This window comes from Camellia sinensis, chromosome 7 (genome assembly GCF_055761805.1).
Source record: "Camellia sinensis isolate YWXY chromosome 7, ASM5576180v1, whole genome shotgun sequence".
In the NCBI taxonomy this organism is placed as follows: domain Eukaryota; kingdom Viridiplantae; phylum Streptophyta; class Magnoliopsida; order Ericales; family Theaceae; genus Camellia; species Camellia sinensis.
This window is the reverse complement of record NC_138967.1, coordinates 94320964-94393052: the sequence shown is the minus strand read 5'-3', so window position 1 is coordinate 94393052 and position 72089 is coordinate 94320964. Positions and strand designations below refer to the sequence as shown.

Sequence of the window (72089 nt, the reverse complement as noted above, 5' to 3'; positions counted from 1 at the left end):
ATATCATAGGATTCATCATTTTCTGTTGCCTTGTACTATGAAAAATATATTTATTAAACAATCTATAATGTCTGTTTTTTTAAATATTCCATTAAAGAAATTGTGAAAAATAATACCCTAAAAAATTCATTTTTTTTTATTAAACTGCGGGACAACAAAAAATAATGATTCTTACATTTATGCTTTTGTTCAATTAAAAGCAAACCAGTCCCAAAATGTTTTATTACTTGCTTTATAAATAGTCAAGGCATTACCAAGTTTTAATTGATTAAAGGAAAACTATATTAGTAGTCTTTATATTTTTACTCGTGTTATTTTTGTTTTTATAATTTCAATTGACTCAATTTTAACTTTAATTTATGATTTTATCTTAATTTGATCTAATTGATTACAACTTTTAGTATTTTCTTTTTATAAAAAATGTGCCCATGAGTTGCATGTTTCATATTTTTATAGCTAAAAAATTGTAAACTTATTCAATTCAATTCTTAATTAACTCAGTAGCATTTTTTCTTTCAACAACCATAATTAATGTTATCAATTAAATCAAATTAATACAAAATTAAAAGTTAAGAATTCGAAATAAAATTAATTAAAATTACTCAAACTAGAATGACACAATAGACAAAATGTAAAGAATATCAACATAATTTCCCATTGGAATTAAAGACAAAGAATCACTGTTGCGAATTTGGAAGTCATGTGGCTGGTGGACAAAATTACACAGTTGCCGTGCTTGACGGGCTGGGCTGGGTTGCTCCACCACCACTACCAGAGAAGGACTTAGCAGTGTGTATAAGAATGAGTAATACATTTATTCCTTCTCCATCATCAAACTACTATCCTTCCTATACTCTCCTTTTCATATCTCTCCGAATCCTTCTACCTGTAAGAAAACAAAATGAGTTGGGTTATGTTTGTTCTTCATCAATTTCTTCTGTTATTTCTCTTGTCTTCTTCTTCTTTTTCTACTTCTGCACGCCATACCTGCCTTGAGGACCAGAGATTTTCACTTCTCCAATTTAAAACAACATTTACCATAACTGCTAATGCCTCTTCTCCACGTTGTGAATCTGATTCTCATCCTAAAATGGTGTTCTGGAATGAGAGTAGTGATTGCTGCTCGTGGGAGGGGGTCACGTGCGACTGGTCCAATGGTCATGTGATTGGACTTGACCTCAGTTGCAGCCACCTTCAAGGCACCATCCAACCCAACACCACCCTCTTCCACCTTCGTCACCTCCAAACCCTCAATCTTGCCTTCAATGACTTCAATTTCTCTACAATTTCACCTGATTTTGGCTCCTTTCCAAGTTTGACCCATCTCAACCTCTCTTTCTCTAATTTTACTGGCCGAATTCCTTCAAAAATCTGCCATCTGTCCAAATTGATTTCCTTAGACCTCTCTTATTTGGGTTATTATTATTATCCTCCTAAGGGGAGACTTGAACAACACACTTTCAATATGCTCCTTCGAAACCTAACCCAATTAAGAGAGCTATACCTTGATTCGTTGAATATCTCTTCACCTTTACCTCATGCTTTGCTAAATCTATCTTCTTTGACATCTCTCAGTCTTGGTTATTGTCAACTGCGTGGGAAATTCTCAGAAAACATTTTTCACTTTCCAAACCTACGAGAGCTCCATGTACGGGGAAATCGGGACCTCACAGGTAAACTTCCATACTTCAATGCAACTAGTTCCCTTCAGTTTCTTGATCTTGGCGACATAAGTTTTTCTGGCCAATTGCCTGAATCAATCAGCAATCTTAAAGCCTTGAATATTTTGTACCTCTTCAACTGCAACCTTTCGGGGTCCATTCCAGCTTCTGTTTGGAACCTTACAAAAATCACTGATTTAGCCTTCGGGTATGATAGTTTCAGCGGTCAAATCCCCTCATCAATTTCAAACCTTGCAAAGCTTAGAGGCTTGTATCTTTACGGAAACAATTTGAACGGACAAATACCGGATTCCCTTGGCAACATGAGCCAACTTACTATCTTGTATCTTTCCGGAAACAATTTGAACGGTCAAATACCGGATTCCCTTGGCAACATGAGCCAACTAACTTCTCTCGTTTTGAATTTAAACTCACTCAATGGGACAATACCATCTTCGTTGTTTGCTCTGCCTTCACTGGTTGACATAAGATTGAGAAACAATAAGCTACAGGGACCAATTCCAGGATTAGTTTATGAACTCCAGAACCTAACATGCTTGTGGGTTTCATCAAATAACTTAAGTGGTGTAGTGGATCTAGATAAGCTTCTAAAGCTTAAAAATCTGATCTCTCTTGATCTCTCATATAGTGGTCTCTCATTGAGCATCAACAACAGTGTCAACTCTACCTTGACCAACTTTGAAACTATAAGATTAGCTTCTTGCAACTTGAGCGAATTCCCAAACTTCTTGAGAGAACAAGCCAGATTGCGTTCTCTAGACCTTTCAAACAACAAAATTCACGGTGAAGTTCCAAAATGGTTATTCAATGTGGGGAAAGATTCATTGCAAAATTTAAATCTTTCTCATAATTTCATTACAAGTTTAGAGCGTCTTCCATGGAAGAATCTACAGTTTATTGACCTGCACTCCAACTCACTCCGAGAACCACTCCCTGTTCCACCTAACACCACATATGTTTTCTCTATCTCAAACAATAAATTGACCGGAGAAATCCCTACATTGATTTGCAATCTGAGTTCACTTGGAGTTCTTGATCTGTCTAATAACAGTTTGAGTGGGTTGATTCCACAATGTTTGGGAAACTTGAGCAACAGTCTCTCAGTGCTGAATTTAGGGACTAATAGCTTTTCTGGCACCTTTACTGCAACATTTACCAAAGGCAATTTCCTAAGGAATCTTAACCTGAATGGCAACCAAATTGAAGGACAAGTTCCACGATCTTTGCCCAATTGTGAATACTTGGAAGTTCTAGATCTTGGAAAAAACAAGATAAATGATACATTCCCCCACTGGTTGGGAACTCTTCGAAACTTGCAGGTTCTTGTCTTAAGATTTAATAGGTTTCATGGTCACATAGGTACCTTCAAGACCAAGGGCAAACATCCTTTCCCTAAGTTGAGAATTATCGACGTATCTTACAATGAGTTCACTGGCCTTTTGCCAACAAATTATATCAAACAATTTCGAGCTATGATCAATGTTGATGAACATGAAATGAAATTGAAATACATGGGTGACAGCTATTATCAAGATTCTGTGGTGGTGATGATTAAAGGATATGAGATTGAATTATCAAGAATCTTAACAATCTTATCAATCATTGATTTTTCAAGAAATAAATTCCAAGGAGAGATTCCGAAATCCATTAGGAGGCTTAATTCACTTCGGGGTCTTAACATATCTCATAACAATCTTACAGGCCATATCCCAACTTCACTTGGAAATTTGAAAAACCTTGAATCGTTGGACCTTTCCTCAAACAAGCTTGTTGGGGAGATTCCTCAGCAATTGACAAATTTGATGTTTCTTGAGGTACTAAACCTTTCGGATAACCAACTAGCAGGACCAATTCCTCAAGGGAGGCAGTTTTATACATTTGAAAATGATTCATATAGTGGGAACTTGGCTTTATGTGGATTGCCTTTATCAAAGAAATGTAAGGAACTACTGCCACTGCCACCTCCACCAACACTCCAACAAGATGAGAATTCAGACAAGTCAAGCGGATTTAACTGGCAAGTTGTAGTGTTGGGGTATGGATGCGGATTTTTATTTGGAATGATTATGGGATATCTTATGTTTGTAACTCGAAGACCAAAATGGCTTATGACAATTGTTGAAGGAAAACATCATAAGAAGGTGAAAAGGTCTAAGAAGGGTGCCCACTGAAGCAGTGAAAGAAAAAATTAATAAAGACAAATGGCATTATTCGGTAATTGGAATTTATCTTTGCAGCATTACTTTGTTGAATTATCTTTTATGGTTTCTACTTATATGCTATATTTGAGTTATTGATGTTCTTATTTCAAAACTAGGTTTGTTCCGTTAAGTAGCACAATAAAGCAATGGTATCCACTTGAAGGGGTGTTTCACCTAGCTACTGCATTTGAGTGGGTGAGCATCTAGATAACAGCCATACAGGACCACTTCAAAAGCTTTACCCTTGTTGCGGTATTGAATTCTAAAGCTTTGTTAAGTCGTTTAGTTTTTTTGAAGCACTGAGTTAAATAAGAGTTTCATGTCATGGTTTTTTGTTGTTTTCTATCTCACATCATGTAGCAACCTTTAGAGATTTGTATTTTTGTATGTAATTTTTTTTTTAAATTGGATTTCTGTCACAGAAGACTAGGCCATGCCGAGGTTTTAACTTTGAAATGCAATCTTACAATGATAGAATTGTTGTCTACTAGATTGAGAATTCATATTGAAAATAATATTTTATGTTACTCTTTGAGCAGTTTTTTACCCGTTGCTATTGTAGTCCAGGTGAGCTTCCAACATCATCTCTTCCACATCTTTTTATCAATAAACAAAATTGTTGATAATTTGATTTTGTTTTTCTTCTTCAATGGCGATGGGGGAATAAATTGGAGATATTGACTAGCACTTGTTTCCATATCGATGTGGGATTTTTGTGATTAATTATGGTAAGAAAATGCTGATTTGAAGAGCACTGATTGAAAAGGTCACAGGCAAGAAAACTATTGGGGTTGTGAACCTTGATTAGTACTGTACATTTCTGTTTGCACTCATTTTTGTAAAATTTCCTACCAACAGGTGAATCAATTGAATGATGACACATGGCAATAAAGTCAAAGTAAAAGTCTTTCATTTGATCAAATGAAAGAATTGTTTAAGTCCATGAATTGTTGAAAATAGTCATAAAGTAGTTATCAAACAATTGTTGGCTTAGTGGGCTGATTTGTGTGAAGTCAAGATTGTGAATTGGAGCTCTATTTTATGTCGATATAGTGCTCTGAATTTTGGGGGATATGCGAGTGATTTGAAGAATTGATAAAGTTTGATGGCTTGGAAATGAGATAACAGTTACAACAGTAGTTGGGGGGGATAAAATGAATTTCAGAATTTTAAGTTGTTCAGTTTTCTTAAAGCACTGAGTTAAATAAGAGTTTCATGTCATGACTCTTGTTTTTTTCTTGCATCGTTTAGCAACCTTTTAGAGGTTTGCACTTTTGTATGTAGTTGCTTTTAAATTGGATTTCAGTCATAGAAGACTGGGCGTTGCCAAGTTTTTAACTTTGAAATGCAATCTTACAAGTTACAACTCAAACCATTCCCCATGTTACATTCTTAATCATTTTGAGTAATAGAAATGCTTGCTACTAGATAGAGAATTCACATTGAAAATAATGTTATATGTTAATCTTTGAGCATTGCTTTTACTCGTTGCTATTGTAGTCTATTTTATTTTTTTTGCATCTTAAATGGCGATTGGGGGATCAAACTAGAGATATTTACTAGCACTTGTTCTATAGACTTGGGAATTTTGTGATTAATTGTAGTATGAAAATGGTGATATGGAGAGTATTGATTGAAAAGGTCGCTCATATTTATTTTTTTGTGAAATTTTACTGGTGCAAGTGTTGCCATGAATAGGAACATATTAGATATTTTAAAAATTCAAGTTGTTGAGTTGATGCCAGGTTGTTTGATAAGTAAAATATTGGCTTAGCAAATTCATGTTTGAGTTTGGTATGTGTATCATTAAAAATATTAGCTACTCCATGAAGGAGATAAAAGGATTTGTGTAGTTTTATTGGCTGGCCACAAGCTCACACATCCAATGAAGATATTAATCTCCACATTTAAGAGTATTTTTGGTATCCTGCAACCCAAAACCCTGGTGGCAGTAATTTGGGAGCTTGGGTAGCAGGTCGTGTGGTTTAGGGACCAGTGAAGAAGTAAATGTCACACATGAGACCATAGGATTTACATGCCTAAGGTTTTATAGTTACCTTTTATGATTTGGCTTTGAAAAGGTGAAAGAAAGGTTCTAGACTTTGAAGCGTTTGAAAGAGCTAGAACAGACTTGGATTTAAAGGGATGATAGGCTGTTAAAATTTTATAACTGTGGCAAGAATTTTTTAAACAAAATTTTGAGATCCCAGTTTGTGTTCTGGTGGATGATGACTGGAATGACACAAGTTAATGCCTTCTGTCACTTGTGGGGGTCCGATTATGGTTAGCATTTGGATTTTGTCACATTTTTCATGTGGCTTTGTTCTAGGAATCTTTATTAAATACTTTATGACAAAAAATAATTTTTTGAAGTTGAAGTGGTGGAAATGAGCATAGGTTTGGTTGTCTCCACTATGTTTTTTAAATACTAAATAATTACTTGGTGTTACTTTAATGCTATCAATATTTAAATGTTGGTCTAGCTTGTTTGAAAGGTGGTTGATAAAATAATTGTCATCCTTGAAGGGTGGATGATAACAAAAAAATTCAGCTCAAATTTGTTGCTAATTGGAGCATAGCTCAAGTTCAATTTATTGAGCTCAAGGCTGCCTTGGACACACAAAATTAGGTTAGAGGTCGGGCTTGGGGGCCTCAGGCAACTCTCAAAACAACTTGGATAACTCTTTAACCTTACTGCACCCGCTCACGTTGCAGCTCTAGTTACAAATTACAAGCTACCTTAATTTAAACCAAATCCTAACTGAATTGCTAAAAGTTCATTCGAAAAAATTGGCCATACAAATCAATCAATTTTCATTGCAAACGTAACAAGATTTTATTTCCCAGTGTTGAATTTTTTTGTTTCCTAAATCTGTGTTTGGATCATGGATTTGGGTCACGATTTGAAAATGAAAAAGAGAAAAGCGCGTGAAATGCAAATAAAATATAAGTTACATTTTTTTCTTCATTTCTTTTTCCAAGACTGCAAATGTGCTATGACTATGTAATAACATGTTAATGCCTTGTCACATGACTGCCTTTTGTCTTTGTGGTTTTAGTAAATATATGCTTTGACACTCATGAAGTCTCTGTTAGAGTAGTAAATTACAAGCTTTTGAATGGAAATTGTCATCTAATGTAAATGGAAATGAGTTGTCAATTGAAGATAGTTTCAAGCTTCACTAATCTATTAGTGTTCTGAAGAAACATCAGTTGTGTTATAGAAAAAAAGAGGATTCTTGACATTTTTTTCTCTCCAGCTGAGAAACCATTCCATCTTTAGTTCCTTTCTCAAAAAAGGATTCAATTTGTACACGCAAGAAATAGGCTGATTCAGCCCATTTTGTTCAATTTCTCATGGAGTAAAATTCTTGTTAGTAGGAATCAAGGGAATGGCCGCTTGCCCTCAAATTTCCATTTAAAGGTGGATGTCGATGTCAATCCTCGAGTGCAAGTAACTTGGCGTTTCCTTGGAAATGTCATTGAGAGTTAAAAAAAATTATAAATGAATGGTGATACCACGTGTTGATGATAACGTGGTATAATTGTTACATTGATTTTTTCCCCCTCTTGTTTGTGATTGTCATAATTGGAAAATGTGTGACAAGAAAGAAGATATAGCACATTAACAGACTTCATCCAACATGTAGAGATAAGGTTGTTTTATGATTGTTCACTCAAAATTAAGATTGTGGAGGAATTCTTTGATTGTTCAGCTTGCAAACTAGCTTTTCTCTGAATGGGAAGACATGGTTGATAATAGGAGGAGAAAGTATGCTGAATAATTTAATTTTCTGATATGCTAAAGTTCTTGCAATTGAGTTTGCTCACTGGCTGCATTCCAAGCTGTGTTTTTTTTTCTTTCTCTGCTCTGTTCTGTTTCCTTCTTTCTGTGTTTGGATGACCAGAAAAGAAAATTTGGTACGACATTGTGTCGATGTACATGCCTCAAGGTAAAATTTGATCCTATAATTACTGAAATGACAAAGAAAATAGGCCAGAAATGCAGGAGAAACAAAGCAAACCGTAACTTTTGGATGATGGAAGTGGCCAGTTCTTCACAATTTCAGTATCTTTGCTTCTAGTATCTTTCCTGATACAACACAAACCTATCTTATTTCACATTTCGAGTCCATTTTCTTTTTCCTTCACAAATCATTCTCCAAATCCATGACCCAAACACAAACACAGTTTACGAACTTCAATTATAAACCTACTAGAGTCAAATGACTCAGCTAAGGAAATATTTTATGAGCATTATAAAATATAGTTACTAGTTGATTGTAAACAAAATATAGTAGAAATTGAATTATTGTGAGAATCTAGTGGCAAGTGTTTGTTTTCCCTACACAACAGGTTGTGTGTTTCAAGTCTTGAACATAAGATTTTTTCTTTTATTTTATTTTTGTAATCACTTTCACACTCTGCACAGTTTTCACATGGCCACTCAAATTTGGCAAAGTAGTAAAAGCAGTGTCAAGTGTGTTGACTGCGTTTCTTATAGTAATTTACATGGGATAAATTGTGGGCAATCTTTCTTGGTGTACACTCGGACTTAATGGTTGGTGGGTGATTGCTTTTGAATTTACTTTGTAGAAATGGATTCAATGTATTCTTCTCTAGTTGAGCAGAAAACATATTTTGTAAAATAATTTTCATATATTTTTGAAACAAAAATCAACGAAAAACAAATTTATTGAAAATATAAAAAAAACCTTTTTTTATTAAAAATATTTTTTGTCATATCATACATAGGGTTACTTGTGAAATATTTGTTGGCTAACAATTATGTGGGTTTATGATAATACACCGTTTTCTTATGTCATATGTGTCTGACTTCGATTTTTCAGTCGGCATAGGCAAAAATCATCAACCTAAGGTTGTCATGGTGTTCTAAAATATGGCCCCTGCTACATAGAAAATTTTCCTTTGGAAATTCAAAGTTTAGCCCCCAAGCAGAGATGAAAAAAAGCAAAGAAATTTGGGGGTCCCTATTACAACTTTTTGAGTCAATCATACAAGTCATAAATGGCAACTACAATGACTTCGTGAAAAACAAAAACTACACTATAAAGGACATGTCTTCTAACAAGCTCATAACACCCTCTTCAACCTCAGTTTCCTTCAATATGAAGCTTCAATTCCCACCCATTCCTCTCCTCTTAGCCCCCTCCTATTCATCTTCGTTCTAGTCATGCACATGAAGAGATTCAAACCCAAAAACTCTATTCCAAAACTACCCCAGGTCCAAGAAAACTACCTCTCATAGGAAACATTCACCAACTTCTTGGCTCATCACTAGCCCATCACACATTGAAAAAATTGGCCACAAAATTTGAACCCTTGATGCACCTCCAACTTGGCGAAATGTCCACCATCGTCATCTCCTCGCCAGAAATCGTCAGAGCGGTCATGAAAACAAAGGTGGGAACAGATAAATCCTTTAACAATTGTTGCAACCAGCATAACTCTGCTGCAGTGTGAGCTAAGGACAGATATTCGGCCTCAGTTGAAGATTTGGACATAGTGCTTTGTTTCTTAGCAGACCATGAAACCAAATTCGAGCCAAGAAAAACATAAAACCCAGAAGTGGACCTCCTATCAGAAGTGTCCCCAGCCCAGTTGGAATCAGAAAATGCTTGCAGTTGAAGGGGACCAGCTGTAAAACTAACACCATGGGAGATGGTCCCTTTTACATAACGAAGTAGGCGTTTAACACTTGAAAATGACCATTGGTAGGAGAACTCATTAACTAATAAGCTTGATTTACTGCGAGAGCCAAGTCAGGCCTATTAATTGTAAGATATTGCAAGCCACCAACTATGCTGCGATAAAGAGAAGGATGGGCAAAGGGCAAGGAGTCAATGGCAGATAAAGAGGGCTTGACAACCAATGGAGTAGGGCATGGTTTACAGTCAAGCATGCCAGCTTTGGAGAGTAAGTCAGTGGCATACTTTTGCTGAGATAAAAAGTAACCATGAGCCTAAGCTTGAACTGAGATACCAAGGAAGCATGAAATTTCGCCAAGTTCTTTCATAGAGAAAACCTTGTGCATTTGAAGAAGAAGCTGATCAATAAGACTTGAATTACTACCAGCCAAAAGGATATCACCCACATAAATGAGGATGATAGTAATATAGGAGGTAGTCTTCTGAACAAAAAGAGAGGAGTCTGAATGACTATTAATGAATCCTTGAGATAGAAGAAAAGCTGAAAAAGTGGAATACCAGGCCCTTAGGGCCTGTTTAAGACCATACAAGGCCTTCTTCAATTTACAAACATGAGTAGGATGGGTGGAATGAACAAACCCAGGTGGTTGTAACATAAACACTTCCTCCTCAAACTTACCACGAAGAAAAGCATTGGAAATGTCCACTTGCTTCAAAGTCCACTGAAAATGAAGAAACATGGAGAGTAAAATTCTGGTGGTTGGTTGCTTAGCCACAGGGCTAAAAGTTTCTTGAAAATCAATACCCTCTTGTTGTCAATAATCCTTGGCCACTAACCGAGCCTTGTACCTAGCAAAACTTCCATCGGAATTCTTTGTGATGCGATATACCCATTTACAACCTATAGCAACTTTTTGAGAAGGAAGAGGAACCAGATCGCAGGTACACTGTTGTTGAAGGGAATTATATTCTTCTTGCATAGCTTGAACGCAGACAGGAGAAGACACAGCTTGTTTGACAGTAGAAGGCTCAGTAGTAAGGAATAGAGAAGGCTCAAAAACAGAAGCAGCAAGACACAAAGATGTTTGAGTCTTGGACCTAGTAAGCATAGGATGACAATTGAAAACTAGAGAAGGGACAGAAGGAGGAGGAGTCAAATGAAGATTTATATAGAGAGAATCAATAGGAATGAGAGAAGGGAATAGGGATGGAGAAGATACTGAATGAGGAAAAGCAGGAACTAAAGAAGCAGAATGTGGAGAAACAGAAGGAATTGAATGTGAAGAAATTGAAGGAACTGAATGTGGAGAAACAGGTCCTAAAGGAGGAGAAGGTTGAGAAACAAGATGAGAAACAGGAGTAGGGCCCCAGAAAAAACCAGATAAAGAAAAATGAGAAAGAGGAGTATGAGGAAGAGAAGAGAAGGGGAAGCAAGATTCATTAAAAAGAACATGTCTGCAGATATGAATTTTACCTGTGAAGGGATCTAAACACCGATACCCTTTCATGAAAGGGTGATACCCCAAGAACATACAAGAGGTAGACTTGGGGTTGAAGTTTATGAGAAGTGTAAGGCTTGAGCCAAGGAAAACATTAGCAGCCAAAACCCTTTAAAAGAAGAATAATCAAGAGGATGATGGAAAAGAGTCTCATAGGGCGAGACATTATGCAAAGTAGAGCTAGGCAATCGATTAATGAGAAAAACTAAAGCAGTGATAGCATCAAACCAAAAAGAAAGAGGCAAATTTGACTGATGAATAAGAACAATAGTTTTTTCAGAAATGTGTCAGTGCTTCCTCTCAGCCACACCATTTTGAGACCGAGTATAGAGGCAACTCTGCTGATGAATGATTCCATTAGGTGCAATAAATGAATCAAGCTTCTTATTAACAAACTCAGAACCACCATCAGTGCATAAAATTTTAAGAGAGGTGTGAAACTGATTTTCAGCATAAGATTTGAAGTCTAAAAACTTAGCAAAAACTTCATTCTTGTAATGTAAGGGGTAAACCCAAAAAAAACTATTAAAGTCATCCACAAACAAAACACAGTATTTAAAGCTATTCGCAAAAGAGTTAAAGGGTCCCTAAATATCACTATGAACCAAAGAAAAGAGAGCATTCACAGAAGTATTAGAGAGCTTGAATGGCAGTCTATGAATTTTAGCAACAACACAATTTGTACAAGAAGCAATCTTATTACAAGTAGTAGAACAATCAATATGATCAGAAGAAAAATAAGGCAAATGCACTAATCGTTGATGCCAAGTGAGTGCACTAACAGAAGCAGGTGAGTGAGCATGATAGGCCTGTGGTAAAGCAACATGAGAAGGAGAGAACTGATATAAGCCATCCACATTAGATCCACTATGAAGAATTTTGTTTGTAAGCTTGTCCGGGATTTCAAAAGAGTTAGCATAAAAAATAATAACACAATTATGATCACGAGTGAGCTATTGAACAGACAAAAGATTGGACGCAATAGCAGATACATGTAACAAATTGTTCAAAGTAAAAGAACAGGTAGGAGCAGGCAAAAGACCTGTGCCAATATGATGAATGGGCAAAAAGGAACCATTACCAACAGTCACTTGATCCTGTCCTTCATAAGGCTGTGAGAGATGGAAATTTGCGAGATCATTCGTGTGATGATTTGTAGCAGCAGAGTCAATGTACCGGGGCACAGAGGAAGAATGAGGTGGTGAAGAATTGTAAGAAGATGAGGGAATTGTTGCTGCATAGGCTCTTGAGTTTGAGGGATTAGCTGGAACTGGAGATGAGGAAGACAGTGGTTGGAAAGATGGATCCATTCGATGCCATCAATCAATAGCAGTGTGGCTTGGTTTGCCATAAATCTAACAACCAGTGGAATTGAACTGTGATCTGTTTCTGTTGTTATTTGATTAAAGAATATGGTTGTGCACATCAACACGCTAGATCGGTTTGGGTTTTTTTTTTTTTCTAATTTTTATAAATTTATTTATTTGTTTATTTTTGTTTCTTCCTTTAATAATCACCAGGTATAAGAAATGAGAGAGGGAACTTGTCCATGCATATTCTTCTGAGGGTCTTGGAGGAATACTTGTGAGTTACTAACCTTAGTAACTTAGGTCCCCAAGTTTTTTCGTATAGAGTTGATTGAAATAGGTGTTGTGAGGTAGTTATTTTGTGGCGCCTCAATTTTAAGTGAAGAATTTATTATTTGGGTCACTATGTTGTCTGAAGGTGCCAAATTATTTTTAAAAAGTGGAGTTCTAAGATTTTTGAGTTCTTCCATCTGCCTTTATTTTCTTAATATGTTAATTGTACGGTTTTCAGAGGTTGCCTCTGTTTTCTTGTTTTCGCTGTAATTTTTAATAGATTGCTATAATTCTATGTAGAAAATCATAGCTAAATTGATTGTTTGGGAACAACGCTTTAAAATTTTCCTAATTTATTCAATTTTCACAAGAGTTGGATTCAGATTGGTTGATCGAATTAGAATTGATAAAGTTTCAAATAGCAAAAAATCGGCTATAAATTCTGAATATTTGATGAAATTGGCATTCTGGGAAAGAATGGCTTTCTTATATTGTGTATTAGTTTGGTTTGAATTTCGGCTAAATTTTAAAAAATCGGTTAATAATCGAAAGAATTTAAAGATTGTATAGTAGTTAATGGAAATCTATTTTTGTAGTGAGGTTTCAATAAGGTGTTGGGATTAGGAAGCTGGACTTATTTAGTAAGGCGATATTAGAAAAATGGCTATTGAGATTCACACTAAAGAGGCATAGTCTTTGGAGAAGATTGATTGAGGGGAGATATGGCAGCTTGCTTGGTGGGTAGAGGATTTATACTAGTAGAGGTCCATATGGGGGTGGGCCTTTGGAAGAGTATTCTCTCAATTTTTAATTTCTTTACGTTAATTATTGGCATTTGGATTGATAACCAGAGCTTCTTGTGGAAATTATTTAGTTTTTCATTCCTTTACTCATCAATATTTAGACCCTTTACCAACCCAAAAAATATTTAGACCCTTTTTGTTTTTTGTCTCAATTTTGTTCGTTCGTTGGTAGGCTTATCTAGATCGCGATCTTAATAATTGGATTGTTCAGTATATGAATTTTAGTATTGTTTCGATTGGTGGGTATGATTTAGATTTTGATAAATTTGTTTGAATTTTGCAAAATTTATATGTTTATTGACCTATTCTTTGGCAATTTTGTTGTGTTCAATTCGTTAAATTGCCAGAAAAATGAAATTTTTGGGAATTCTTCTGAATTATTGTTCATTTGGTCAATTGGGTCAGTGTTGTTTTGGTGAATTTGTGATTTGGTTTTTCAGGGGAGGGGTTTGAAGTCAATTCCTTGGAAAATGGGGGTTATGTTGAGGCGGGTTTTGCCCATTTGTGGTATAGTCTGTTTCTTCTATCCTTCCCTCCGGGCAAGGTCAAGACAGTCTGTGAAGCAGTGCAAAAATCTTCTCGCTGATATCTTCCCTGGGTCTCAGGTGAGTATTTGGCTTCCCTTGTATCAGTTTTACTCGATTGTTATGTCTCTTTGAAGTAATCTCAATAATTTTTGTTGCTTCAGAGGTCAGTTGGCGTGACTTTTTGCAATTCTTTTGCTTCTGTATGTTGAGGATGACTACTTCAAAGTATTTTATCAAGTACATTGTTATTGAGTACTCAACAAAAAGAGAAAAAAAGAGAAAAAGTACTTAGTGTTTGACATTGATCTGGTTGATTTATATGCTCCGGGGATTCAAATGTGTTCTGAAAATGGTGGGAAAATTTAGAGAGATGTTGATTGGGATAATCTGCTTTTGAGGGTAAAAAATGAAAAGGGCAACATATCATTACACGAGGCCTTGATGAACGGCCACCAAGTTGTAGCTTATTATTTGATCACGGTAGATCCAGAAGTGTTATATTATCTGAACAATGAAGTGAAATCAGCTCTGTTTCTAGCTGCTGAAGTAGGGTTTTAGGAACTTGTCACGCATATTCTATGTGACACAGTTGGGATTGAAAATACAAATGAAAGACTTAAAGGGTAATCACCTATTCATGCTGCCATTTTAAAAAGAAACCCGAGGTAATTCTGACATTTATTCTTGATTTCTCTTTGGTTTTTGCATTTTTGTTTCTCAATTTATTTAAAATCCCAGGTGTTTTTGATGCCTTATTGAAATCAGAACCAAGGCTCATTCGATTAAGAGATGAAGAAGGAAGGACTCCACTTCACTTGATTGCATGATTGGGCTATCTTGAAGAGGTTCAGTACTTGTTAGGAAGGCAGAGTTCAGGTGCTATTGCAAGGGACAACAATGGCTTACTTCCTATTCATTTAGCATCAATTAAAGGCCATGTTGATGTTGTCCGGGGGTTGCTTCAGTATTGGCCTGATTCGAGGGAACTGCTCAACTGTCATGGTCAAAATATTCTTCATGTTGAGCAGAGGACATAACATGGTTAGTTACATTCTCCAAACTCCTGAGGTCGACAAGTTTTATAAACATGAGGGATAAGCATGGAAACACAACCTTGCATTTGGCCACCTTGGATTGGCATCCAAAGATTGTTAGTACCCTAACATGGGATGAAAGAGTGGACTTATAGTGAATAATGAGGGTATGTCTGCTCTTGATTCTGCTGAATACTACATGGAAAGAATGTCCTCATTTCGAAAGGTATGCACTCAGCTAATTAAATAACCCTACACTTCAGATACCTAATCAAACATAACAAAATGAGGGTATGTCTGCTCTTGATTCTTCATGTTATTTATCTATTTTTATTTGCATCAATTCCACTTACATTAATATGTCAAAAATAGGGTCCAAGCAAAGCTATATCTATTGTTTGGGTAAACTACTAATAGGTCCTAATAGTTGGATTTAATTCTTATCAAGTCCTATTAAAAATAAGTCTTGGTAAAATTGTCATTAAAAATAATTTTTTTGTAATAATTTTTTATATACGTCACTAAAAATTGACAATTAGTGATTTTTTTTTGTCGTGATTTTTATAAATTGTCGCTAAAACTTACAATTGGTGATTTTTTTTATAACAAATTTTTCCCATAGGACCTATTAGACAATAAGTTCACTTATTAAGACCTACACGTAAGTTTCCCTTGTTATTATTCATGATTAATGTTTTGTAATGGTAACTATTGTGAATCTTGTGCTAGTCCATATATACAATCTCGAAATGCTTCTTCACTTAGTGTGCTAAAGCTAAAGTTCTCCAAAGGTTGTCTGTGTGTGAACATTCCTTTTCATAGTACTACGAATTATTATTTAGCATTGACTGGAAGGAATTTTAATGGCCTGCTATTTCAATAGCCATCAGGTGGTCATAGTTTAAATTTGTGGGACATTTTTATCTTGCGACGGTTAACATGGACTGCATTGAAGGCCGCTGGTGCACCACTAGCTTACTGTAGAAAAGCCATCAATGCTGAAAAGAAACAAGCATCTATGCAACTGGAGCAAGTGAACATAGACAGCTATAAGGACCGATTCAACACTCTTCTATTGGTGTCCACCCTCATTGCCACTGTAACTTTTGCAGCTGGTTGCACAATACACGGTGGTTATAACAACATTGAACCTGACCAAGGCATGCCAACTATGCTAAAACACAAGTGGTTTCACGTATTCATTTTCTGTGACACCATAGCTCCATTATTACTGCTGTTACCCTCTTATGGGCACAATTAGGGGACCTCAATTTGGTGCTTACTGCCTACAGATTGGCGGCACTGCCACTACTGGGGATCACTCTCACCAAAGCAAGGAGGAAATGATATCAACAGAGATATTTCCACGTTTAACTTATTTGATTTGTTGGTTAATTGAGTTCCTTTTGTTTGCTTTTGGTCTTATATGTTGGTATCTAAGTAGCTTGTCAGCAAGCATGTAATTGTACGTAATGTTTTGATATTTTAGTGTTTTACAGTTAATGTGGCTGTTATATGTTGGAGATGAGTGGTTTTGTTCTTGTTTCTCTCCAATGTATACTCATTTTATTAATAAATTTTTTGTTGGTAAAATAAAAAAAATTAAAAATAAAGAAAAAAAACTCATCTTGTATATATAGAAATTTTCTAAATATGCATTGGGTCTAACTAGTAGAAAGAAATACGTAGAGAAAAAATCAATGCACGTAGAGAGAATTAAATTCAAAATAAAATGAGATACATATTAAATTTTTATTTTTTTGGGATAAAATTCATTTTATCCTTTGTGGTTTAATAAGATACCCTCATTTGGTTTTAGACTAAATTGTAACACCTAACTCTACTAACAAAATTAAAAATTTACTATTTTACCCTCAAGAAACTTGTTAGGATGTTTTTATAAAAATTCAGCTTAAATTTGTGGGTAATTTGGGCCTATCCCAAGTTTAATTTATTGAGCTCGAACTAGACTTGGGCAGGGCTAGACAACACTCAACACTACTTGGGTAACCCTCAACTTATTGAATTTGTTTGAGGTGCACCCCAAGTTAAAAATTATGAGCTACCTTAATTTATACTAAAATCCTAATGTAATACAAATCAATCAGTTTTCATTCCAAATGTACCAAGATGTCATTTCCCAGTGCAAATTTTTTTTTGCCTATTTTGTGTTTGGATCATAAATTTAGATAGAGATTTGAAAAGGAAAACAAAAAAAAGAAATAGGAAAAAAGAAATAAAATGTGAATAAAATATAAGTTAAATTTTTTCTTTATTTTCCTTTCCCTTTTTATTTTTAAATCTTTATCTAAATTCATAATGTAAACAACTATTTTATAAGTAGACTCTTCACATTTATAATCTCATATGAAACTCTAATGAAATGAAAATTTTGATCATAAAATGAGTACACAAGATCAATATTTAACTAAAATAAAAATGGAAAAAATTATAACATAATGATGGAAAAAGTTTGATTAAAGTTGACTTATTTAACATAAAGAGCCAGAGACTAGACCTTGTATTGGTTGGATGACTTTGAAATATTTCTCTCTCTTTATCCCACCAACCCAACGTTTGTTTGTCTTCTATTTCTTTAACAATTTCAGTCTCAAAATGTTCCATTCACTCTTGCTTTCTAATTTCAACTACAACTTTTTCTTCACTTACTTCCAAACTTGTTGACTTGCCCTGGGACCACTACTAGAATCAACGCTTAAAATATATTTGGGCAAAGTACCTGGACCACTAGTCTTTGTATTTTGAGTACTATATTATTTTGGGCTATGTAAATTTCTAGAATGTGATTATCGATTTTTCAATAAAATGAATCGTCACTTTTAATTAATACCCTGCCAAATTTATTTTTCAAAATTTTGGGACAATAAAAAAATAATGAATCTTAAACTTATGCTATAAAAAAGCAAAACAATTTCAAAATTGTCAACTTTTAATTTATTCAGACAAATTATATTAGTAATTCTTACTTTTATATTATTTTTGATTTTATAATTTCAATGGATTTGATTTTGATATGAATTTATAATTGTCTCAATTTAGTCCAATTAATTATAACTTTTAGTTTTGTTGGATAAAAAAATGGACACATAAATGGCACGTGTGATGCATTTATAGATAAAAAATTATAAACTTGTTCAATTCAATGAGTCAATCTCAACCAATTCAGTAATATTTTCTTTCAAGAACCCTAATCAGTATTATTATTTGAACTAAATTAACACAAAATTTAAAATTAAAATTCAAAATTGAACTTATCAAAATTATTCAAACTAAAAATGGCATAAAGAACAAAATGTAAAGATTACCGATATAATTTCTCATGTGGTTTATGGAAAGCTGTTACTAATAGTTTTGGGACCATTGAAATTAAAGACAAAGACTAGCTGTTGAGAACTTAAAGTGGCTTTTCCCAAACATATTAGCAACTTATTTCCCAAACTAGGCCTAGTTTGGACGGAATTCTCAAACTAGGCTAAAACGTAGTTGTGAACCACGCTTTCACTGTTTTTGTAGATGTCGCACGGAAATTTTGTGAAATCGTAAAAGCGTGGTTACAAACCACGCTTTTAATTAAGAAGACGTGGTTACAAACCACGTTTTTAAGTTAATCATAAAATTTGATTTCAAACCACGCTTTTTGCTGAAAACGTGGTTGTGAACCACACTTTAATTGTGCTTTTAAATAAATTTTTGTTTTTTCATAGAAGCGTGGTTCGTAACCACGCTTTTACTGTTCGCGTGGTTATCATCAACGTTTTTATTTGAGAGTAATAGTGCTATTTCTAACCACGCTTTTAAAATTTATCAAAATGTGATCAAAACATGACTTGAGTTCTCTGTAGCTCAAATGGTAGTACATTTGTTTTGCCTGGCAGAGGCACGGGTTCAATCCACGGCATCTCCAAACGGTTGCTATTTTTCAAATTAAATTCAACTCTTTTTTTTTTTTTTTTCCTTCCACTCACTCTATACTTTATATATTTATTATGTAATTTTTTTATCAAAAAAAAGTAAAACATTTGTTTGGATAACTAAAAAAATTCTCTATAAAATACAATTTTTTTCAAAATGTCAACATAATTGTTTAAAAAGTATTCAGTGTGTTTGGTTTGAGTTTTTTTGGATTTAATTATTTGAAAACTGAATTTTTTTATTTTCGTATTTTTTTGTTTTTAGTGAATATTTTTAAAATTTTAAACATTTTTTTTTACTTTTTTAGATGCACCTTAATTAGATATATCTAAAAAGTAAAATTTTGTGAAAAAATATTTTAAAAAATTAATAAATACATAAAAATACAAAAAATGTACTGAAAAAATGTGTTTTGAAAAAAATACATTTTAAAAATATTCACTAAAAATATTTTTTCAATACATTTTTTATATTTTTATGTATTTATTAATTTTTTAAAATATTCACCAATACAAAAAATGTACTGAAAAAATAGAGAGGGCATTTTCTACCCCAAATATTGTAAAGAACAGGCTTCGCAATGAAAATGGTGATCAGTCGATGAATGATTGCCTGGTTATGTATATTGAGGGAGAGATATATAGCAGCATTCCAAATGAGGCTATCATGCATCATTTCCAAAATATGGAACGTCTTTGAGGTTATTTGTCAGTAAACCCATATCTTATCAATGAATATCTAAGTTTTTGCTTTGTTCTTAGTTCAAAATTTTTGCTTCTTTCAATTGTCAAATAGGAAAATTTTCATGAATGATTCTAGGTAAGTTCTTAGCCCCCCTTGACAAAAATCATAGTTTTGCCCTTGAGGATGGCTTGTTCCAGGAGACAGAGAGCATATAGAGTAAAAATGCATTTGAGTGTTCAGTCAAAATGGATTAGTTCACTCTACTTTAGGGGAAAAAAATTAACATGCATATGAATTAGAAGAAGAAAAAAGAAACATAAAAATGAGCAGAAGCTACTAAGCATTTATTCTTTCTTGTATCCAACTTTGTTTGCATTTTCTTTTATCATTATTATTATTATGTTCATTCTAATTTGTGGATGATGCTAGTGTGAATTAAATTTCTTCTTGCCCATTTATAAATGCTACTCATTTATAATCCGTTTATGAAATTAAAACAAATAAGTTTCAAACAAATAAAATTGGGTGTGGTTGACGGTTTTGAGTTGAACTTGTCAATACCAATTTGAGTATAAAATCCGTCATTCTGAAAATTAAGCAAATATCAACTTCAAAGTACTCCCTTATTTCCAAGAAGTTATCTCGTGGCTGTATTTCTATCTTAAAACAATGAAATACATAATTAGTTTGTCTAAAATATATATAAAAAAAAAGAAAAAAGAAAAAGAAAAACTAATTGCATATCTAATACACTTGAATATAGGGCAACTTATAAGACAATTATGACTTATATTTTCAGTCACATTCCTTAGAAATCTCCCACCACCCACCCACCCAAGTTGGTTGCCCTATTCTATCTCTAACAATTATTAAGAGGAAGTAGAGCGATACTGTCCATTTAAAAATAAATTAATAAGTCTTATTTTTAAGTGTCAAATCATAAATTGAATCATCAATTGATTTTTTAATAAAATAAATGATGAATTTTAAGATTCACTTCATTTTATATTTTAAATAAAATATATTCATAAAAAATCACAGATATAGTTCTTAAAATTAAAAAAAAAAATCTATACATATAATATGAATTTGTGGATGATGCTAGTGTGAATTAAATTTCTTGTTGCCCATTTATAAATGCTACTCATTTATAATCCGTTTATGAAATTAAAACAAATAAGTTTCAAACAAATAAAATTGGGCGTGGTTGACGGTTTCGAGTTGAGCTTGTCAATACCAAATTGAGTATGAATTCCGTCATTTTGAAAGTTCAGCAAATGTAAACTTCAAAGTATTCCCTTATTTCCAAGAAGTTATCTCGTGGCTATATTTCTATCTTAAAACAATGAAACACAAAAAAAAAGAAAAAAGAAAAAAGAAAAAGAAAAACTAATTGCATATCTAATACTATCTTTTATTCCAATTATACCATAAACAACAATTACATAAACAATTTTAATTTACTTAAAAAAATATATTTTTTATTTGCAAAAATTGAATAAACTACATCAAACAAAATCATACTCAACAATTTGATGAAAATAACTATATCATAGGATTCATCATTTTCTATTGCCTTGTATTGTGAAAAATATATTTATTAAACAATCTAGAATGTCTATTTTTTTAAATATTCCATTAAAGAAATTGTGAAAAATAATACCCTAAAAAATTCATTTTTTTTTTTAAACTGCTGGACAACAAAAAATAATGAATCTTACATTTTTGCTTTTGCTCAATTAAAAGCAAACCAGTCCCAAAATGTTTTATTACTTGCTTTATAAATAGTCAAGGCATTACCAAGTTTTAATTGATTAAAGGAAAACTATATTAGTAGTCTTTATATTTTTACTCGTGTTATTTTTGTTTTTATAATTTCAATTGACTCAATTTCAACATTAATTTGTGATTTTATCTCAATTTGATCCAATTGATTACAACTTTTAGTATTTTCTTTTTATAAAAAATGTGCCCATGAGTTGCGCGTTTCATATTCTTATAGCTAAAAAATTATAAACTTATTCAATTCAATTCAATTCTCAACTAACTCAGTAACATTTTTTCTTTCAACAACCATAATTAATGTTATCAATTAAATCAAATTAACACAAAATTAAAAGTTAAGAATTCGAAATAAAATTAATTAAAATTACTTAAACTAAAATGACACAATAGACAAAATGTAAAGAATATCAACATAATTTTCCCTTGGAATTAAAGACAAAGAATCACTGTTGCGAATTTGGAAGTCATGTGGCTGGTGGACAAAATTACACAGTTGCCGTGCTTGACGGGCTGGGCTGGGTTGCTCCACCACCACTACCATAGAAAGACTTAGCAGTGTGTATAAGAATGAGTAATACATTTATTCCTTCTCCATCATCAAACTACTATCCTTCCTATACTCTCCTTTTCATATCTCTCCGAATCCTTCTACCTGTAAGAAAACAAAATGAGTTGGGTTATGTTTGTTCTTCATCAATTTCTTCTGTTATTTCTCTTGTCTTCTTCTTCTTTTTCTACTTCTGCACGCCATACCTGCCTTGAGGACCAGAGATTTTCACTTCTCCAATTTAAAACAACATTTACCATAATTGCTAATGCCTCTTTAGGTTGTGAATCTGATTCTCATCCTAAAATGGTGTTCTGGAATGAGAGTAGTGATTGCTACTCGTGGGAGGGGGTCACCTGCAACTGGTCGAATGGTCATGTGATTGGACTTGACCTCAGTTGCAGCCACCTTCAGGGCACCATCCAACCCAACACCACCCTCTTCCACCTTCGTCATCTCCAAACCCTCAATCTTGCCTTCAATGACTTCAATTTCTCTACAATTTCACCTGATTTTGGCTCCTTTCCAAGCTTGACCCATCTTAACCTCTCTTTCTCTAATTTTACTGGCCGAATTCCTTCAACAATCTCCTATCTGTCCAAATTGGTTTCCCTTGACCTCTCTGACTTTGATTATTATAATCCTTATTCTTTTTCTCCGGTGAGACTTGAACAACACACTTTCAATATGCTCCTTCGAAACCTAACCCAATTAAGAGAACTACACCTTGATTGGTTGAATATCTCTTCACCTTTACCTCATGCTTTGCTAAATCTATCTTCTTTGACATCTCTCAGTCTTTCTGATTGTCAACTGCGTGGGAAATTCTTAGAAAACATTTTTCACTTTCCAAACCTACAAGAGCTCTATGTAGGGGGAAATTGGGAACTCACAGGTAAACTCCCATACTTCAATGCAACTAGTTCCCTTCAGTTTCTTGATCTTGGTGACATAAGTTTTTCTGGCCAATTGCCTGAATCAATCAGCAATCTTAAAGCCTTGAATATTTTGTCCCTCTCCTATTGCAACCTTTCGGGGTCTATTCCAGCTTCTGTTTGGAACCTTACAAAAATCACCGATTTAGACTTCTCGTCTAATAGTTTCAGCGGTCAAATCCCCTCATCAATTTCAAACCTTGCAAAGCTTAGAGGCTTGAATCTTTTTGTAAACAATTTGAACGGTCAAATACCGGATTCCCTTGGCAACATGAGCCAACTTACTCTCTTGGCTCTTTCCGGAAACAATTTGAACGGTCAAATACCGGATTCCCTTGGCAACATGAGCCAACTTACTAGTTTGTATCTTTCCGGAAACAATTTGAACGGTCAAATACCGGATTCCCTTGGCAACATGAGCCAACTTACTAATTTGTATCTTTTCGTAAACAATTTGAGCGGTCAAATACCGGATTCCCTTGGCAACATGAGCCAACTTACTAACTTGGCTCTTTTCGAAAACAATTTGAACGGTCAAATACCGGATTCCCTTGGCAACATGAGCCAACTAACTTCTCTCGATTTGAGTTATAACTCACTCAATGGGACAATACCATCTTCGTTGTTTGCTCTGCCTTCACTGGTTAAGATAGGATTGAGTAACAATAAGCTACAGGGACCAATTCCAGGATTAGTTTATGAACTCCAGAACCTAACATACCTATTAGTTTCATCAAATAACTTAAGTGGTGTAGTGGATCTGGATAAGCTTCTAAAGCTTAAAAATCTGATCTATCTTGATCTCTCATATAATGGTCTCTCATTGAGCATCAACAACAGTGTCAACTCTACCTTGACCAATTTTGAAACTATAAGATTAGCTTCTTGCAACTTGAGCGAATTCCCAAACTTCTTGAGAGAACAAGCCATATTGCATTATCTAGACCTTTCAAACAACCAAATTCATGGTGAAGTTCCAAAATGGTTATTCAATATAGGGAAAGATTCATTGCAAAATTTAGATCTTTCACATAATTTCCTTACAAGTTTAGAGCATCTTCCATGGAAGAATCTACAATATATTGACCTGCACTCCAACTTACTTCAAGGACCACTCCCTATTCCACCTAACACCACAATTTTTTTCTCTATCTCAAACAATAAATTAAGCGGGGAAATCCCTTCATTGATTTGCGGTCTGAGTTCACTTCAAGTTCTTAGTCTGTCTAATAACAGTTTGAGTGGCTTGATTCTACAATGTTTGGGAAACTTGAGCAACAGTCTCTCGGTGCTGAATTTAGGGATCAATAGCTTTTCTGGCACCTTTATTGCAACATTTACCAAAGGCAATTCGCTAAGGAATCTTAATTTGAATGGCAACCAAATTGAAGGACAAGTTCCACGATCTTTGCTCAATTGTGAATACTTGGAAGTTCTAGATCTTGGAAAAAACAAGATAAACGATACATTCCCTTATTGGTTGGAAACTCTTACAGAATTGCAAGTTCTTGTCTTGAGATTTAATAGGTTTCATGGTCACATAGGCACCTCCAAGACCAAAGGCAAACATCCTTTTCCTAAGTTGAGAATTATTGACATATCTTGCAATGAGTTCATTGGTCTTTTGCCAACAAATTATATCAAACAATTTGGAGCTATGATGAATGTTGATGAACATGAAATGAAATTGAAATACATGGGTGACAGCTATTATCAAGATTCTGTGGTGGTGATGATTAAAGGATATGAGATTGAATTATCAAGAATCTTAATAGTCTTATCAATCATTGATTTTTCAAGAAATAAATTCCAAGGAGAGATTCCGAAATCCATTGGGAGGCTTAAGTCACTTCGGGGTCTTAACTTATCCCATAACAACCTTGAAGGCCGCATTCCAACTTCACTTGGAAATTTGAAAAACCTTGAATCATTGGATCTTTCCTCAAACAAGTTTGTTGGGGAGATTCCTCAGCAATTGAAAAGTTTGACGTTTCTTGAGGTACTAAACCTTTCGGACAACCAACTAGCAGGACCAATTCCTCAAGGGAGCCAGTTTAATACATTTGGAAGTGATTCATATGGTGGGAACTTGGCCTTATGTGGATTGCCTTTATCAAAGAAATGTAAGGAACTACTGCCACTGCCACCTCCACCAACACTCCAACAAGATGAGAATTCAGAGAAGTCAAGCGAATTTAACTGGCAAGTTGTAGTGCTGGGGTATGGATGCGGATTTTTATTTGGAATGATTATGGGATATCTTATGTTTGTAACTCGAAGACCCGAATGGCTTATGAAAATTGTTGAAGGAAAACATCATAAGAAGGTGAAAAGGTCTAAGAAGGGTGCCCGCTGATGCAGTGAAAGAAGAAATCAATAATGGCAAATGGCATTATTCGGTAATTGGAATTTATCTTTGCAGCATTACTTTGTTGAATTATCTTTTATGGTTTCTACTTATATGCTATATTTGAGTTATTGATGTTCTTATTTCAAAACTAGGTTTGTTCCATTAAGTAGCACAATAAAGCAATGGTATCCACTTGAAGGGGTGTTTCACCTAGCTACTGCATTTGAGTGGGTGAGCATCCGGATAACAGCCATACAGGACCACTTCAAAAGCTTTACCCTTTTTTCGGTATTGAATTCTAAAGCTTTGTTAAGTCGTTTAGTTTTCTTGAAGTACTGAGTTAAATAAGAGTTTCATGTCATGGTTTTTTGTTGTTTTCTATCTCACATCATGTAGCAACCTTTAGAGATTTGTATTTTTGTATGTAATTTTTTTTTAAATTGGATTTCTGTCACAGAAGACTAGGCCATGCCTAGGTTTTAACTTTGAAATGCAATCTTACAATGATAGAATTGTTGTCTACTAGATAGAGAATTCATATTGAAAATAATATTTTTTGTTACTCTTTGAGCAGTTTTTTACCCGTTGCTATTGTAGTCCAGGTGAGCTTCCAACATCATCTCTTCCACACCTTTTTATCAATAAACAAAATTGTTGATAATTTGATTTTGTTTTTCTTCTTCAATGGCGATTGGGGAATAAATTGGAGGTATTAACTAGCACTTGTTTCCATATCAATGTGGGAATTTTGTGATTAATTATGGTAAGAAAATGCTGATTTGAAGAGCACTGATTGAAAAGGTCACAGGCAAGAAACTATTGGGGTTGTGAACCTTGATTAGTATTGTACATTTCTGTTTGCACTCATTTTTGTAAAATTTCCTACCAACAGGTGAATCAATTAAATGATGACACATGGCAATAAAGTCAAAGTAAAAGTCTTTCATTTGATCAAATGAAAGAATTGTTTAAGTCCATGAATTGTTGAAAATAGTCATAAAGTAGTTATCAAACAAATGTTGGCTTAGTGGGCTGATTTGTGTGAAGTCAAGATTGTGAATTGGAGCTCTATTTTATGTCGATATAGTGCCCTGAATTTTGGGGGATATGCGAGAGATTTGAAGAATTGATAAAGTTTGAAGGCTTGGAAATGAGATAACAGTTATAGCAGTAGTTGGGGGGGATAAAATGAATTTCAGAATTTTAAGTTGTTTAGTTTTCTTAAAGCACTGAGTTAAATAAGAGTTTCATGTCATGACTCTTGTTTTTTTTCTCGCATCGTTTAGCAACCTTTTAGAGGTTTTCACTTTTGTATGTAGTTGCTTTTAAATTGGATTTCAGTCATAGAAGACTGGGCGTTGCCAAGTTTTTAACTTTGAAATGCAATCTTACACGTTACAACTCAAACCATTCCCCTTGTTACATTCTTAATCATTTTGTTGAGTAATAGAAATGCCGACTACTAGATAGAGAATTCACATTGAAAATAATGTTATATGTTAATCTTTGAGCATTGCTTTTACTCGTTGCTATTGTAGTCTATTCTATTTTTTTTTGCATCTTCATTGGCGATTGGGGGATCAAACTAGAGATATTTACTAGCACTTGTTCTATAGACTTGGGAATTTTGTGATTAATTGTAGTCTGAAAATGGTGATATGGAGAGTATTGATTGAAAAGGTCGCTCATATTTATTTTTTTGTGAAATTTTACTGGTGCAAGTGTTGCCATGAATAGGAACATATTAGATATTTTAAAAATTCAAGTTGTTGAGTTGATGCCAGGTTGTTTGATAAGTAAAAATATTGGCTTAGCAAATTCATGTTTGAGTTTGGTATGTGTATCATTAAAAATATTAGTTACTCCATGAAGGAGATAAAAGGATTTGTGTGGTTTTATTGGCTGGCCACAAGCTCACACATCCAATGAAGATATCAATCTCCACATTTAAGAGTATTTTTGGTATCCTGGTGGCAATAATTAGGGAGCTTGGGTAGCAGGTCGTGTGGTTTAGGGACCAGTGAAGAAGTAAATGTCACACATGAGACCATAGGATTTACATGCCTAAGGTTATATAGTTATCTTTTATGATTTGGCTTTGAAAAGGTGAAAGAAAGGTTCTAGACTTTGAAGCGTTTGAAAGAGCTAGAACAGACTTGGATTTAAAGGGGTGATAGGCTGTTAAAATTTTATAACCATGGCAAGAATTTTTTAAACAAAATTTTGGGATCCCAGTTTGTGTTCTAGTGGATGATGACTGGAATGACACGAGTTAATGCCTTCTGTTGCTTGTGGGGGTCCGATTTTTGGTTAGCATTTGGATTTTGTCACGTTTTTCATGTGGCTTTGTTCTAGGAATCTTCATTAAATACTTTATGACAAAAAATAATTTTTTGAAGTTGAAGTGGTGGAAATGAGCATAGGTTTGGTTGTCTCCACTATGTTTTTTAAATACTAAATAATTACTTGGTGTTACTTTAATGTTGTGTTTGGTTGGGGGATTTGAGGAGGGATTTGGAAAGGGAAATGGAAAAGGTAGGTGAAATGAGAATAAAATATGCCTAAATTTCTCATAGTTTCACACACCTTTTCCCTTTCCCTTTCCAAATCCCTCCCTAAACCTCTAATCAAACACAACATAATGCTATCAATATTTAAATGTTGGTTTAGCTTGTTTGAAAGGTGGTTGATAAAATAATTGTCATCCTTGAAGGGTGGACGATAAAAAAAAAATTCAGCTAAAATTTGTTGTTAATTGGAGCATAGCCCAAGTTCAATTTATTGAGCTCAAGGCTGCCTTGGACGCACAAAATTAGGTTAGAGGTCGGGCTTGGGGGCCTCAGGCAACTCTCAAAACAACTTGGATAACTCTGCAATCTTACTGCACCCGCTCACGTTGCACCTCTAGTTACAAATTACAAGCTACCTTAATTTAAACCAAATCCTAACCGAATTGCTAAAAGTTCATTCGAAAAAATTGGCCATACAAATCAATCAATTTTCATTGCAAACGTAACAAGATGTTATTTCCCAGTGTTGAATTTTCTTGTTTCCTAAATCTGTGTTTGGATCATGGATTTGGGTCAGGATTTGAAAACAAAAAAGAGAAAAGCAAGTGAAACGCAAATAAAATGTAAGTGACATTTTTTTTCTTCATTTCTTTTTCCAAGACTGCAAATGTGCTATGACTATGTAATAACATGTTAATGCCTTGTCACATGACTGCCTTTTGTCTTTGTTGTTTCAGTAAATATATGCTTTGACAGTCATGAAGTCTCTGTTAGAGTAGTAAATTACAAGCTTTTGAATGGAAATTGTCATCTAATGTAAATGGAAATGAGTTGTCAATTGAAGATAGTTTCAAGCTTCACTAATCTATTAGTGTTCTGAAGAAACATCAGTTGTGTTATAGAAAAAAAGAGGATTCTTGACATTTTTTTCTCTCCAGCTGAGAAACCATTCCATCTTTAGTTCCTTTCTCAAAAAAGGATTCAATTTGTACACGTAAGAAATAGGCTGATTCAGCCCATTTTGTTCAATTTCTCGTGGAGTAAAATTCTTATTAGTAGGAATCAAGGGAATGGCCGCTTGCTCTCAAATTTCCATTTAAAGGTGGAAGTCGATGTCAATCCTCAAGTGCAAGTAACTTGGCGTTTCCTTGGAAATGTCATTGAGAGTTAAAAAAATTATAAATGAATGGTGATACCACATGTTGATGATAACGTGGTATAATTGTTACATTGATTTTTTCCCCCTCTTGTTTGTGATTGTCATAATTGGAAAATGTGTGACAAGAAAGAAGATATAGCACATTAACAAACTTCATCCAATATGTAGAGATAAGGTTGTTTTATGATTGTTCACTCAAAATTAAGATTGTGGAGGAATTATTTGATTGTTCAGCTTGCAAATTAGCTTTTCTCTGAATGGGAGGACATGGTTGATAATAGGAGGAGAAAGTATGCTGAATAATTTAATTTTCTGAATTGCTAAAGTTCTTGCAATTGAGTTTGCTCACTGGGCTGCATTCCAAGCTGTGTTGTTTTTTCTTTCTCTGCTCTGTTCTGTTTCCTTCTTTCTGTGTTTGGATGACCAGAAAAGAAAATTTGGTACGACATTGTGTCGATGTACATGCCTCAAGCTAAAATTTGATCCTATAATTACTGAAATGATAAAGAAAATAGGCCAGAAATGCATTATAAAATATAGTTACTAGTTGATTGTAAACAAAATATAGTAGAAATTGAATTATTGTGAGAATCTAGTGGCAAGTGTTTGTTTTCCCTACACAACAGGTTGTGTGTTTTAAGTCTTGAACATAAGATTTTTCCTTTTTTATTTTATTTTTGTAATCACTTTCACACTCTGCACAGTTTTCACATGGCCACTCAAATTTGACCTGAATTTATTTAATAATGTGATTCTATGAATGTATGACTCAATGGGACAAATTAGTGACTATGGCCCATACCATTTACAACTTTTCATATTTGGCAAAGTAGTAAAAGCCACGTCAAGTGCGTTGACTGTGTTTCTTATAGTAATTTACATGGGATAAATTGTGGGCAATCTTTCTTGGTGTACACTCGGACTTAATGGTTGGTGGGTGATTGCTTTTGAATTTACTTTGTAGAAATGGATTCAATGTATTCTTCTCTAGTTGAGCAGAAAATATATTTTGTAAAATAATTTTAATATATTTTTGAAACAAAAATCAACGAAAAACAAATTTATTGAAAATATAAAAAAACCTTTTTTTATTAAAAATATTTTTTGTCAAATCAAACATAGGGTTACTTGTGAAATATTCGTTGGCTAACAATTATGTGGGTTTATGATAATACACCATTTTCTTATGTCATATGTGTCTGACTTCGATTTTTCAGTCGGCATAGGCAAAAATCATCAACCTAAGGTTGTCATGGTGTTCTAAAATATGGCCCCTGCTACATAGAAAATTTTCCTTTGTAAATTCAAAGTTCAGCCCCCAAGCAGAGATTAAAAAAAGCAAAGAAATTTGAGTTAATCATGCAAGTCATAAATGGCAACTACAATGACTTCGTGAAAAACAAAAACTATTCTATAAAGGACATGTCTTCTAACAAGCTCATAACACCCTCTTCAACCTCAGTTTCTTTCAATATGAAGCTTCAATTCCCACCCATTCCTCTCCTCTTAGCCCCCTCCTATTCATCTTTGTTCTAGTCATGAACATGAAGAGATTCAAACCCAAAAACTCTATTCCAAAACTACCCCAGGTCCAAGAAAACTACCTCTCATAGGAAACATTCACCAACTTCTTGGCTCATCACTAACCCATCACACATTGAAAAAATTGGCCACAAAATTTGGACCCTTGATGCACCTCCAACTTGGCGAAATGTCCACCATCGTCATCTCCTCGCCAGAAATCGTCAGAGAGGTCATGAAAACAAAGGTGGGAACAGACAAATCCTTTAACAATTGTTGCAACCAGCATAACTCTGCTGCAGTGTGAGCTAAGGACAGATATTCGGCCTCAGTTGAAGATTTGGACATAGTGCTTTGTTTCTTAGCAGACCATGAGACCAAATTCGAGCCAAGAAAAACATAAAACCCAAAAGTGGACCTCCTATCAGAAGTGTCGCCAGCCCAGTTGGAATCAGAAAATGCTTGCAGTTGAAGGGGACCAGCTGTAAAACTAAGACCATGGGAGATGGTCCCTTTTACATAACGAAGTAGGCGTTTAACACTTGAAAATGACCATTGGTAGGAGAACTCATTAACTAACAAGCTTGATTTACTGCGAGAGCCAAGTCAGGCCTATTAATTGTAAGATATTGCAAGCCACAAACTATGCTGCGATAAAGAGAAGGATTGGCAAAGGGCAAGGAGTCAATGGCAGATAAAGACGGCTTGACAACCAATGGAGTAGAGCATGGTTTACAGTCAAGCATGCCAGCTTTGGAGAGTAAGTCAGTGGCATACTTTTGCTGAGATAAAAAGTAACCATGAGCCTAAGCTTGAACTGAGATACCAAGGAAATATGAAATTTCGCCAAGTTCTTTCATAGAGAAAACCTTGTGCATTTGAAGAAGAAGCTGATCAATAAGACTTGAATTACTACCAGCCAAAAGGATATCACCCACATAAATGAGGATGATAGTAATATAGGAGGTAGTCTTCTGAACAAAAAGAGAGGAGTCTGAATGACTATTAATGAATCCTTGAGATAGAAGAAAAGCTGAAAAAGTGGAATACCAGGCCCTTGGGGCCTGTTTAAGACCATACAAGGCCTTCTTCAATTTACAAACATGAGTGGGATGGAAGGAATGAACAAACCCAGGTGGTTGTAACATAAACACTTCCTCCTCAAGCTTACCATGAAGAAAAACATTGGAAATGTCCAATTGCTTCAAAATCCACTGAAAATGAAGGACCACGAAGAGTAAAATTCTGATGGTTGGTTGCTTAGCCAAAGGGATAAAAGTTTCTTGAAAATCAATACCCTCTTATTGTAAATAATCCTTGGCCACTAACCGAGCCTTGTATCTAGCAAAACTTCCATCGAAATTCTTTGTGATGCGATATACCCATTTACAACCTATAGCAACTTTGTGAGAAGGAAGAGGAACCAGATCCCAGGTACACTGTTGTTGAAGGGCATTATATTCTTCTTGCATAGCTTGAACGCAGACAGGAGAAGACACAGCTTGTTTGACAGTAGAAGGCTCAGTAGTAAGGAATAGAGAAGGCTCAAAAACAGAAGCAGCAAGACACAAAGATGTTTGAGTCTTGGACCTAGTAAGCATAGGATGACAATTGAAAACTAGAGAAGGGACAGAAGGAGGAGGAGTCAAATGAAGATTTATATAGAGAGAATCAATAGGAATGGGAGAAGGGAATAGGGATGGAGAAGATACTGAATGAGGAAAAGCAGGAACTAAAGAAGCAGAATGTGGAGAAATTGAAGGAACTGAATGTGGAGAAACAGGTCCTGAATGAGGAGAAGGTTGAGAAACAAGATGAGAAACAGGAGTAGGGCCCCAGAAAAAACCAGATAAAGAAGAAGGAGAAAGAGGAGTATGAGGAAGAGAAGAGAAGGGGAAGCAAGATTCATTAAAAAGAACATGTCTGCAGATATGAATTTTACCTGTGAAGGGATCTAAACACCAATACCCTTTCATGAAAAGGTGATACCCCAAGAACATACAAGAGGTAGACTTGGGGTTGAAGTTTATGAGAAGTGTAAGGCTTGAGCCATGGAAAACATTAGCAGCCAAAACCCTTTAAAAGAAGAATAATCAAGAGGATGATGGAAAAGAGTCTCATAGGGCGAGACATTATGCAAAGTAGAGCTAGGCAATCGATTAATGAGAAAAACTAAAGCAGTGATAGAATCAAACCAAAAAGAAAGAGGCAAATTTGACTGATGAATAAGAACAATAGTTTTTTCAGAAATGTGTCAGTGCTTCCTCTCAGCCACACCATTTTGAGACCGAGTATAGAGGCAACTCTGCTGATGAATGACTCCATTAGATGCAATAAATGAATCAAGCTTGTTATTAACAAACTCAGAACCACCATCAGTGTGTAAAATTTTAAGAGAGGTGTGAAACTGATTTTCAGCATAAGATTTGAAGTCTAAAAACTTAGCAAAAACTTCATTCTTGTAATGTAAGGGGTAAACCCAAAAAAAACTATTAAAGCCATCCACAAACAAAACACAGTATTTAAAGCTATTCGCAGAAGAGTTGAAGGGTCCCTAAATATCACTATGAACCAAAGAAAAGAGAGCATTCACAGAAGTATTAGAGAGCTTGAATGGCAGTCTATGAATTTTAGCAACAACACAATTTGTACAAGAAGCAATCTTATTACAAGTAGTAGAACAATCAATATGATCAGAAGAAAAATAAGGCAAATGCTTGATAATGTGTTGAAACTTTAAAGGGGAAGGATGCCCCAATCGTTGATGCCAAGTGAGTGCACTAATAGAAGAAGGAGAGTGAGCATGATAAGCCTGTGGTAAAGCAACATGAGAAGGAGAGAGCTGATATAAGCCATCCACATTAGATCCACTATGAAGAATTTTGTTTGTAAGCTTGTCCGGGATTTCAAAAGAGTTAGCATAAAAAATAATAACACAATTATGATCACGAGTGAGCTATTGAACAGACAAAAGATTGGACGCAATAGCAGATACATGTAACAAATTGTTCAAAGTAAAAGAACAGGTAGGAGCAGGCAAAAGACCTGTGCCAATATGATGAATGGGCAAAAAGGAACCATTACCAACAGTCACTTGATCCTGTCCTTCATAAGGCTGTGAGAGATGGAAATTTGCGAGATCATTCGTGTGATGATTTGTAGCAGCAGAGTCAATGTACCGGGGCACAGAGGAAGAATGAGGTGGTGAAGAATTGTAAGAAGATGAGGGAATTGTTGCTGCATAGGCTCTTGAGTTTGAGGGATTAGCTGGAACTGGAGATGAGGAAGACAGTGGTTGGAAAGATGGATCCATTCGATGCCATCAATCAATAGCAGTGTGGCTTGGTTTGCCATAAATCTAACAACCAGTGGAATTGAACTGTGATCTGTTTCTGTTGTTATTTGATTAAAGAATATGGTTGTGCACATCAACACGCTAGATCGGTTTGGGTTTTTTTTTTTTTTTTCTAATTTTTATAAATTTATTTATTTGTTTATTTTTGTTTCTTCCTTTAATAATCACCAGGTATAAGAAATGAGAGAGGGAACTTGTCCATGCATATTCTTCTGAGGGTCTTGGAGGAATACTTGTGAGTTACTAACCTTAGTAACTTAGGTCCCCAAGTTTTTTCGTATAGAGTTGATTGAAATAGGTATTGTGAGGTAGTTATTTTGTGGCGCCTCAATTTTAAGTGAAGAATTTATTATTTGGGTCACTATGTTGTCTAAAGGTGCCAAATTATTTTTAAAAAGTGGAGTTCTAAGATTTTTGAGTTCTTCCATCTGCCTTTATTTTCTTAATATGTTAATTGTACGGTTTTCAGAGGTTGCCTCTGTTTTCTTGTTTTCGCTGTAATTTTTAATAGATTGCTATAATTCTATGTAGAAAATCATAGCTAAATTGATTGTTTGGGAACAACGCTTTAAAATTTTCCTAATTTATTCAATTTTCACAAGAGTTGGATTCAGATTGGTTGATCGAATTAGAATTGATAAAGTTTCAAATAGCAAAAAATCGGCTATAAATTCTGAATATTTGATGAAATTGGCATTCTGGGAAAGAATGGCTTTCTTATATTGTGTATTAGTTTGGTTTGAATTTCGGCTAAATTTTAAAAAATCGGTTAATAATCGAAAGAATTTAAAGATTGTATAGTAGTTAATGGAAATCTATTTTTGTAGTGAGGTTTCAATAAGGTGTTGGGATTAGGAAGCTGGACTTATTTAGTAAGGCGATATTAGAAAAATGGCTATTGAGATTCACACTAAAGAGGCATAGTCTTTGGAGAAGATTGATTGAGGGGAGATATGGCAGCTTGCTTGGTGGGTAGAGGATTTATACTAGTAGAGGTCCATATGGGGGTGGGCCTTTGGAAGAGTATTCTCTCAATTTTTAATTTCTTTACGTTAATTATTGGCATTTGGATTGATAACCAGAGCTTCTTGTGGAAATTATTTAGTTTTTCATTCCTTTACTCATCAATATTTAGACCCTTTACCAACCCAAAAAATATTTAGACCCTTTTTGTTTTTTGTCTCAATTTTGTTCGTTCGTTGGTAGGCTTATCTAGATCGCGATCTTAATAATTGGATTGTTCAGTATATGAATTTTAGTATTGTTTCGATTGGTGGGTATGATTTAGATTTTGATAAATTTGTTTGAATTTTGCAAAATTTATATGTTTATTGACCTATTCTTTGGCAATTTTGTTGTGTTCAATTCGTTAAATTGCCAGAAAAATGAAATTTTTGGGAATTCTTCTGAATTATTGTTCATTTGGTCAATTGGGTCAGTGTTGTTTTGGTGAATTTGTGATTTGGTTTTTCAGGGGAGGGGTTTGAAGTCAATTCCTTGGAAAATGGGGGTTATGTTGAGGCGGGTTTTGCCCATTTGTGGTATAGTCTGTTTCTTCTATCCTTCCCTCCGGGCAAGGTCAAGACAGTCTGTGAAGCAGTGCAAAAATCTTCTCGCTGATATCTTCCCTGGGTCTCAGGTGAGTATTTGGCTTCCCTTGTATCAGTTTTACTCGATTGTTATGTCTCTTTGAAGTAATCTCAATAATTTTTGTTGCTTCAGAGGTCAGTTGGCGTGACTTTTTGCAATTCTTTTGCTTCTGTATGTTGAGGATGACTACTTCAAAGTATTTTATCAAGTACATTGTTATTGAGTACTCAACAAAAAGAGAAAAAAAGAGAAAAAGTACTTAGTGTTTGACATTGATCTGGTTGATTTATATGCTCCGGGGATTCAAATGTGTTCTGAAAATGGTGGGAAAATTTAGAGAGATGTTGATTGGGATAATCTGCTTTTGAGGGTAAAAAATGAAAAGGGCAACATATCATTACACGAGGCCTTGATGAACGGCCACCAAGTTGTAGCTTATTATTTGATCACGGTAGATCCAGAAGTGTTATATTATCTGAACAATGAAGTGAAATCAGCTCTGTTTCTAGCTGCTGAAGTAGGGTTTTAGGAACTTGTCACGCATATTCTATGTGACACAGTTGGGATTGAAAATACAAATGAAAGACTTAAAGGGTAATCACCTATTCATGCTGCCATTTTAAAAAGAAACCCGAGGTAATTCTGACATTTATTCTTGATTTCTCTTTGGTTTTTGCATTTTTGTTTCTCAATTTATTTAAAATCCCAGGTGTTTTTGATGCCTTATTGAAATCAGAACCAAGGCTCATTCGATTAAGAGATGAAGAAGGAAGGACTCCACTTCACTTGATTGCATGATTGGGCTATCTTGAAGAGGTTCAGTACTTGTTAGGAAGGCAGAGTTCAGGTGCTATTGCAAGGGACAACAATGGCTTACTTCCTATTCATTTAGCATCAATTAAAGGCCATGTTGATGTTGTCCGGGGGTTGCTTCAGTATTGGCCTGATTCGAGGGAACTGCTCAACTGTCATGGTCAAAATATTCTTCATGTTGAGCAGAGGACATAACATGGTTAGTTACATTCTCCAAACTCCTGAGGTCGACAAGTTTTATAAACATGAGGGATAAGCATGGAAACACAACCTTGCATTTGGCCACCTTGGATTGGCATCCAAAGATTGTTAGTACCCTAACATGGGATGAAAGAGTGGACTTATAGTGAATAATGAGGGTATGTCTGCTCTTGATTCTGCTGAATACTACATGGAAAGAATGTCCTCATTTCGAAAGGTATGCACTCAGCTAATTAAATAACCCTACACTTCAGATACCTAATCAAACATAACAAAATGAGGGTATGTCTGCTCTTGATTCTTCATGTTATTTATCTATTTTTATTTGCATCAATTCCACTTACATTAATATGTCAAAAATAGGGTCCAAGCAAAGCTATATCTATTGTTTGGGTAAACTACTAATAGGTCCTAATAGTTGGATTTAATTCTTATCAAGTCCTATTAAAAATAAGTCTTGGTAAAATTGTCATTAAAAATAATTTTTTTGTAATAATTTTTTATATACGTCACTAAAAATTGACAATTAGTGATTTTTTTTTGTCGTGATTTTTATAAATTGTCGCTAAAACTTACAATTGGTGATTTTTTTTATAACAAATTTTTCCCATAGGACCTATTAGACAATAAGTTCACTTATTAAGACCTACACGTAAGTTTCCCTTGTTATTATTCATGATTAATGTTTTGTAATGGTAACTATTGTGAATCTTGTGCTAGTCCATATATACAATCTCGAAATGCTTCTTCACTTAGTGTGCTAAAGCTAAAGTTCTCCAAAGGTTGTCTGTGTGTGAACATTCCTTTTCATAGTACTACGAATTATTATTTAGCATTGACTGGAAGGAATTTTAATGGCCTGCTATTTCAATAGCCATCAGGTGGTCATAGTTTAAATTTGTGGGACATTTTTATCTTGCGACGGTTAACATGGACTGCATTGAAGGCCGCTGGTGCACCACTAGCTTACTGTAGAAAAGCCATCAATGCTAAAAAGAAACAAGCATCTATGCAACTGGAGCAAGTGAACATAGACAGCTATAAGGACCGATTCAACACTCTTCTATTGGTGTCCACCCTCATTGCCACTGTAACTTTTGCAGCTGGTTGCACAATACACGGTGGTTATAACAACATTGAACCTGACCAAGGCATGCCAACTATGCTAAAACACAAGTGGTTTCACGTATTCATTTTCTGTGACACCATAGCTCCATTATTACTGCTGTTACCCTCTTATGGGCACAATTAGGGGACCTCAATTTGGTGCTTACTGCCTACAGATTGGCGGCACTGCCACTACTGGGGATCACTCTCACCAAAGCAAGGAGGAAATGATATCAACAGAGATATTTCCACGTTTAACTTATTTGATTTGTTGGTTAATTGAGTTCCTTTTGTTTGCTTTTGGTCTTATATGTTGGTATCTAAGTAGCTTGTCAGCAAGCATGTAATTGTACGTAATGTTTTGATATTTTAGTGTTTTACAGTTAATGTGGCTGTTATATGTTGGAGATGAGTGGTTTTGTTCTTGTTTCTCTCCAATGTATACTCATTTTATTAATAAATTTTTTGTTGGTAAAATAAAAAAAATTAAAAATAAAGAAAAAAAACTCATCTTGTATATATAGAAATTTTCTAAATATGCATTGGGTCTAACTAGTAGAAAGAAATACGTAGAGAAAAAATCAATGCACGTAGAGAGAATTAAATTCAAAATAAAATGAGATACATATTAAATTTTTATTTTTTTGGGATAAAATTCATTTTATCCTTTGTGGTTTAATAAGATACCCTCATTTGGTTTTAGACTAAATTGTAACACCTAACTCTACTAACAAAATTAAAAATTTACTATTTTACCCTCTTGAACCAGTTTGTCAACTCATTACATATACACAAATTTACACAAAGGATTTTGCTGAGTTAACTCATTATGTATATATACGTACACAGGTTTACATATACACATTACATAGAATTTCCGTTAATATATATATATATATATATGTAGGTTTATTTATACATAATTTTATATACATATATATATGTATATAATCAAATTGGGTATTGATTTGGTTGAACATTGATTAGTCTGACCGTATTCGATAGAGTTTGAAGTACAAACTTTGTTTATTTGGACAGAAATATTAATGGTGAAGAAGTAAATAGTAAAACGATCCAAATTAGATGGGGATAATTGACTATTTTTAAAATATAGGAGATAAAGTGCTTTACTGTTAAACCACAAGGGTTTAATGAATTTTATCTTCTTCTTTTTTTCTTTTTGGTGCACGTAGCATTGTTGGAAAAGTTAAGGCCAAGAGAGTTAAATTAAATTTCTTGTCATCTAATTAAGTAGTTAAAAATAAGGTTGCTACTGAGGAAGCTCAAACAGAGCAACATATGTCCAACTTGAATTTTTAAGGATTTGACAATATATTTTTAAAATATAGGTTTATGTAGCAATTTAAAGCCCGAATTAAATTCCAGGCTAGGCCTAGACAAAGATTCCTAGCAACCTAAAACTTGAATTACAAATTTAAATATAAATATATAAAAATATTAAATATACATATAAATTATTACAATTTCAATTTGATTTGCATTAGTTGAATTGTTTTGACTTTCTTTGTTTTTTTTCTTCTTCAAATTACTAGGAGATGGAATTGAGGATTGGAGACTGAAGAAGTGAATGAACTACTACAACATTTGTTTTAAGTTTATGTTTGTGTTACTAAAATTTTTGTTAAGTCTTGATCGATAGAGATTTAACATCAATTTTAATCAAATAACCAAACAGAAAATCAGACGAATATGTAAAGGTTCTAATGTCTTGAAAGTACAAGGATTTCTTTGGAATAATTAACAATCCAAAGAGTGAAATAAATACAGAATTTTTTTTTATTGTAATCTTTTAAATTTATAATGTTACAAATTGTTAAAAGTTCGGGTAAAAGTTAAAATATTCCTAAAAATAAAAAAAAGAATGATAAGTTTGATGACTTCTGAATCTTGTTTCTTTGTTTCAACCTTACCTATTTATAGGCTTGAAACCGTGCTTCTCTTGTAACTGCTGAAAGCAGCCCACTTTCACATCAAGTTATATTCCACTACTTCACTTTGTAAGCAACATCTTCCATAATCACCCACGTTGCCGAGTTCTTTGCCCATCTTGGATTCTTTGCCCACGTCTGCTACACACTGCACAAAAACAGTAACAAGAACAATAACAACAACAACAACAATAATAATAATAAAATATGCTCATAATTATTTAAAAAGATAATTTTGGTCTGAATCCATAGACTAAAATTGACGGGTCACAATCAATAAGATTAGATTTGGTCATAATTGACAGGACACAATCAATAAAATTAGATTTGGTCACAATCAACAGGCCACAATTGATAGAAAATAATTTATAATACAATTAGTTTGTAATGTGAACTTATTGCCTGTTAGTTAGGACTATTGGCCAGTCTAGCAGAGTGATATTTGCTTACAGCAATTCCAACTGTACTCTTCATTTTTTACTAGTTAAAATCAAAAAAATGTATGTTCTTTATTTTACTTAATTTCTTTTTTATTTATGTACTCTAACATTAGTATTTATTTTATCTATCTATACATACAGACTATTTAAAGAGCCTCCCAAGACTCTTCAAATGTAGCTAATTTTGAAAATTTTTGTTAAAATAACTATTGTAATAGTTAGTCTATTGGAGTGACTAAAATATAATGAAGATAGGTATAATAGCTAACAAATTTCATTTAAAGAGTTCATTGGAGATATTCTTAGTACTATTAATGTGGCTAGGATGTTTTAATTTGTTTTGATGTGATTTCATAGTTGATACTTATGTTTCTTATTTTGTTACTTGTTAGGATGTTTTTATAAAAATTCAGCTTAAATTTGTGGGTAATTTGGGCCTATCCCAAGTTTAATTTATTGAGCTCGAACTAGACTTGGGCAGGGCTAGACAACACTCAACACTACTTGGGTAACCCTCAACTTATTGAATTTGTTTGAGGTGCACCCCAAGTTAAAAATTATGAGCTACCTTAATTTATACTAAAATCCTAATGTAATACAAATCAATCAGTTTTCATTCCAAATGTACCAAGATGTCATTTCCCAGTGCAAATTTTTTTTTGCCTATTTTGTGTTTGGATCATAAATTTAGATAGAGATTTGAAAAGGAAAACAAAAAAAAGAAATAGGAAAAAAGAAATAAAATGTGAATAAAATATAAGTTAAATTTTTTCTTTATTTTCCTTTCCCTTTTTATTTTTAAATCTTTATCTAAATTCATAATGTAAACAACTATTTTATAAGTAGACTCTTCACATTTATAATCTCATATGAAACTCTAATGAAATGAAAATTTTGATCATAAAATGAGTACACAAGATCAATATTTAACTAAAATAAAAATGGAAAAAATTATAACATAATGATGGAAAAAGTTTGATTAAAGTTGACTTATTTAACATAAAGAGCCAGAGACTAGACCTTGTATTGGTTGGATGACTTTGAAATATTTCTCTCTCTTTATCCCACCAACCCAACGTTTGTTTGTCTTCTATTTCTTTAACAATTTCAGTCTCAAAATGTTCCATTCACTCTTGCTTTCTAATTTCAACTACAACTTTTTCTTCACTTACTTCCAAACTTGTTGACTTGCCCTGGGACCACTACTAGAATCAACGCTTAAAATATATTTGGGCAAAGTACCTGGACCACTAGTCTTTGTATTTTGAGTACTATATTATTTTGGGCTATGTAAATTTCTAGAATGTGATTATCGATTTTTCAATAAAATGAATCGTCACTTTTAATTAATACCCTGCCAAATTTATTTTTCAAAATTTTGGGACAATAAAAAAATAATGAATCTTAAACTTATGCTATAAAAAAGCAAAACAATTTCAAAATTGTCAACTTTTAATTTATTCAGACAAATTATATTAGTAATTCTTACTTTTATATTATTTTTGATTTTATAATTTCAATGGATTTGATTTTGATATGAATTTATAATTGTCTCAATTTAGTCCAATTAATTATAACTTTTAGTTTTGTTGGATAAAAAAATGGACACATAAATGGCACGTGTGATGCATTTATAGATAAAAAATTATAAACTTGTTCAATTCAATGAGTCAATCTCAACCAATTCAGTAATATTTTCTTTCAAGAACCTAATCAGTATTATTATTTGAACTAAATTAACACAAAATTTAAAATTAAAATTCAAAATTGAACTTATCAAAATTATTCAAACTAAAAATGGCATAAAGAACAAAATGTAAAGATTACCGATATAATTTCTCATGTGGTTTATGGAAAGCTGTTACTAATAGTTTTGGGACCATTGAAATTAAAGACAAAGACTAGCTGTTGAGAACTTAAAGTGGCTTTTCCCAAACATATTAGCAACTTATTTCCCAAACTAGGCCTAGTTTGGACGGAATTCTCAAACTAGGCTAAAACGTAGTTGTGAACCACGCTTTCACTGTTTTTGTAGATGTCGCACGGAAATTTTGTGAAATCGTAAAAGCGTGGTTACAAACCACGCTTTTAATTAAGAAGACGTGGTTACAAACCACGTTTTTAAGTTAATCATAAAATTTGATTTCAAACCACGCTTTTTGCTGAAAACGTGGTTGTGAACCACACTTTAATTGTGCTTTTAAATAAATTTTTGTTTTTTCATAGAAGCGTGGTTCGTAACCACGCTTTTACTGTTCGCGTGGTTATCATCAACGTTTTTATTTGAGAGTAATAGTGCTATTTCTAACCACGCTTTTAAAATTTATCAAAATGTGATCAAAACATGACTTGAGTTCTCTGTAGCTCAAATGGTAGTACATTTGTTTTGCCTGGCAGAGGCACGGGTTCAATCCACGGCATCTCCAAACGGTTGCTATTTTTCAAATTAAATTCAACTCTTTTTTTTTTTTTTTCCTTCCACTCACTCTATACTTTATATATTTATTATGTAATTTTTTTATCAAAAAAAAGTAAAACATTTGTTTGGATAACTAAAAAAATTCTCTATAAAATACAATTTTTTTCAAAATGTCAACATAATTGTTTAAAAAGTATTCAGTGTGTTTGGTTTGAGTTTTTTTGGATTTAATTATTTGAAAACTGAATTTTTTTATTTTCATATTTTTTTGTTTTTAGTGAATATTTTTAAAATTTTAAACATTTTTTTTTACTTTTTTAGATGCACCTTAATTAGATATATCTAAAAAGTAAAATTTTGTGAAAAAATATTTTAAAAAATTAATAAATACATAAAAATACAAAAAATGTACTGAAAAAATGTGTTTTGAAAAAAATACATTTTAAAAATATTCACTAAAAATATTTTTTCAATACATTTTTTATATTTTTATGTATTTATTAATTTTTTAAAATATTCACCAATACAAAAAATGTACTGAAAAAATAGAGAGGGCATTTTCTACCCCAAATATTGTAAAGAACAGGCTTCGCAATGAAAATGGTGATCAGTCGATGAATGATTGCCTGGTTATGTATATTGAGGGAGAGATATGTAGCAGCATTCCAAATGAGGCTATCATGCATCATTTCCAAAATATGGAACGTCTTTGAGGTTATTTGTCAGTAAACCCATATCTTATCAATGAATATCTAAGTTTTTGCTTTGTTCTTAGTTCAAAATTTTTGCTTCTTTCAATTGTCAAATTGGAAAATTTTCATGAATGATTCTAGGTAAGTTCTTAGCCCCCCTTGACAAAAATCATAGTTTTGCCCTTGAGGATGGCTTGTTCCAGGAGACAGAGAGCATATAGAGTAAAAATGCATTTGAGTGTTCAGTCAAAATGGATTAGTTCACTCTACTTTAGGGGAAAAAAATTAACATGCATATGAATTAGAAGAAGAAAAAAGAAACATAAAAATGAGCAGAAGCTACTAAGCATTTATTCTTTCTTGTATCCAACTTTGTTTGCATTTTCTTTTATCATTATTATTATTATGTTCATTCTAATTTGTGGATGATGCTAGTGTGAATTAAATTTCTTCTTGCCCATTTATAAATGCTACTCATTTATAATCCGTTTATGAAATTAAAACAAATAAGTTTCAAACAAATAAAATTGGGTGTGGTTGACGGTTTTGAGTTGAACTTGTCAATACCAATTTGAGTATAAAATCCGTCATTCTGAAAATTAAGCAAATATCAACTTCAAAGTACTCCCTTATTTCCAAGAAGTTATCTCGTGGCTGTATTTCTATCTTAAAACAATGAAATACATAATTAGTTTGTCTAAAATATATATAAAAAAAATGAAAAAAGAAAAAGAAAAACTAATTGCATATCTAATACACTTGAATATAGGGCAACTTATAAGACAATTATGACTTATATTTTCAGTCACATTCCTTAGAAATCTCCCACCACCCACCCACTCAAGTTGGTTGCCCTATTCTATCTCTAACAATTATTAAGAGGAAGTAGAGCGATACTGTCCATTCAAAAATAAATTAATAAGTCTTATTTTTAAGTGTCAAATCATAAATTGAATCATCAATTGATTTTTTAATAAAATAAATGATGAATTTTAAGATTCACTTCATTTTATATTTTAAATAAAATATATTCATAAAAAATCACAGATATAGTTCTTAAAATTAAAAAAAAAAATCTATACATATAATATGAATTTGTGGATGATGCTAGTGTGAATTAAATTTCTTGTTGCCCATTTATAAATGCTACTCATTTATAATCCGTTTATGAAATTAAAACAAATAAGTTTCAAACAAATAAAATTGGGCGTGGTTGACGGTTTCGAGTTGAGCTTGTCAATACCAAATTGAGTATGAATTCCGTCATTTTGAAAGTTCAGCAAATGTCAACTTCAAAGTATTCCCTTATTTCCAAGAAGTTATCTCGTGGCTATATTTCTATCTTAAAACAATGAAACACAAAAAAAAAGAAAAAAGAAAAAAGAAAAAGAAAAACTAATTGCATATCTAATACTATCTTTTATTCCAATTATACCATAAACAACAATTACATAAACAATTTTAATTTACTTAAAAAAATATATTTTTTATTTGCAAAAATTGAATAAACTACATCAAACAAAATCATACTCAACAATTTGATGAAAATAACTATATCATAGGATTCATCATTTTCTATTGCCTTGTATTGTGAAAAATATATTTATTAAACAATCTAGAATGTCTATTTTTTTAAATATTCCATTAAAGAAATTGTGAAAAATAATACCCTAAAAAATTCATTTTTTTTTTTTAAACTGCTGGACAACAAAAAATAATGAATCTTACATTTTTGCTTTTGCTCAATTAAAAGCAAACCAGTCCCAAAATGTTTTATTACTTGCTTTATAAATAGTCAAGGCATTACCAAGTTTTAATTGATTAAAGGAAAACTATATTAGTAGTCTTTATATTTTTACTCGTGTTATTTTTGTTTTTATAATTTCAATTGACTCAATTTCAACATTAATTTGTGATTTTATCTCAATTTGATCCAATTGATTACAACTTTTAGTATTTTCTTTTTATAAAAAATGTGCCCATGAGTTGCGCGTTTCATATTCTTATAGCTAAAAAATTATAAACTTATTCAATTCAATTCAATTCTCAACTAACTCAGTAACATTTTTTCTTTCAACAACCATAATTAATGTTATCAATTAAATCAAATTAACACAAAATTAAAAGTTAAGAATTCGAAATAAAATTAATTAAAATTACTTAAACTAAAATGACACAATAGACAAAATGTAAAGAATATCAACATAATTTTCCCTTGGAATTAAAGACAAAGAATCACTGTTGCGAATTTGGAAGTCATGTGGCTGGTGGACAAAATTACACAGTTGCCGTGCTTGACGGGCTGGGCTGGGTTGCTCCACCACCACTACCATAGAAAGACTTAGCAGTGTGTATAAGAATGAGTAATACATTTATTCCTTCTCCATCATCAAACTACTATCCTTCCTATACTCTCCTTTTGATATCTCTCCGAATCCTTCTACCTGTAAGAAAACAAAATGAGTTGGGTTATGTTTGTTCTTCATTAATTTCTTCTATTATTTCTCTTGTCCTCTTCTTCTTTTTCTACTTCTGCACGCCATACCTGCCTTGAGGACCAGAGATTTTCACTTCTCCAATTTAAAACAACATTTACCATAACTGCTAATGCCTCTTTAGGTTGTGAATCTGATTCTCATCCTAAAATGGTGTTCTGGAATGAGAGTAGTGATTGCTGCTCGTGGGAGGGGGTCACCTGCAACTGGTCGAATGGTCATGTGATTGGACTTGACCTCAGTTGCAGCCACCTTCAGGGCACCATCCAGCCCAACACCACCCTCTTCCACCTTCGTCATCTCCAAACCCTCAATCTTGCCTTCAATGACTTCAATTTCTCTACAATTTCACCTGATTTTGGCTCCTTTCCAAGCTTGACCCATCTTAACCTCTCTTTCTCTAATTTTACTGGCCGAATTCCTTCAACAATCTCCTATCTGTCCAAATTGGTTTCCCTTGACCTCTCTGACTTTGATTATTATAATCCTTATTCTTTTTCTCCGGTGAGACTTGAACAACACACTTTCAATATGCTCCTTCGAAACCTAACCCAATTAAGAGAACTACACCTTGATTGGTTGAATATCTCTTCACCTTTACCTCATGCTTTGCTAAATCTATCTTCTTTGACATCTCTCAGTCTTTCTGATTGTCAACTGCGTGGGAAATTCTCAGAAAACATTTTTCACTTTCCAAACCTACAAGAGCTCTATGTAGGGGGAAATTGGGAACTCACAGGTAAACTCCCATACTTCAATGCAACTAGTTCCCTTCAGTTTCTTGATCTTGGTGACATAAGTTTTTCTGGCCAATTGCCTGAATCAATCAGCAATCTTAAAGCCTTGAATATTTTGTCCCTCTCCTATTGCAACCTTTCGGGGTCTATTCCAGCTTCTGTTTGGAACCTTACAAAAATCACCGATTTAGACTTCTCGTCTAATAGTTTCAGCGGTCAAATCCCCTCATCAATTTCAAACCTTGCAAAGCTTAGAGGCTTGAATCTTTTTGTAAACAATTTGAACGGTCAAATACCGGATTCCCTTGGCAACATGAGCCAACTTACTCTCTTGGCTCTTTCCGGAAACAATTTGAACGGTCAAATACCGGATTCCCTTGGCAACATGAGCCAACTTACTAGTTTGTATCTTTCCGGAAACAATTTGAACGGTCAAATACCGGATTCCCTTGGCAACATGAGCCAACTTACTAATTTGTATCTTTTCGTAAACAATTTGAGCGGTCAAATACCGGATTCCCTTGGCAACATGAGCCAACTTACTAACTTGGCTCTTTTCGAAAACAATTTGAACGGTCAAATACCGGATTCCCTTGGCAACATGAGCCAACTAACTTCTCTCGATTTGAGTTATAACTCACTCAATGGGACAATACCATCTTCGTTGTTTGCTCTGCCTTCACTGGTTAAGATAGGATTGAGTAACAATAAGCTACAGGGACCAATTCCAGGATTAGTTTATGAACTCCAGAACCTAACATACCTATTAGTTTCATCAAATAACTTAAGTGGTGTAGTGGATCTGGATAAGCTTCTAAAGCTTAAAAATCTGATCTATCTTGATCTCTCATATAATGGTCTCTCATTGAGCATCAACAACAGTGTCAACTCTACCTTGACCAATTTTGAAACTATAAGATTAGCTTCTTGCAACTTGAGCGAATTCTCAAACTTCTTGAGAGAACAAGCCATATTGCATTATCTAGACCTTTCAAACAACCAAATTCATGGTGAAGTTCCAAAATGGTTATTCAATATAGGGAAAGATTCATTGCAAAATTTAGATCTTTCACATAATTTCCTTACAAGTTTAGAGCATCTTCCATGGAAGAATCTACAATATATTGACCTGCACTCCAACTTACTCCAAGGACCACTCCCTATTCCACCTAACACCACAATTTTTTTCTCTATCTCAAACAATAAATTAAGCGGGGAAATCCCTTCATTGATTTGCGGTCTGAGTTCACTTCAAGTTCTTAGTCTGTCTAATAACAGTTTGAGTGGCTTGATTCCACAATGTTTGGGAAACTTGAGCAACAGTCTCTCGGTGCTGAATTTAGGGATCAATAGCTTTTCTGGCACCTTTATTGCAACATTTACCAAAGGCAATTCGCTAAGGAATCTTAATTTGAATGGCAACCAAATTGAAGGACAAGTTCCACGATCTTTGCTCAATTGTGAATACTTGGAAGTTCTAGATCTTGGAAAAAACAAGATAAACGATACATTCCCTTATTGGTTGGAAACTCTTACAGAATTGCAAGTTCTTGTCTTGAGATTTAATAGGTTTCATGGTCACATAGGCACCTCCAAGACCAAAGGCAAACATCCTTTTCCTAAGTTGAGAATTATTGACATATCTTGCAATGAGTTCATTGGTCTTTTGCCAACAAATTATATCAAACAATTTGGAGCTATGATGAATGTTGATGAACATGAAATGAAATTGAAATACATGGGTGACAGCTATTATCAAGATTCTGTGGTGGTGATGATTAAAGGATATGAGATTGAATTATCAAGAATCTTAATAGTCTTATCAATCATTGATTTTTCAAGAAATAAATTCCAAGGAGAGATTCCGAAATCCATTGGGAGGCTTAAGTCACTTCGGGGTCTTAACTTATCCCATAACAACCTTGAAGGCCGCATTCCAACTTCACTTGGAAATTTGAAAAACCTTGAATCATTGGATCTTTCCTCAAACAAGTTTGTTGGGGAGATTCCTCAGCAATTGAAAAGTTTGACATTTCTTGAGGTACTAAACCTTTCGGACAACCAACTAGCAGGACCAATTCCTCAAGGGAGCCAGTTTAATACATTTGGAAGTGATTCATATGGTGGGAACTTGGCCTTATGTGGATTTCCTTTATCAAAGAAATGTAAGGAACTATTGCCACTGCCACCTCCACCAACACTCCAACAAGATGAGAATTCAGACAAGTCGAGCGAATTTAACTGGCAAGTTGTAGTGCTAGGGTATGGATGCGGATTTTTATTTGGAATGATTATGGGATATCTTATGTTTGTAACTCGAAGACCCGAATGGCTTATGAAAATTGTTGAAGGAAAACATCATAAGAAGGTGAAAAGGTCTAAGAAGGGTGCCCGCTGATGCAGTGAAAGAAGAAATCAATAATGGCAAATGGCATTATTCGGTAATTGGAATTTATCTTTGCAGCATTACTTTGTTGAATTATCTTTTATGGTTTCTACTTATATGCTATATTTGAGTTATTGATGTTCTTATTTCAAAACTAGGTTTGTTCCATTAAGTAGCACAATAAAGCAATGGTATCCACTTGAAGGGGTGTTTCACCTAGCTACTGCATTTGAGTGGGTGAGCATCTGGATAACAGCCATACAGGACCACTTCAAAAGCTTTACCCTTTTTGCGGTATTGAATTCTAAAGCTTTGTTAAGTCGTTTAGTTTTCTTGAAGTACTGAGTTAAATAAGAGTTTCATGTCATGGTTTTTTGTTGTTTTCTATCTCACATCATGTAGCAACCTTTAGAGATTTGTATTTTTGTATGTAATTTTTTTTTAAATTGGATTTCTGTCACAGAAGACTAGGCCATGCCTAGGTTTTAACTTTGAAATGCAATCTTACAATGATAGAATTGTTGTCTACTAGATAGAGAATTCATATTGAAAATAATATTTTTTGTTACTCTTTGAGCAGTTTTTTACCCGTTGCTATTGTAGTCCAGGTGAGCTTCCAACATCATCTCTTCCACACCTTTTTATCAATAAACAAAATTGTTGATAATTTGATTTTGTTTTTCTTCTTCAATGGCGATTGGGGAATAAATTGGAGGTATTAACTAGCACTTGTTTCCATATCAATGTGGGAATTTTGTGATTAATTATGGTAAGAAAATGCTGATTTGAAGAGCACTGATTGAAAAGGTCACAGGCAAGAAACTATTGGGGTTGTGAACCTTGATTAGTATTGTACATTTCTGTTTGCACTCATTTTTGTAAAATTTCCTACCAACAGGTGAATCAATTAAATGATGACACATGGCAATAAAGTCAAAGTAAAAGTCTTTCATTTGATCAAATGAAAGAATTGTTTAAGTCCATGAATTGTTGAAAATAGTCATAAAGTAGTTATCAAACAAATGTTGGCTTAGTGGGCTGATTTGTGTGAAGTCAAGATTGTGAATTGGAGCTCTATTTTATGTCGATATAGTGCCCTGAATTTTGGGGGATATGCGAGAGATTTGAAGAATTGATAAAGTTTGAAGGCTTGGAAATGAGATAACAGTTATAGCAGTAGTTGGGGGGGATAAAATGAATTTCAGAATTTTAAGTTGTTTAGTTTTCTTAAAGCACTGAGTTAAATAAGAGTTTCATGTCATGACTCTTGTTTTTTTTCTCGCATCGTTTAGCAACCTTTTAGAGGTTTTCACTTTTGTATGTAGTTGCTTTTAAATTGGATTTCAGTCATAGAAGACTGGGCGTTGCCAAGTTTTTAACTTTGAAATGCAATCTTACACGTTACAACTCAAACCATTCCCCTTGTTACATTCTTAATCATTTTGTTGAGTAATAGAAATGCCGGCTACTAGATAGAGAATTCACATTGAAAATAATGTTATATGTTAATCTTTGAGCATTGCTTTTACTCGTTGCTATTGTAGTCTATTCTATTTTTTTTTGCATCTTCATTGGCGATTGGGGGATCAAACTAGAGATATTTACTAGCACTTGTTCTATAGACTTGGGAATTTTGTGATTAATTGTAGTCTGAAAATGGTGATATGGAGAGTATTGATTGAAAAGGTCGCTCATATTTATTTTTTTGTGAAATTTTACTGGTGCAAGTGTTGCCATGAATAGGAACATATTAGATATTTTAAAAATTCAAGTTGTTGAGTTGATGCCAGGTTGTTTGATAAGTAAAAATATTGGCTTAGCAAATTCATGTTTGAGTTTGGTATGTGTATCATTAAAAATATTAGTTACTCCATGAAGGAGATAAAAGGATTTGTGTGGTTTTATTGGCTGGCCACAAGCTCACACATCCAATGAAGATATCAATCTCCACATTTAAGAGTATTTTTGGTATCCTGGTGGCAATAATTAGGGAGCTTGGGTAGCAGGTCGTGTGGTTTAGGGACCAGTGAAGAAGTAAATGTCACACATGAGACCATAGGATTTACATGCCTAAGGTTATATAGTTATCTTTTATGATTTGGCTTTGAAAAGGTGAAAGAAAGGTTCTAGACTTTGAAGCGTTTGAAAGAGCTAGAACAGACTTGGATTTAAAGGGGTGATAGGCTGTTAAAATTTTATAACCATGGCAAGAATTTTTTAAACAAAATTTTGGGATCCCAGTTTGTGTTCTAGTGGATGATGACTGGAATGACACGAGTTAATGCCTTCTGTTGCTTGTGGGGGTCCGATTTTTGGTTAGCATTTGGATTTTGTCACGTTTTTCATGTGGCTTTGTTCTAGGAATCTTCATTAAATACTTTATGACAAAAAATAATTTTTTGAAGTTGAAGTGGTGGAAATGAGCATAGGTTTGGTTGTCTCCACTATGTTTTTTAAATACTAAATAATTACTTGGTGTTACTTTAATGTTGTGTTTGGTTGGGGGATTTGAGGAGGGATTTGGAAAGGGAAATGGAAAAGGTAGGTGAAATGAGAATAAAATATGCCTAAATTTCTCATAGTTTCACACACCTTTTCCCTTTCCCTTTCCAAATCCCTCCCTAAACCTCTAATCAAACACAACATAATGCTATCAATATTTAAATGTTGGTTTAGCTTGTTTGAAAGGTGGTTGATAAAATAATTGTCATCCTTGAAGGGTGGACGATAAAAAAAAAATTCAGCTCAAATTTGTTGTTAATTGGAGCATAGCCCAAGTTCAATTTATTGAGCTCAAGGCTGCCTTGGACGCACAAAATTAGGTTAGAGGTCGGGCTTGGGGGCCTCAGGCAACTCTCAAAACAACTTGGATAACTCTGCAATCTTACTGCACCCGCTCACGTTGCACCTCTAGTTACAAATTACAAGCTACCTTAATTTAAACCAAATCCTAACCGAATTGCTAAAAGTTCATTCGAAAAAATTGGCCATACAAATCAATCAATTTTCATTGCAAACGTAACAAGATGTTATTTCCCAGTGTTGAATTTTCTTGTTTCCTAAATCTGTGTTTGGATCATGGATTTGGGTCAGGATTTGAAAACAAAAAAGAGAAAAGCAAGTGAAACGCAAATAAAATGTAAGTGACATTTTTTTTCTTCATTTCTTTTTCCAAGACTGCAAATGTGCTATGACTATGTAATAACATGTTAATGCCTTGTCACATGACTGCCTTTTGTCTTTGTTGTTTCAGTAAATATATGCTTTGACAGTCATGAAGTCTCTGTTAGAGTAGTAAATTACAAGCTTTTGAATGGAAATTGTCATCTAATGTAAATGGAAATGAGTTGTCAATTGAAGATAGTTTCAAGCTTCACTAATCTATTAGTGTTCTGAAGAAACATCAGTTGTGTTATAGAAAAAAAGAGGATTCTTGACATTTTTTTCTCTCCAGCTGAGAAACCATTCCATCTTTAGTTCCTTTCTCAAAAAAGGATTCAATTTGTACACGTAAGAAATAGGCTGATTCAGCCCATTTTGTTCAATTTCTCGTGGAGTAAAATTCTTATTAGTAGGAATCAAGGGAATGGCCGCTTGCTCTCAAATTTCCATTTAAAGGTGGAAGTCGATGTCAATCCTCAAGTGCAAGTAACTTGGCGTTTCCTTGGAAATGTCATTGAGAGTTAAAAAAATTATAAATGAATGGTGATACCACATGTTGATGATAACGTGGTATAATTGTTACATTGATTTTTTCCCCCTCTTGTTTGTGATTGTCATAATTGGAAAATGTGTGACAAGAAAGAAGATATAGCACATTAACAAACTTCATCCAATATGTAGAGATAAGGTTGTTTTATGATTGTTCACTCAAAATTAAGATTGTGGAGGAATTATTTGATTGTTCAGCTTGCAAATTAGCTTTTCTCTGAATGGGAGGACATGGTTGATAATAGGAGGAGAAAGTATGCTGAATAATTTAATTTTCTGAATTGCTAAAGTTCTTGCAATTGAGTTTGCTCACTGGGCTGCATTCCAAGCTGTGTTGTTTTTTCTTTCTCTGCTCTGTTCTGTTTCCTTCTTTCTGTGTTTGGATGACCAGAAAAGAAAATTTGGTACGACATTGTGTCGATGTACATGCCTCAAGCTAAAATTTGATCCTATAATTACTGAAATGATAAAGAAAATAGGCCAGAAATGCATTATAAAATATAGTTACTAGTTGATTGTAAACAAAATATAGTAGAAATTGAATTATTGTGAGAATCTAGTGGCAAGTGTTTGTTTTCCCTACACAACAGGTTGTGTGTTTTAAGTCTTGAACATAAGATTTTTCCTTTTTTATTTTATTTTTGTAATCACTTTCACACTCTGCACAGTTTTCACATGGCCACTCAAATTTGACCTGAATTTATTTAATAATGTGATTCTATGAATGTATGACTCAATGGGACAAATTAGTGACTATGGCCCATACCATTTACAACTTTTCATATTTGGCAAAGTAGTAAAAGCCACGTCAAGTGCGTTGACTGTGTTTCTTATAGTAATTTACATGGGATAAATTGTGGGCAATCTTTCTTGGTGTACACTCGGACTTAATGGTTGGTGGGTGATTGCTTTTGAATTTACTTTGTAGAAATGGATTCAATGTATTCTTCTCTAGTTGAGCAGAAAATATATTTTGTAAAATAATTTTAATATATTTTTGAAACAAAAATCAACGAAAAACAAATTTATTGAAAATATAAAAAAACCTTTTTTTATTAAAAATATTTTTTGTCAAATCAAACATAGGGTTACTTGTGAAATATTCGTTGGCTAACAATTATGTGGGTTTATGATAATACACCATTTTCTTATGTCATATGTGTCTGACTTCGATTTTTCAGTCGGCATAGGCAAAAATCATCAACCTAAGGTTGTCATGGTGTTCTAAAATATGGCCCCTGCTACATAGAAAATTTTCCTTTGTAAATTCAAAGTTCAGCCCCCAAGCAGAGATTAAAAAAAGCAAAGAAATTTGAGTTAATCATGCAAGTCATAAATGGCAACTACAATGACTTCGTGAAAAACAAAAACTATTCTATAAAGGACATGTCTTCTAACAAGCTCATAACACCCTCTTCAACCTCAGTTTCTTTCAATATGAAGCTTCAATTCCCACCCATTCCTCTCCTCTTAGCCCCCTCCTATTCATCTTTGTTCTAGTCATGAACATGAAGAGATTCAAACCCAAAAACTCTATTCCAAAACTACCCCAGGTCCAAGAAAACTACCTCTCATAGGAAACATTCACCAACTTCTTGGCTCATCACTAACCCATCACACATTGAAAAAATTGGCCACAAAATTTGGACCCTTGATGCACCTCCAACTTGGCGAAATGTCCACCATCGTCATCTCCTCGCCAGAAATCGTCAGAGAGGTCATGAAAACAAAGGTGGGAACAGACAAATCCTTTAACAATTGTTGCAACCAGCATAACTCTGCTGCAGTGTGAGCTAAGGACAGATATTCGGCCTCAGTTGAAGATTTGGACATAGTGCTTTGTTTCTTAGCAGACCATGAAACCAAATTCGAGCCAAGAAAAACATAAAACCCAAAAGTGGACCTCCTATCAGAAGTGTCGCCAGCCCAGTTGGAATCAGAAAATGCTTGCAGTTGAAGGGGACCAGCTGTAAAACTAAGACCATGGGAGATGGTCCCTTTTACATAACGAAGTAGGCGTTTAACACTTGAAAATGACCATTGGTAGGAGAACTCATTAACTAACAAGCTTGATTTACTGCGAGAGCCAAGTCAGGCCTATTAATTGTAAGATATTGCAAGCCACAAACTATGCTGCGATAAAGAGAAGGATTGGCAAAGGGCAAGGAGTCAATGGCAGATAAAGACGGCTTGACAACCAATGGAGTAGAGCATGGTTTACAGTCAAGCATGCCAGCTTTGGAGAGTAAGTCAGTGGCATACTTTTGCTGAGATAAAAAGTAACCATGAGCCTAAGCTTGAACTGAGATACCAAGGAAATATGAAATTTCGCCAAGTTCTTTCATAGAGAAAACCTTGTGCATTTGAAGAAGAAGCTGATCAATAAGACTTGAATTACTACCAGCCAAAAGGATATCACCCACATAAATGAGGATGATAGTAATATAGGAGGTAGTCTTCTGAACAAAAAGAGAGGAGTCTGAATGACTATTAATGAATCCTTGAGATAGAAGAAAAGCTGAAAAAGTGGAATACCAGGCCCTTGGGGCCTGTTTAAGACCATACAAGGCCTTCTTCAATTTACAAACATGAGTGGGATGGAAGGAATGAACAAACCCAGGTGGTTGTAACATAAACACTTCCTCCTCAAGCTTACCATGAAGAAAAACATTGGAAATGTCCAATTGCTTCAAAATCCACTGAAAATGAAGGACCACGAAGAGTAAAATTCTGATGGTTGGTTGCTTAGCCAAAGGGATAAAAGTTTCTTGAAAATCAATACCCTCTTATTGTAAATAATCCTTGGCCACTAACCGAGCCTTGTATCTAGCAAAACTTCCATCGAAATTCTTTGTGATGCGATATACCCATTTACAACCTATAGCAACTTTGTGAGAAGGAAGAGGAACCAGATCCCAGGTACACTGTTGTTGAAGGGCATTATATTCTTCTTGCATAGCTTGAACGCAGACAGGAGAAGACACAGCTTGTTTGACAGTAGAAGGCTCAGTAGTAAGGAATAGAGAAGGCTCAAAAATAGAAGCAGCAAGACACAAAGATGTTTGAGTCTTGGACCTAGTAAGCATAGGATGACAATTGAAAACTAGAGAAGGGACAGAAGGAGGAGGAGTCAAATGAAGATTTATATAGAGAGAATCAATAGGAATGGGAGAAGGGAATAGGGATGGAGAAGATACTGAATGAGGAAAAGCAGGAACTAAAGAAGCAGAATGTGGAGAAATTGAAGGAACTGAATGTGGAGAAACAGGTCCTGAAGGAGGAGAAGGTTGAGAAACAAGATGAGAAACAGGAGTAGGGCCCCAGAAAAAACCAGATAAAGAAGAAGGAGAAAGAGGAGTATGAGGAAGAGAAGAGAAGGGGAAGCAAGATTCATTAAAAAGAACATGTCTGCAGATATGAATTTTACCTGTGAAGGGATCTAAACACCAATACCCTTTCATGAAAAGGTGATACCCCAAGAACATACAAGAGGTAGACTTGGGGTTGAAGTTTATGAGAAGTGTAAGGCTTGAGCCATGGAAAACATTAGCAGCCAAAACCCTTTAAAAGAAGAATAATCAAGAGGATGATGGAAAAGAGTCTCATAGGGCGAGACATTATGCAAAGTAGAGCTAGGCAATCGATTAATGAGAAAAACTAAAGCAGTGATAGAATCAAACCAAAAAGAAAGAGGCAAATTTGACTGATGAATAAGAACAATAGTTTTTTCAGAAATGTGTCAGTGCTTCCTCTCAGCCACACCATTTTGAGACCGAGTATAGAGGCAACTCTGCTGATGAATGACTCCATTAGATGCAATAAATGAATCAAGCTTGTTATTAACAAACTCAGAACCACCATCAGTGTGTAAAATTTTAAGAGAGGTGTGAAACTGATTTTCAGCATAAGATTTGAAGTCTAAAAACTTAGCAAAAACTTCATTCTTGTAATGTAAGGGGTAAACCCAAAAAAAACTATTAAAGCCATCCACAAACAAAACACAGTATTTAAAGCTATTCGCAGAAGAGTTGAAGGGTCCCTAAATATCACTATGAACCAAAGAAAAGAGAGCATTCACAGAAGTATTAGAGAGCTTGAATGGCAGTCTATGAATTTTAGCAACAACACAATTTGTACAAGAAGCAATCTTATTACAAGTAGTAGAACAATCAATATGATCAGAAGAAAAATAAGGCAAATGCTTGATAATGTGTTGAAACTTTAAAGGGGAAGGATGCCCCAATCGTTGATGCCAAGTGAGTGCACTAATAGAAGAAGGAGAGTGAGCATGATAAGCCTGTGGTAAAGCAACATGAGAAGGAGAGAGCTGATATAAGCCATCCACATTAGATCCACTATGAAGAATTTTGTTCGTAAGCTTGTCCTGGATTTGAAAAGAGTTAGCATAAAAAATAATAACACAATTATGATCACGAGTGAGCTATTGAACAGACAAAAGATTGGACGCAATAGCAGATACATGTAACAAATTGTTCAAAGTAAAAGAACAGGTAGGAGCAGGCAAAAGACCTGTGCCAATATGATGAATGGGCAAAAAGGAACCATTACCAACAGTCACTTGGTCCTGTCCTTCATAAGGCTGTGAGAGATGGAAATTTGAGGGATCATTTGTGAGATGATTTGTAGCAGCAGAGTCAATGTACCAGGGCACAGAGGAAGAATGAGGTGGTGAAGAATTGTAAGAAGATGAGGGAATTGTTGCTGCATAGGCTCTTGAGTTTGAGGGATTAGCTGGAACTGGAGATGAGGAAGACAGTGGTTGGAAAGATGAATCCATTCGATGCCAGCAATCAATAGCAGTGTGGCTTGGTTTGCCATAAATCTGACAGCCAGTGGAATTGAACTGTGATCTGTTTCTGTTGTTATTTGATTAAAGAATATGGTTGTGCACATCAACACGCTAGATCGGTTTTGAGTTTTTTTTTTCTAATTTTTATAAATTTATTTATTTGTTTATTTTTTTTTCTTCCTTTAATAACCACCAGGTATAAGAAATGAGAGAGGGAACTTGTCCATGCATATTCTTCTGAGGGTCTTGGAGGAATACTTGTGAGTTACTAACCTTAGTAACTTAGGTCCCCAAGTTTTTTCGTATAGAGTTGATTGAAACAGGTATTGTGAGGTAGTTATTTCGTGGCGCCTCAATTTTAAGTGAAGAATTTATTATTTGGGTCACTATGTTGTCTGAAGGTGCCAAATTATTTTTAAAACGTGGAGTTCTAAGATTTTTGAGTTCTTCCATCTGCCTTTATTTTCTTAATATGTTAATTGTAAGGTTTTCAGAGGTTGCCTCTGTTTTCTTGTTTTGGCTGTAATTTTTAATAGATTGCTATAATTCTATGTAGAAAATCATAGCTAAATTGATTGTTTGGGAACAACGCTTAAAAATTTTCCTAATTTATTCAAGTTTCACAAGAGTTGGATTCAGATTGGTTGATCGAATTAGAATTGATCAAGTTTCAGATAGCAAAAAATCGGCTATAAATTCTGAATATTTGATGAAATTGGCATTCTGGGAAAGAATGGCTTTCTTATATTGTCTATTAGTTTGGTTGGAATTTCAGCTAAATTTTAAAAAATCGGTTAATAATCGAAAGAATTTAACGATTGTATAGTAGTTAATGGAAATCTATTTTTGTAGTGAGGTTTCAATAAGGTGTTGGGATTAGGAAGTTGGACTTATTTAGTAAGGCGATATTAGAAAAATGGCTATTGAGATTCACACTAAAGAGGCATAGTCTTTGGAGAAGATTGATTGAGGGGAGATATGGCAGCTTGCTTGGTGGGTAGAGGATTTATACTAGTAGAGGTCCATATGGGGGTGGGCCTTTGGAAGAGTATTCTCTCAATTTTTAGTTTCTTACGTTAATTATTGGCCTTTGGATTGATAACCAGAGCTTCTTGTGGAAATTATTTAGTTTTTCATTTCTTTACTCATCAATATTTAGACCCTTTACCCACCCAAAAAATATTTAGACCCTTTTTGTTTTTTGTCTCAATTTTGTTCGTTCGTTGGTAGGCTTATCTGGATCACGATCTTAACAATTGGATTGTTCAGTATATGAATTTTAGTATTGTTTCGATTGGTGGGTATGATTTAGATTTTGATAAATTTGTTTTAATTTTGCAAAATTTATATGTTTATTGACCTATTCTTTGGCAATTTTGTTGTGTTCAATTCGTTAAATTGCCACAAAAATGAAATTTTTGGGAATTCTTCTGAATTATTGTTCATTTGGTCAATTGGGTCAGTGTTGTTTTGGTGAATTTTGCTTTGAACTTGTGATTTGGTTTTTCAGGGGAGGGGTTTGAAGTCAATTCCTTGGAAAATGGGGGTTATGTTGAGGCGGGTTTTGCCCATTTGTGGTATAGTCTGTTTCTTCTATCCTTCCCTCCGGGCAAGGTCGAGACAGTCTGTGAAGCGGTACAAAAATCTTCTCACTGATATCTTCCCTCAGTCTCAGGTGAGTATTTGGCTTCCCTTGTATCAGTTTTACTCGATTGTTATGTCTCTTTGAAGTAATCTCAATAATTTTTGTTGCTTCAGAGGTCAGTTGGCGTGACTTTTTGCAATTCTTGTGCTTCTGTATGTTGAGGATGACTACTTCAAAGTATTTTATCAAGTACATTGTTATTGAGTACTCAACAAAAAGAGAAAAAAAGGGAAAAAGTACTTAGTGTTTGACATTGATCTGGTTGATTTATATGCTCCGGGGATTCAAATGTGTTCTGAAAATGATGGGAAAATTTAGAGAGATGTTGATTGGGATAATCTGCTTTTGAGGGTAAAAATGAAAAGGGCAACATATCATTACACAAGGCCTTGATGAACAGTCACCAAGTTGTAGCTTATTATTTGATCACGGTAGATCCAGAAGTGTTATATTATCTGAACAATGAAGTGAAATCAGCTCTGTTTCTAGCTGCTGAAGTAGGGTTTTAGGAACTTGTCACGCATATTCTATGTGATACAGTTGGGATTGAAAATACAAATGAAAGACTTAAAGGGTAATCACCTATTCATGCTGCCATTTTAAAAAGAAACCGAGGTAATTCTGACACTTATTCTTGATTTCTCTTTGGTTTTTGCATTTTTGTTTCTCAATTTATTTTAAAATCCCAGGTGTTTTTGATGCCTTATTGAAATCAGAACCAAGGTTCATTGGATTAAGAGATGAAGAAGGAAGGACTCCACTTCACTTGATTGCATGATTGGGCTATCTTGAAGAGGTTCAGTACTTGTTAGGAAGACAGAGTTCAGGTGCTATTGCAAGGGACAACAATGGCTTACTTCCTATTCATTTAGCATCAATTAAAGGCCATGTTGATGTTGTCCGGGCGTTGCTTCAGTATTAGCCTGATTCGAGGGAACTGCTCATCTGTCATGGTCAAAATATTCTTCATGTTGCAGCCAAGAGCAGAGGACATAACATGGTTAGTTACATTCTCCAAACTCCTGAGGTCGAGAAGTTTTATAAACATGAGGGATAAGCATGGAAACACAACCTTGCATTTGGCCACCTTGGATTGGCATCCAAAGATTGTTAGTACCCTAACATGGGATGAAGGAGTGGACTTATAGTGAATAATGAGGGTATGTCTGCTCTCGATTCTGCTGAATACTACATGGAAAGAATGTCCTCATTTCGAAAGGTATGCACTTAGCTAATTAAATAACCCTACACTTCAGATACCTAATCAAACATAACAAAATGAGGGTATGTCTGCTCTTGATTCTTCATGTTATTTATCTATTTTTATTTGCATCAATTCCACTTACATTAATATGTCAAAAATAGGGTCCAAGCAAAGCTATATCTATTGTTTGGGTAAACTACTAATAGGTCCTAATAGTTAGACTTAATTCTTATCAAGCCCTATTAAAAATAAGTCTTGGTAAAATTGTCGTTAAAAATAATTTTTTTGTAATAATTTTTTATATACGTCGTTAAAAATTGACAATTAGTGATTTTTTTTCGTCATGATTTTTATAAATTGTCGCTAAAACTTACAATCGGTGATTTTTTTTATAACAAATTTTTCCCATAGGACCTATTAGATAATAAGTTCACTTATTAGGACCTACACGTAAGTTTCCCTTGTTATTATTCATGATTAATGTTTTGCAATGGTAACTATTGTGAATCTTGTGCCAGTCCATATAAACAATCTCGAAATGCTTCTTCACTTAGTGTGCTAAAGCTAAAGTTCTCCAAAGGTTGTCTGTCTGTGAACATTCCTTTTGATAGTACTACGAATTATTATTTAGCATTGACTGGAAGGAATTTTAATGGCCTGCTATTTCAATAGCCATTAGGTGGTCATAGTTTAAATTTGTGGGACATTTTTATCTTGCGACAGTTAACATGGACTGCATTGAAGGCCGCTGGTGCATCACTAGCTTACTGTAGAAAAGCCGTCAATGCTAAAAAGAAACAAGTGGTTGCCACTGTAACTTTTGCAGCTGGTTGCACAATACCCGGTGGTTATAACAACATTGAACCTGACCAAGGCATGCCAACTATGCTAAAACACAAGTGGTTTCACACATTCATTTTCTGTGACACCACAGCTCCATTATTACTGCCGTTACCCTCATATGGGCACAATTAGGGGACCTCAATTTGGTGCTTACTGCCTACAGATTGGCGGCACTGCCACTACTGGGGATCACTCTCACCAAAGCAAGGAGGAAATGATATCAACAGAGATATTTCCTCTTTTAATTTATTTGATTTGTTGGTTAATTGAGTTCCTTTTGTTTGCTTTTGGTCTTATATGTTGGTATCTAAGTAGCTTGCCAGCAAGTATGTAACTGTACGTAATGTTTTGATATTTTAGTGTTTTACAGTTAATGTGGCTGTTATATGTTGGAGATGAGTGGTTTTGTTCTTGTTTCTCTCCAATGTATACTCATTTTATTAATAAATTTTTTGTTGGTAAAATAAAAAAATTTAAAAATAAAGAAAAAAAACTCATCTTGTATATATAGAAATTTTCTAAATATGCATTGGGTCTAACTAGTAGAAAGAAATACATACGCACAGAGAATTAAATTCAAAATAAAATGAGATACATATTGATTTTTTTATTTTTTTTTGGGATAAAATTCATTTTATCCTTTGTGGTTTAATAAGATACCCTCATATGGTTTTGGACTAAATTGTAACACCTAACTCTACTAACAAATTAAAAATCTACTATTTTACCCTCTTGAACTAGTTTGTCAACTCATTACATATAGACAGGTTTACACAAAGGATTTTACTGAGTTAACTCATTATGTATATATACGTACACAGGTTTACATATACACATTACATAGAATTTCCGTTAATATATATATATATATATATATATATGTAGGTTTATTTATACACAATTTTATATACATATATATATATGTATATAATCAAATTGGGTATTGATTTGGTTGAATATTGATTAGTCTGCGCATAATCGATAGAGTATGAAGTACAAACTTTGTTTATTTGGACAGAAATATTAACGGTGAAGAAGTAAATTGTAAAACGATCCAAATTAGATGGGGATAATTGACTATTTTTAAAATATAGGATATAAAGTGCTTTACAGTTAAACCACGAGGGTTTAATGAATTTTATCTTCTTTTTTTTTTTCTTTTTTTCTTTTTCGTGCACGTAGCATTGTTGGAAAAATTAAGGCCAAGAGAGTTAAATTAAATTTCTTGTCATCTAATTAAGTAGTTAAAAATAAGGTTGCTACTGAGGAAGCTCAAACAGAGCAACATATGTCCAACTTGAATTTTTAAGGATTTGACAATATATTTTTAAAATATAGGTTTATGCAGCAATTTAAAGCCCGAATTAAATTCCAGGCTAGGCCTAGACAAAGATTCCTAGCAACCTAAAACTTGAATTATAAATTTAAATATAAATATATAAAAATATTAAATATACATATAAATTATTACAATTTCAATTTGATTTGCGTTAGTTGAATTGTTTTGACTTTCTTTGTTTTTTTTCTTCTTCAAATTACTAGGAGATGGAATTGAGGATTGGAGACTGAAGAAGTGAATGAACTACTACAACATTTGTTTTAAGTTTATGTTTGTGTTAGTAAAATTTTTGTTAAGTCTTGATCGATAGAGATTTAACAACAATTTTAATCAAACAACCAAACAGAAAATCAAACGAATATGTAAAGGTTTTAATGTCTTGAAAGTACAAGGATTTCTTTGGAATAATTAACAATCCAAAGAGTGAAATAAATACAGAATTTTTTTTTATTGTAATCTTTTAAATTTATAATGTTACAAATTGTTAAAAGTTACGGGTAAAAGTTAAAATATTCCTAAAAATAAAAAAAATAAATAAAAAAAAGAATGATAAGTTTGATGACTTCTGAATCTTGTTTCTTTGTTTCAACCTTACCTATTTATAGGCTTGAAACCGTGCTTCTCTTGTAACTGCTGAAAGCAGCCCACTTTCACATCAAGTTATATTCCACTACTTCACTTTGTAAGCAACATCTTCCATAATCACCCACGTTGCCGAGTTCTTTGCCCATCTTGGATTCTTTGCCCACGTCTGCTACACACTGCACAAAAACAGTAACAAGAACAATAACAACAACAACAATAATAATAATAAAATATGCTCATAATTATTTAAAAAGATAATTTTGGTCTGAATCCATAGACTAAAATTGACGGGTCACAATCAATAAGATTAGATTTGGCCAACAGGCCACAATCAATAAAATTAAATTTGGTCACAATCAACAGGCCACAATTGATAGAAAATAATTTATAGTACAAACAGTTTGTAATGTGAACTTATTGCCTGTTAGTTAGGACTATTGGCCAGTCTAGCAGAGTGATATTTGCTTACAGCAATTCCAACTGTACTCTTCATTTTTTACTAGTTAAAATCAAAAAAATGTATGTTCTTTATTTTACTTAATTTCTTTTTTATTTATGTACTCTAACATTAGTATTTATTTTATCTATCTATACATACAGACTATTTAAAGAGCCTCCCAAGACTCTTCAAATGTAGCTAATTTTGAAAATTTTTGTTAAAATAACTATTGTAATAGTTAGTCTATTGGAGTGACTAAAATATAATGAAGATAGGTATAATAGCTAACAAATTTCATTTAAAGAGTTCATTGGAGATATTCTTAGTACTATTAATGTGGCTAGGATGTTTTAATTTGTTTTGATGTGATTTCATAGTTGATACTTATGTTTCTTATTTTGTTACTTGTTAGGATGTTTTTATAAAAATTCAGCTTAAATTTGTGGGTAATTTGGGCCTATCCCAAGTTTAATTTATTGAGCTCGAACTAGACTTGGGCGGGGCTAGACAACACTCAACACTACTTGGGTAACCCTCAACTTATTGAATTTGTTTGAGGTGCACCCCAAGTTAAAAATTATGAGCTACCTTAATTTATACTAAAATCCTAATGTAATACAAATCAATCAGTTTTCATTTCAAATGTACCAAGATGTCATTTCCCAGTGTAAATTTTTTTTTTTTGCCTATTTTGTGTTTGGATCATAAATTTAGATAGAGATTTGAAAAGGAAAACAAAAAAAAGAAATAGGAAAAAAGAAATAAAATGTGAATAAAATATAAGTTAAATTTTTTCTTTATTTTCCTTTCCCTTTTTATTTTTAAATCTTTATCTAAATTCATAATGTAAACAACTATTTTGTAAGTAGACTGTTCACATTTATAATCTCATATGAAACTCTAATGAAATGAAAATTTTGATCATAAAATGAGTACACAAGATCAATATTTAACTAAAATAAAAATGGAAAAAATTATAACATAATGATGGAAAATGTTTGATTAAAGTTGACTTATTTAACATAAAGAGCCAGAGACTAGACCTTGTATTGGTTGGATGACTTTGAAATATTTCTCTCTCTTTATCCCACCAACCCAACGTTTGTTTGTCTTCTATTTCTTTAACAATTTGAGTCTCAAAATGTTCCATTCACTCTTGCTTTCTAATTTCAACTACAACTTTTTCTTCACTTACTTCCAAACTTGTTGACTTGCCCTGGGACCACTACTAGAATCAACGCTTAAAATATATTTGGGCAAAGTACCTGGACCACTAGTCTTTGTATTTTGAGTACTATATTATTTTGGACTATGTAAATTTCTAGAATGTGATTATCGATTTTTCAATAAAATGAATCGTCACTTTTAATTAATACCCTGCCAAATTTATTTTTCAAAATTTTGGGACAATAAAAAAATAATGAATCTTAAACTTATGCTATAAAAAAGCAAAACAATTTCAAAATTGTCAACTTTTAATTTATTCAGACAAATTATATTAGTAATTCTTACTTTTATATCATTTTTGATTTTATAATTTCAATGGATTTGATTTTGATATGAATTTATAATTGTCTCAATTTAATCCAATTAATTATAACTTTTAGTTTTGTTGGATAAAAAAATGGACACATAAATGGCACGTGTGATGCATTTATAGATAAAAAATTATAAACTTGTTCAATTCAATGAGTCAATCTCAACCAATTCAGTAATATTTTCTTTCAAGAAACCTAATCAGTATTATTATTTGAACTAAATTAACACAAAATTTAAAATTAAAATTCAAAATTGAACTTATCAAAATTATTCAAACTAAAAATGGCATAAAGAACAAAATGTAAAGATTACCGATATAATTTCTCATGTGGTTTATGGAAAGCTGTTACTAATAGTTTTGGGACCATTGAAATTAAAGACAAAGACTAGCTGTTGAGAACTTAAAGTGGCTTTTCCCAAACATATTAGCAACTTATTTCCCAAACTAGGCCTAGTTTGGACGGAATTCTCAAACTAGGTTAAAACGTAGTTGTGAACCACGCTTTCACCGTTTTTGTAGATGTCGCACGGAAATTTTGTGAAATCGTAAAAGCGTGGTTACAAACCACGCTTTTAATTAAGAAGACGTGGTTACAAACCACGCTTTTAAGTTAATCATAAAATTTGATTTCAAACCACGCTTTTTGCTGAAAACGTGGTTGTGAACCACACTTTAATTGTGCTTTTAAATAAATTTTTGTTTTTTCATAGAAGCGTGGTTCGTAACCACGCTTTTACTGTTCGCGTGGTTCGTAACCACGCTTATCATCAACGTTTTTATTTGAGAGTAATAGTGCTATTTCTAACCACGCTTTTAAAATTTATCAAAATGTGATCAAAATATGACTTGAGTTCTCTGTAGCTCAAATGGTAGTACATTTGTTTTGCCTGGCAGAGACACGGGTTCAATCCACGGCATCTCCAAACGGTTGCTATTTTTCAAATTAAATTCAACTCTTTTTTTTTTTTTTTCCTTCCACTCACTCTATACTTTATATATTTATTATGTAATTTTTTTATCAAAAAAAAGTAAAACATTTGTTTGGATAACTAAAAAAATTCTCTATAAAATACATTTTTTTTCAAAATGTCAACATAATTGTTTAAAAAGTATTCAGTGTGTTTGGTTTGAGTTTTTTTGGATTTAATTATTTAAAAACTGAATTTTTTTATTTTCGTATTTTTTTGTTTTTAGTGAATATTTTTAAAATTTTAAACATTTTTTTTTTACTTTTTTAGATGCACCTTAATTAGATATATCTAAAAAGTAAAATTTTGTGAAAAAATATTTTAAAAAATTAATAAATACATAAAAATACAAAAAATGTACTAAAAAAATGTATTTTGAAAAAAATACATTTTAAAAATATTCACTAAAAATATTTTTTCAATACATTTTTTATATTTTTATGTATTTATTAATTTTTTAAAATATTCACCAATACAAAAAATGTACTGAAAAAATAGAGAGGGCATTTTCTACCCCAAAGATTGTAAAGAACAGGCTTCGCAATGAAAATAGTGATCAGTCGATGAATGATTGCCTGGTTATGTATATTGAGGGAGAGATATGTAGCAGCATTCCAAATGAGGCTATCATGCATCATTTCCAAAATATGGAACGTCTTTGAGGTTATTTGTAAGTAAACCCATATCTTATCAATGAATATCTAAGTTTTTGCTTTGTTCTTAATTCAAAATTTTTGCTTCTTTCAATTGTCAAATAGGAAAATTTTCATGAATGATTCTAGGTAAGTTCTTACCCCCCTTGACAAAAATCATAGTTTTGCCCTTGAGGATGGCTTGTTCCAGGAGACAGAGAGCATATAGAGTAAAAATGCATTTGAGTGTTCATTCAAAATGGATTAGTTCACTCTACTTTAGGGGAAAAAAATTAACATGCATATGAATTAGAAGAAGAAAAAAGAAACATAAAAATGAGTAGAAGCTACTAAGCATTTATTCTTTCTTGTATCCAGCTTTGCTTGCATTTTCTTTTATCATTATTATTATTATGTTCATTCTAATTTGTGGATGATGCTAGTGTGAATTAAATTTCTTCTTGCCCATTTATAAATGTTACTCATTTATAATCCGTTTATGAAATTAAAACAAATAAGTTTCAAACAAATAAAATTGGGCGTGGTTGACGGTTTCGAGTTAAACTTGTCAATACCAATTTGAGTATAAATTCCGTCATTCTAAAAATTCAACAAATATATCAACTTCAAAGTACTCCCTTATTTCCAAGAAGTTATCTCGTGGCTGTATTTCTATCTTAAAACAATGAAATACATAATTAGTTTGTCTAAAATATATATAAAAAAAAGAAAAAAGAAAAAGAAAAACTAATTGCATATCTAATACACTTGAATATAGGCCAACTTATAAGACAATTATGACTTATATTTTCAGTCACATTCCTTAGAAATCTCCCACCACCCACCCAAGTTGGTTGTCCTATTCTATCTCTAACAATTATTAAGAGGAAGTAGAGCGATACTGTCCATTCAAAAATAAATTAATAAGTCTTATTTTTAAGTGTCAAATCATAAATTGAATCATCAATTGATTTTTTAATAAAATAAATGATGAATTTTAAGATTCACTTCACTTTATATTTTAAATAAAATATATTCATAAAAAATCACAGATATAGTTTATAATTTTAAAAAAAAAATCTATACATATAATATGAATTTGTGGATGATGCTAGTGTGAATTAAATTTCTTGTTGCACATTTATAAATGCTACTCATTTATAATCCATTTATGAAATTAAAACAAATAAGTTTCAAACAAATAAAATTGGGCGTGGTTGACGGTTTTGAGTTGAGCTTGTCAATACGAAATTGAGTATAAATTCCGTCATTTTGAAAGTTCAGCAAATGTCAACTTCAAAGTATTCCCTTATTTCCAAGAAGTTATCTCGTGGCTATATTTCTATCTTAAAACAATGAAACACAAAAAAAGAAAAAAAAAAAAAAAAGAAAAAGAAAAACTAATTGCATATCTAATACACTTGAATATAGGCCAGACTTATAAGACAATTATGACTTATATTTTCAGTCACATTCCTTAGAAATCTCCCACCACCCACCTACCCAAGTTGGTTGTCCTATTCTATCTCTAACAATTATTAAGAGGAAGTAGAGCGATACTGTCCATTCAAAAATAAATTAATAAGTCTTATTTTTAAGTGTCAAATCATAAATTGAATCATCAATTGATTTTTTAATAAAATAAATGATGAATTTTAAGATTCACTTCACTTTATATTTTAAATAAAATATATTCATAAAAAATCACAGATATAGTTTATAAAATTAAAAAAAAAAGATCTATACATATAATATGAATTTGTGGATGATGCCAGTGTGAATTAAATTTCTTGTTGCACATTTATAAATGCTACTCATTTATAATCCATTTATGAAATTAAAACAAATAAGTTTCAAACAAATAAAATTGGGCGTGGTTGACGGTTTTGAGTTGAGCTTGTCAATACGAAATTGAGTATAAATTCCGTCATTTTGAAAGTTCAGCAAATGTCAACTTCAAAGTATTCCCTTATTTCCAAGAAGTTATCTCGTGGCTATATTTCTATCTTAAAACAATGATAGAAATATGTTTTATTTCTTGCTTTATAAATAATCAAGGCATTACCAAGTTTTAACTGATTAAAGGAAAACTATATTAGTAGTCTTTATATTTTTACTCTTGTGTTATTTTTTTTTTTATAATTTCAATTGACTCAATTTCAACATTAATTTATGATTTTATCTCAATTTGATCCCATTGATTACAACTTTTAGTATTTTCTTTTTATAAAAAATGTGCCCATGAGTTGCATGTTTCATATTTTTACAGCTAAAAAATTGTAAACTTATTCAATTCAATTCTCAACTAACTCAGTAACAATTTTTCTTTCAACAACCATAATTAATGTTATCAATTAAATCAAATTAAAACAAAATTAAAAGTTAAGAATTCGAAATAAAATTAATTAAAATTACTTAAACTAAAATGACACAATAGACAAAATGTAAAGAATATCAACATAATTTTCCCTTGGAATTAAAGACAAAGAATCACTGTTGCGAATTTGGAAGTCATGTGGGTGGTGGACAAAATTACACAGTTGCCGTGCTTGACGGGCTGGGCTGGGTTGCTCCACCACCACTACCAGAGAAGGACTTAGCAGTGTGTATAAGAATGAGTAATACATTTATTCCTTCTCCATCATCAAACTACTATCCTTCCTATACTCTCCTTTTCATATCTCTCCGAATCCTTCTACCTGTAAGAAAACAAAATGAGTTGGGTTATGTTTGTTCTTCATCAATTTCTTCTGTTATTTCTCTTGTCTTCTTCTTCTTTTTCTACTTGTGCACGCCATACCTGCCTTGAGGACCAGAGATTTTCACTTCTCCAATTTAAAACAACATTTACCATAACTGCTAATGCCTCTGTTTTATGCGAATCTGATTCTCATCCTAAAATGGTGTTCTGGAATGAGAGTAGTGATTGCTGCTCGTGGGAGGGGGTCACGTGCGACTGGTCCAATGGTCATGTGATTGGACTTGACCTCAGTTGCAGCCACCTTCAGGGCACCATCCAACCCAACACCACCCTCTTCCACCTTTGTCACCTCCAAACCCTCAATCTTGCCTTCAATGACTTCAATGTCTCTACAATTTCACCTGATTTTGGCTCCTTTCCAAGTTTGACCCATCTCAACCTCTCTTGCTCTAATTTTACTGGCCGAATTCCTTCAAAAATCTGCCATCTGTCCAAATTGGTTTCCCTTGACCTCTCATATTTGAATTATAATCCTTATAATTATTCTTTTTCTTCTCCGGTGAGACTTGAACAACACACTTTCAATATGCTCCTTCGAAACCTAACCCAATTAAGAGAACTACACCTTGATTTGTTGAATATCTCTTCACCTTTACCTCATGCTTTGCTAAATCTATCTTCTTTGACATCTCTCAGTCTTGGTTATTGTCAACTGCGTGGGAAATTCTCAGAAAACATTTTTCACTTTCCAAACCTACGAGAGCTCCATGTATCGAGAAATCGGGACCTCACAGGTAAACTTCCATACTTCAATGCAACTAGTTCCCTTCAGTTTCTTGATCTTCGCGACATAAGTTTTTCTGGCCAATTGCCTGAATCAATCAGCAATCTTAAAGCCTTGAATATTTTGTACCTCTTCAACTGCAACCTTTCGGGGTCCATTCCAGCTTCTGTTTCGAACCTTACAAAAATCACTGATTTAGACTTCTCGTTTAATAGTTTCAGCGGTCAAATCCCCTCATCAATTTCAAACCTTGCAAAGCTTAGAGGCTTGTCTCTTTACGGAAACAATTTGAGGGGATAAATACCAGATTCCCTTGGCAACATGAGCCAACTAACTTCTCTCGGTTTGAGTTATAACTCACTCAATGGGACAATACCATCTTCGTTGTTTGCGCTGCCTTCACTGGTTTATATATATTTGAGTAACAATAAGCTGCAGGGACCAATTCCAGGATTAGTTTATGAACTCCAGAACCTAACCTCCTTGCGGGTTTCATCAAATAACTTAAGTGGTGTATTGGATCTAGATAAGCTTCTAAAGCTTAAAAATCTGATCTATCTTGATCTCTCATATAATGGTCTCTCATTGAGCATCAACAACAGTGTCAACTCTACCTTGACCAACTTTGACACTATAGGATTAGCTTCTTGCAACTTGAGCGAATTCCCAAACTTCTTGAGAGAACAAGCCAGATTGGGTTCTCTAGACCTTTCAAACAACAAAATTCACGGTGAAGTTCCAAAATGGTTATTCAATGTGGGGAAAGATTCATTGCAAAATTTAGATCTTTCACATAATTTCCTTACAAGTTTAGAGCATCTTCCATGGAAGAATCTACAATATATTGACCTGCACTCCAACTTACTCCAAGGACCACTCCCTATTCCACCTAACACCACAATTGTTTTCTCTATCTCAAACAATAAATTAAGTGGGGAAATCCCTCCATTGATTTGCGGTCTGAGTTCACTTCAAGTTCTTGGTCTGTCTAATAACAGTTTGAGTGGCTTGATTCCACAATGTTTGGGAAACTTGAGCAACAGTCTCTCGGTGCTGAATTTAGGGATCAATAGCTTTTCTGGCACCTTTATTGCAACATTTACCAAAGGCAATTCGCTAAGGAATCTTAACTTGAATGGCAACCAAATTGAAGGACAAGTTCCGCGATCTTTGCTCAATTGTGAATACTTGGAAGTTCTAGATCTTGGAAAAAACAAGATAAACGATACATTCCCTTATTGGTTGGAAACTCTTACAGAATTGCAGGTTCTTGTCTTGAGATTTAATAGGTTTCATGGTCACATAGGCACCTCCAAGACCAAAGGCAAACATCCTTTTCCTAAGTTGAGAATTATTGACATATCTTGCAATGAGTTCATTGGTCTTTTGCCAACAAATTATATCAAACAATTTGGAGCTATGATGAATGTTGATGAACATGAAATGAAATTGAAATACATGGGTGACAGCTATTATCAAGATTCTGTGGTGGTGATGATTAAAGGATATGAGATTGAATTATCAAGAATCTTAATAGTCTTATCAATCATTGATTTTTCAAGAAATAAATTCCAAGGAGAGATTCCGAAATCCATTGGGAGGCTTAAGTCACTTCGGGGTCTTAACTTATCCCATAACAACCTTGAAGGCCGCATTCCAACTTCACTTGGAAATTTGAAAAACCTTGAATCATTGGATCTTTCCTCAAACAAGTTTGTTGGGGAGATTCCTCAGCAATTGAAAAGTTTGACGTTTCTTGAGGTACTAAACCTTTCGGACAACCAACTAGCAGGACCAATTCCTCAAGGGAGCCAGTTTAATACATTTGGAAGTGATTCATATGGTGGGAACTTGGCCTTATGTGGATTGCCTTTATCAAAGAAATGTAAGGAACTACTGCCACTGCCACCTCCACCAACACTCCAACAAGATGAGAATTCAGAGAAGTCAAGCGAATTTAACTGGCAAGTTGTAGTGCTGGGGTATGGATGCGGATTTTTATTTGGAATGATTATGGGATATCTTATGTTTGTAACTCGAAGACCCGAATGGCTTATGAAAATTGTTGAAGGAAAACATCATAAGAAGGTGAAAAGGTCTAAGAAGGGTGCCCGCTGATGCAGTGAAAGAAGAAATCAATAAAGGCAAATGGCATTATTCGGTAATTGGAATTTATCTTTGCAGCATTACTTTGTTGAATTATCTTTTATGGTTTCTACGTATATGCTATATTTGAGTTATTGATGTTCTTATTTCAAAACTAGGTTTGTTCCATTAAGTAGCAC

At 33.5% G+C, this 72089-nt stretch overlaps 2 protein-coding genes and 3 pseudogenes across 24 annotated transcripts in view; all 5 read left to right on the top strand.

Annotated features, from left to right (window-relative positions):
- Positions 1-793: 793 nt before the first annotated feature.
- LOC114294543 (receptor-like protein 7 pseudogene) lies at positions 794-16498 on the top strand (annotated as a pseudogene). 10 transcript variants are annotated; one of them, XR_014335738.1, is made up of 6 exons: positions 794-3896; positions 4000-4135; positions 13875-14039; positions 14123-14626; positions 14727-15221; positions 15879-16498. The product of XR_014335738.1 is annotated as a receptor-like protein 7 pseudogene, transcript variant X4 (transcript). The 10 variants fall into 10 exon arrangements; XR_014335742.1 differs by having other exon boundaries at positions 14700-15221; positions 15886-16498; XR_014335737.1 differs by having other exon boundaries at positions 14700-15221.
- Positions 16499-21916: 5418 nt separating this feature from the next.
- LOC145795215 (receptor-like protein 7 pseudogene) lies at positions 21917-25890 on the top strand (annotated as a pseudogene). Its single transcript, XR_014335734.1, has 2 exons — positions 21917-25278; positions 25382-25890. The product of XR_014335734.1 is annotated as a receptor-like protein 7 pseudogene (transcript).
- A 7423-nt stretch (positions 25891-33313) lies between these two features.
- LOC145795214 (uncharacterized) lies at positions 33314-60775 on the top strand. Of its 11 annotated transcripts, none has more exons than XR_014335733.1 (5): positions 33314-34009; positions 35249-35413; positions 35497-36000; positions 36074-36376; positions 37253-37872. XR_014335733.1 is itself a non-coding variant. In XM_082878826.1 (4 exons), the coding sequence occupies exons 1-4, from the start codon at positions 48639-48641 to the stop codon at positions 58928-58930; spliced, it is 369 nt and encodes a 122-aa protein (XP_082734952.1). In that variant the 5' UTR covers positions 47211-48638; the 3' UTR covers positions 58931-59005. The 11 variants fall into 11 exon arrangements, 2 of the variants coding, with proteins under 2 accessions (XP_082734951.1, XP_082734952.1); XR_014335731.1 differs by lacking the exon at positions 37253-37872 and adding an exon at positions 60697-60775 and having other exon boundaries at positions 33319-34009; positions 36074-36595; XR_014335732.1 differs by having other exon boundaries at positions 33319-34009; positions 36074-36595; positions 37260-37872.
- Positions 60776-69033: 8258 nt separating this feature from the next.
- On the top strand, positions 69034-70104 carry LOC114322431 (receptor-like protein Cf-9). The gene has a single exon (XM_082878824.1). The coding sequence runs from the start codon at positions 69034-69036 to the stop codon at positions 70102-70104; it is 1071 nt and encodes a 356-aa protein (XP_082734950.1).
- Positions 70105-70125: 21 nt separating this feature from the next.
- LOC114294537 (receptor-like protein 7 pseudogene) overlaps positions 70126-72089 on the top strand; it is a 2373-nt pseudogene continuing 409 nt past the window's right edge. Inside the window, exons 1-2 of the transcript XR_003640481.2 lie at positions 70126-71965; positions 72069-72089. The exon at positions 72069-72089 is cut by the window's right edge and continues 409 nt beyond it. The product of XR_003640481.2 is annotated as a receptor-like protein 7 pseudogene (transcript). The remainder of the gene's footprint in view (positions 71966-72068) is intronic.

Excerpts from the sequence above, each read along its gene's own strand:
- LOC145795214 (XM_082878825.1), top strand. The coding sequence starts at position 48,639 with ATGGCAAATGGCATTATTCG. Across the intron at positions 48,659-48,761 it reads ATGGCAAATGGCATTATTCG|GTTTGTTCCATTAAGTAGCA; the intron begins GTAATTGGAATT and ends TTTCAAAACTAG. Across the intron at positions 48,898-58,634 it reads AAAGCTTTACCCTTTTTGCG|GGGAGGGGTTTGAAGTCAAT; the intron begins GTATTGAATTCT and ends TTGGTTTTTCAG.
- LOC114322431 (XM_082878824.1), top strand. The coding sequence starts at position 69,034 with ATGAGTTGGGTTATGTTTGTTCTTCATCAATTTCTTCTGTTATTTCTC.